Raw genomic sequence first — 60,203 nt, 5'->3', positions numbered from 1 at the left:
ATGGGGCAGTTGGCCAGGGGTCTTTTGGTAGTCCCTGGGTGAGGCGGACAGGGTGGCATCACTGGTTTGTGTTCAAATATAGTCGTGTTTATTTGATAGGAAACACTGTAGTGAGTTCTGTCGGTTGTAGGCAGGTGAGTCCAGCAGCAACAGGCACGCAGAGTGAGGCGGCAGTGACCAGGCCAGCTGAAGGTGTTCACATTTCACCCAAGGAATGGCACCTTAGGAGGAAGCAATGGTCCGGCAGTAGGGCTGATCCAGAAGAGTTAGTCTCTCCATCAAAAGCAGGGATATGAAATGCAGTACTGAGCCTGAAGGGGATTTCTGGTGGCAAGGAAGAAGTCTTTGCTTGTCATAACCAAAACAAACTGCACTAGAAAATTATTGCAGGGAAGGCTGTAAACAAAACTGAAGAAGATGCAGAAAAAGTGGATGTTGAGCAGTGAGCAGCTGAAGGATGAGTACCCTGAGGATGGCTTGGAAAGGCACGTGTACTCGGATACTGATGGCAAAGAGTGCCGTTTGCTTGAGTGGGTTTGAAGCCAGAATGGCAGACAAGGGGCTGTAACTGTGGAAGTGAAGAAGCTTGTGGAAAGACACTGCGCTCAGTTTTAGCACTCGGTAACAGGAAACTCAGGAAAAATTAAAGAGTAAAGGGGTGCATGTAGAAATATAATTAGAAAAAACTAAAGGCCTTAGGGAGAAAGCAGTATTGGCAGCCAGTGGAGTTATTGTAAGATCCACACGGAGACTAATAAGAGTGAACTGAAATGTACAAACACCAATAAACCTAGGCAATAAAACACTGGATATTTTACATAAGACATAAAACTAGGTACTTTGATGGTAGCAGAAACTTTCTGAAAAACAATCATGACTGGAAGATGCACACCAAAGATTGCTTACGTTCAGAAGTCAGAAATTTTGTTAACATTGGCAGACTGCAAAGAAGTAGGAGGTAGCGGTGTGAGTTACTGGCCAAATATTAGCATGTTTACCTCATGAAACTGTCTTTGTAAAATGCTCTGATATGTGTATTTAAAGCTGTGCCATAGAAGGAGTAAGTGTTTGTTTCTGGAGGCTCTCCAAAAGTAATTAAAATATTTATACATCTGAATCTACAGTAGCTGTGCAGTTTTACTTTAATATAATTTTTATGTACCAAATAGAAATCAATGACCTGTTCATCAAAAAAGAGAAAAAAGTTTCATGTTTAATTAATATTACAGTAATTTCTTATCTGAAGATAAAAGTGCATTTCAGACATCTTTTCTGTTGCTAGCAAGTGCTCTTACAAAGTTAATTTTCAACAGCAAAGAGGGGGAAAAAGACATGTCTAATGAAATTAGTTCATGTGTCTGTGCTGCAACAGGAAAAGTCAATGAAAATAAAATGGGTACTTGCCTAAATAAGGGAAAGTATTTCTTTATGAAACCTCAGCATATGATATCTGTCTGTATTTCACTGCCTGACTGGTTTTATCTGATCATTTAAGACCTGGTCATAATGTAACATTGCATAATTATGTCATCTTTCATGTTTTGCAAACTTGGGATACAGCTTTGGCAAATACTGCAGGGGCACGGGCAAATAAATGCATTTTTGAACATAATGTGTACTTAAGTAAGAAACATCAGTGCCATCCTAATTTCACATCTGTTAGAGAGAGTATTTGGGTTGGAAGTCATCAGGCATTCTATGTCGTTGATGCCATTAAATCATGGTATGATGAGGTCAAATTCTGTATTTTCGCAGTGCAGAAATGTACTAAGGTTTGCGGTTATTGCATTCAGGTAAAAGTTATCTTTGGTAAAGTGTCCTGTATAGTGCCTGCCAGATGAATCAGTAGGGGCTGTAAATAATATAGAGTTGTACATAGGGTTTGTAGTGACTGACAACTTACCATCTTTTGTAATCTCAAGCAATGGCTGTACTGCCAGTTAACCCTGCACTGGTTAACACCTCTTTGTCTTGTGTAATAATCCATTCTTGTCCACAGTAGTGGCCTTACTGAAATCTCAACTCGTCATTTCACTGTATCAGTACTACATGAAGTATGTAAGACAGCATTTCAAGTCCTCTAGCTGTGAAGCCACACAGTTCTGAATTCTGTAAGTTTGGAGATGCTGTTTGAAATAATCACAGTAATTGCAAAATGGTGTGGGTACTCCTTAGTAGAATTGTTAACAGAAGGAGAAAATCCAGCCAAAGTAAATTATATTGTTTACAAATCTTGTAAAAAAGGAAGAGGGGAAAAAAAATGAACAAAAACAGAGGGAGTTTATGATATATTTCTGATTCCTCAGTAGTAGTTCTGATAGACTTAACTCTGCTGAGAAAGTAAAGCTTTTCTTCGAACACTTAATATTTTAAATGGATTTATTTGTTCCCACATTTAAAAACTAAGCTTTGCAGTAGTTAGTTTCATCTATGAGCAAACACGTAATATTTCACTGATCTAAAACAGATGATAATTTTAACGTCAAGTAGATCTTATCTAGTAAAAGTGACTCTTTAGTTTCTTATCTTGGTATTTAAAGATGCATAGACAGCTCGCTCTGAAAATTACTGATGAAAATACTGTGCAGTATACTTAACAGTGAAAATGTTACAGGACACAATGGTAGCTGCAAGGTTCTTTTTGAGTAGACTGGATTGTGAAATGAAAATACTTAAAGTTACCGGGATCATTTACAAAGCATTTTCTGTTTGGGTCTTTTTGCACCTCTTTTTATATCTTTTCTCACTTACTTCCCCTCAAGTGTTCATTCTTGTTTTCTGCCCATGGTTCTGCCTGTAACAAACTCAAAAGCAAGACTGGAGGATTTAAGTTTTACTGTTTATTGAGCAGTAAATAGAAGATTTGAACTAAGCAATATCTTAGGAACGTAGTTTTCATTTTTTTCTCTGGCACAATAAATTATGAAAAGTTACATAGCAAGGCAGTTCCTAGCATTTTAAAATTTGCTCTTCAGCCTTGTCTGTGTAGAATTCTGGAAGTTTTTGCATATTTCTATTGGAGTTAGGTTCACTTCTAAGCTTTCTTTCCCCTGATTAATATTACTTGCTCCTCTTGTTAAGTTACATAGTATCAAAATGTTCAAGCATTTCAGGCAGTATTTCAGGCAGAATTACAAAGGAAACTAATCACTGGGAAAACCAAGCACAGTACGTAGGTTAAACACCAATGAACATATAAAAATACATAGGTCATCAAAATTGATAATCAGAGACTATGTATGATGCAGGAGCCATCATGGTCTTGAAGGCTCAGAGACAAAATTGAAAATGGAAAAAATCTAGAAATCCTAAATGGATAGGCTGTGTAAACCTGATAAGAGAACCATGATACAGTAATATCAAAATGATGGAAATCACAAAAAAAACATGTGAAGCTGTTACATAAAGGCCTCTGAAATGCTTAGTCAGTGCGGGATTCAGGTAACACCACAATAAACATTAAGATCCTTTTTAAAGAAGGGTCTGTGTGTTGAACATGACTGCTTCTTGCAGTTATAATTGAAGAGATGGAACTTCTGGGGATGTTCAGATCAGTTTGTCAGTCTGAGACCTGTGCTTTTTGTACTGGGGAGATACTGAGAGTAATCCCGTATGTCTTTAAGTTTTCCAGAAGTGAAATTTATGATTATCTGTATTTTCTAGGTGTGTAGTTAAACATTTTTCCTGAATTCAATACTGTTTGGTTAGTCTTATGCAGAAGCTAGAGGAAGAACCTGCCAAGAAAAATCAGGTGCCCAAACTGTGATAGTAACCATCTTCTCTTTAGTATGGCAGAAAACACTCACCAGTTTGAAAATGTGTAGTGCTAAAGCTTTCAGACTTAAGTTTACAGTAGTAATCAGTCAGACCACTTCTAGCACACAGGAGAAGCCCTTCTTGCAGACCTGAGTTACAAATGTTGAAATTAACTAAAAGGAGCTGTTGGGTAGTTGCTGCTGATTTCCCTTTTGTTCCATGGAATTTACCTCTGGATCATAAAGTCAATGACTTTTATTGAAATTCTTGTGTAGAAGATTCTGGAAACTTGCAGCATAGGTCACTTCGTCTTGAGAGGTGAATATTTAAAAGTTCATCTTAAAAACCTTGTTTAACAGTGATTTTTTTAAGTGTGTAAAAAGATCAGATGGTGCAAAATGAAAATAACGTATAGGGTCTCTGAAAATAATTGAAACCTAGATTTTTGACTAGGTTACTGTTGAGTGTAGTTTTTAATGTATTTTAAAACTTTTTTTTCCCCCCATATTATTTGGGACTTCATATAAAATAGGCTGTGCAGTTAGTCTGTGTATGGAGGTTGCAGATATACAAAATGCAGCAATTTTTTTTTTTGCAACTATTTGCCAGAGTAAGTTGTGGCTTTAAATGTTAAGAAAAAAAGAAAGAAAAAAAAGCAATTGTAATGAGATTTAGCTGAAAGTAAATGGGGTTCTTTATTTATTGGTAGTCTTGTAAATGCAAGCAGAGAAAATGATGACTAATTCAGTTGAGACTGCCATAAGCATTAGCATGTGTACTGGTTCAGTTTTTTAATCTGTTAACTTTACTGATAAATATTGTTCTGTGCTTATCTTAAGGAAATAAATCCCAAATTTAGCTCGTGCTCCCCTTCATTATTTTCTTTTTCATGTGAAATACAAGAAATGAGAAAATTGCTGCAGGCAACTACTGTCAGAACTGGAATTACCTCTTGTGGTGTTATACATTTCTTTAAATGCACTTTAGCTTTTTACATGGTGTTTCTTTTTTTCTTCTTAGAAGCAATAGAAATAATAGCACAGTCATTAGATCAGTTGCTTTTCCTTTCTGTGTAACTGGGTAAAATGAAATTACATTATAATTTCTTGCCTATTTAATAGCTGTGATTATACCAAATGTTATTTAACCATTAGAAAACAATAAATGATCAAGCAAGAAAAAGCTAACTGTAACATGTGATTTTACATTTACATTGATATTCTGAAAAAACACAGGCCCCAGCCAGTGCTGTTACTAAACCAGGAGTTTGAAAGCACAGAGGCAGATAGTTTTGAAATATATTTTGTCTCATAATGATGCACAGTCCATAATCAAGCACATGCATATGCAATCTGTTTGTCATTTTAAAAACATATATAGCTTCTAAGCTTGCATGACAGCTGTTTTTTTTTTCTCCTAGCAAACCTGGGCCTCTGCTGGGGAGTTGCCTCAACTAAGAAACTCATTGAGCCCTGCCCACCTCTTTTCCTGTACCACAAAACTGGACTTGTACTTGAGTTGTTATTTTGAAACTTGCTGGGGTATGGAACTTTGTTGTTTTCTTTTTGAAATCTGAATGAAAATGTTTCCAGTTGCCAGTGCAGAATAATGGCTGATTGACATCAACAGTGGTCTGTGAAGCTTTGTCACTTGAGATTTTTCTAATCTGTAACAACATACCATTTTGGTTTGCTGTGCTGTTCTGCACATCCTGGAGAACCAATAGCTAAGCTGAATACCTGTTTAAATTGAGGTCTAACATGCCATTGCTCTTCTGTTCACAGCTTGATACCAAGAACACTGATCTCTGTGTTGTCACAGAAACAAGCGGAGTTAGAGCAGGCAGACCATCTTCTAATAGCCTTTTCCCTTCCTAAACTCTCTGGAAAAACAGGCACACCTTAACCTTGCCACCAGTCATCACCACACTCCAGATACTGCAACAGCCTTTTCAGCCTTGACCATCATGACTCCTTCTTGAGATTTGGATCCTTAGTGCTCAGTTACCCTTGCTAGACAGCAGTTTCTTTTCAGAATTGAGGATGCACCGGACCACCTCACCAAAATTACTTTGTTCAGTGTAGCAGTTTTAAAGTGTAGTCCTTTTATAGACCTTCTCTGAAAGTCTGCTGCTGGGACCATCCATGTCTGAGATGCCCAGAGTATCTTTCCCCCGGTTTAAAGAGAAGCATACAGGACTTTGGAACGTGCCCTGTCCTGTCATCATTCGCATACTCAAAGTGAGCTGCCACACCTTGCTACCAGACTGTTCGTCATGCTGTTCTTCCCATCTCTTCTACCTACCTTCTTCTTGGGAGGTGATTCTTCATCTGTTATGTCCAAGAAACCTTTGGCTCTGAGAGGAGCCTCAAGATGGTCCTTAGTATTCTGTTTGAATGGTAGCAAGCAGAATCTTAGAAATGCCCTTGAAAGGGTCTTATAGGATGTCTCAAAGCTTACTGGACATACTTCTCAACCATCCTAGAGAACTTTCCCAACTAGTCATTTTCTTTTACCTAGTTGTTTTCATTTACCTAGTTTCTTTTTCTATTTTAGCTCTTCATTTGCTGCACTGTAGGCAAAAAGTACAAACTAGACATTTTTTATAATCATGGCTAAAGGCAAGAAATGTAAACAACCTGGTGAATCCTGAAGGGAAGATTAGATACATACTGTGTGATTTATTACTTTACAACATACTGTATCAGTCACAACTATCAAATTATTGATGTGCGTATTATGTGAATGCAGGGTGCTGTGACATTTACATGATGTCAAAAAACTCCTGATATCTGACAGTTTCTGCAGTCTTCACAGCACTGCTGGGTGAAGGCAGGGAATCAATCTGAACTGGAGTCAGTAAATCCAGTGAATCACTGGCTTCTCAGGTTGAGTGCTAGTGTTTTTTAAGTACCAGTTAGAGTTTGCACTCACCAGTCCCATGGAGACATACCAGAGGACCTCCATTTGAGGGTTGCTTGTTCTGAAACTTGTCAATATTCACATATTTATGAAGCTCAAGTCATTTTAGAATCACATAATTTCCACACTGTACTATGAAGGAAGTCTCAACAGAGACACCTAAAAATGCCTTCTTAGACACTACCATGTGGCAGCTCTGCTTCCTATTCCAAACTCTTTTTGAATTATTTTCTTGTTTCAGGTTTGTTCATTTCACTTGTCTTTAACAGGAGACATTGATTAATCACACATTGACTTCTAAGGAAGCTAGTTTAATGCATGCGAGTCAAATATCCCAGCTGAAAGTCTTCATCTTCATGCTCAATTTTCTCTCACACATTTGGAAATTGTATATGAAAATTACCAGGATGAATATATTACAATTGGTAGAAATTGGTATTGGTTAGAAATACCAAATACCTTCACAGATAAATGGACTGTAGATGTAATTGAGAAGATTTATTCAGTTCAGTTGAGGCTGTCGCTCTTATTTGTGCTTCTGTTTTACTGCTTTTTAGGAACCTTTATGTTAAGTCTCCTTTAGCAGGAGAGGGGAAACCTGTCCTGGTTTTGGAGCTGGTGATTTCCCCTTATTTTAGAGCAAAGGACTTTATAATTGTTTTCTGTTGTGAGTTGATGGTGACACACTCAGATCTTAAAGAACAGCTGTATTTACAGTTTCAGATTAGGATTTGTAGTGGTTAAGGTTATCCCAACACTGTTAAAAAGAATAAGCTGCCTTTAAACAGAAGATACCTTCTTTCATATTCCTATCAGTCTGTCTCACAGGTAGTACCTGTATTTTATGAGTGTCAAGTACTGTCTTTCCAAATTCTGTCATTTCACTTTTTCTCACCAGAAAAGTAATTGAGGTCCTGGATATTGACAGGGACAGGATATCCGTATTTTCCTGTTCAGCAGATCATGGCATCCTCAGAACAAGAGATGTACCACAACTTTTAACAGATGTGGAAAAACTGCCTCCGTGTGCCTGTCAGTTCTCCTGTTGTAAGAAAAAACTATAATCTGTGATACTTCTATGCTTCTGGGAATACAATAATGTCTGATTACATTTTTATTAATGCACCTTTCCATGAATATGACCTTTCAGGTCTCCGCCACCTCTCTAGGAAGATAAGTGACATCCAGTCGCTGATAGGTGGCTGTATCTGCCGGTTTTAGGACTCACTTTCTCCTGAAGCAGCTGTGGGAGTTGCAATGTTAGAGGATCTCAGTGGCTAGTCAATGAAGTGGTAAATGAAAATCACTGCAAGTAAATATGAAGTGGCACATGTAGGGGGAAAGGTGGTCACCTGTACAACTATGGAAAATGTCAGCTCAGTGCTTACTAGCTGTTAGAAGCAAATGGAACAGTAGTAATGATGAAATTAAATGGTTACTCTTAAAGAGCAAAACATAAAACACAATACTGTCACCTTTCATGGAGACAGACTAGTTTCTGTGGCCTAAACCAGCAAGACAAGTGAAACTAAAGCTGAAACGATAGTCTCCCATATATTTTATCTCATTTAAGTAGCATAGTCTTCAGAAGCCACCTGGTGTTCCTTGTGACTTTTTTCTCTATCCAGAAGTAAATTTGTGCCTTTCTTCCCATTCCTTACACCTTCTTAATGAGGCAGCACTCTACAAGCTAGGTGTTAAGCAATCTGTAGATTGACAGATAAGTACATTTACTTATATGTAATGACAAGATAGGGCTTCTTGGAGAAAAAGGCAAGGCCTTTCATCTCTGGATCTGTGGCTGAGAGTTCTATCAGTTTTCTCAAAGAGGATTTCACAATGGATTATGAACTGTGTGAAGTAATAGTGTAATTATCACTTATAGTGGTAGCCTTTGATACCAAGAAAGACTTGCTGAATTGCAGCTCAGGCAACATCTGTAGCTTCCTTGTATTGCATTTCTGCAATTGAAACATGCACAGTCACCAAGTGGGTCTGCTTTCACACCCTTATGAGGCATTAGGTTCTTGCCAGAGCTTCTAGAAACAATACTTGGTCCTTCAGTCTTTCTTATTCTGGATTCTGAGACCTTTTTTAAGATAACCATATGGGCTATGGTTTGGAATCGCCCATGCTGTGCATGTATATATGGTCAATCACCCAAAAGATGTATTACTTGCCCTGTAACTTTTTTTTTTTGAGATACTTATTTTTATATATATATATATTTATGTAAAAAACCAATTCTCTTCCCTGCTTTTCTCTCGTAAGTTCAAAACCTATGTTCGATTCTTGGGATCAGAAGATCCCCATTCTACATATATCTAACTGCATGTCAGGGCATGTGGTTGCAATATGCCACCGTATATGCTGCTGGGATAAAATTCAGGCCAACAGTCTACCTGTGGGCAAAGTATATAAAAGATGCTTCAAAGCAGAATAGTAGCAAGTAAGTTGCAGGTAATCTTTTGGGGTGTTCTTCTCCCTCTGTCTTGTACAACAGCATTATACCAACCCCCAACCCTTACATCTGTATGCCTGGTGGGTACTTATTTTTTTATAAATATAAATGATATAGGGTGTATAAGGTAAATATGGACTTAGAATCCTGAAAAAATTATCACAGGTTTTGGTGCAAATTACGAGGAGTGCCCACTATGGGTGTGGGTAGAGTTACAAACCAACCGAATAGCCCACAGTCCTTTAAAGAACTAAATCTGCCCCTGGATGCCCAGGATTAGGCTGTGAAACACAGCATTGCTTCATCTTCTGAATGGATGCAGCACAGACTGGGTACTGTGTTTCCATTACCTGGTAGTGTAATATAGGCAGCCAGGGTGATGGTATCTGCGTTATCGTTTTCAGCAGTTATACGTATAAGGAGCCTTTCTGAAAATGTGCAGTGGTAAGTACTGCAGTCTGATGTTTATACTTAAACACTTCGGCACCACTTGGATGAGATACTTAAGCATGGAAGGATCCCAGTGTCTTTACTAAGACTGCATACTTAGACATTTGTGTTTTGTGGAGTGAAACACCACCCCCCTTGGGAGTTCAGCATTGTATGTGATGAGGCTTGTATCACCCTCATAGTTTTGAAAGCATTGCTGATGTTTCTTGCTTTGGTAGCTATTTTATCAAAAAATGCTTTACAAGCATGGGTATGTCCACCTAACTGCGTTTCAAATGCCTACTACCTTCTGAAGACACTAGCCAATGAGTTAAGCAAAAAAGTCATACCAACATGACTTTAAAGACAACTTAATTTGACAATAATTTTGTTGATATTATTTTATGCACCTTAGAGAGAGCTAACATGCCCAAAAAAATGAAATTTCCTGTATTGGGAAAATATTAAGCTAAAGATGGTACCTGGTAAGGTTTGGAGCCTTATTTTTAAATAAAAAATTTCCCAAAATTGTGACATACTCATATTCCTGGAATTCAAGGAGAAAAGTATGTTTCAATTAAACAACTGTTACAATTCATACTAAACCAATATTTGGAATCACAATTGCTTAATTCAGATGCTGAGAGAAAGCTAGCATCATATTATGTACTCAGTCTTGGTTCCTAGAGTCACAGAATATTCTGAATAAGATATATAAAGTAAGAATACTATAGAAAGATGGTGTTTTAGAAGTCTTGATGTTTATGAAGTTAGTACAGCTTGGTATTTATGAGGCAGGACATCTATTGCTCCTCATTCAGTGTGATGCTTTAGATTTATTATTTTGTTACTAACTCTAAACCTGGTGATTATTCCTTGTTTTAAATTGTACTGTTACTTATGCATAGCATATTTCCTGTTCTGAAGTTTTAATAATGATTTTTCTTTATATTATCTTGAAACTTGCTCAAGTCCATTTAATCAACACAGATTTTACTCGTCTATATTTGAGAAGTGAAGCCTTTCATTAGTATGCTTTAATTTCACTTTCTCCAAAAGACAGATAAAGTTTATACAAGAACCTGAAACTATTTTTCTCACCAGATTTTTTCCTTGTTGTATCTTGGTCTTGTCTAGTGAATGCCAGTATGATTGTAGAAAAGTTCATTATTATTAGATGATGTTTCACCGTTATTGTAAAATCAACAAATAAAAACCCCACAAAGTAAAATTCTGTGATTTTCTTAAAGTTTGGAACTCAAACTGAGCTTAAAGGAAGTTTCTATGAATTCAACTTTAGGAATAGTCTCAAAGAAAATAAACTAGACTTTTATTGTTGATTAATTTTAAGTGAGGCATGCTATTTCTTCTGTAAGGTTTGTATTGTAAAATTACTAAAATCTTACTAAAAATATAGAACAGACTTTTCAAATAGAACCTCTGTTATTTAAAACTTGGATTACATTTTCAAATCTAGAAGCCTAATATTAGATTCCTAAACTCATAAACAGGTGGCTCCTACACAGAAAAATGTGCAGTATGAAAGTCCCTGAGTAGCAGCTGTTCCCGTTGGTTTACCTGGAAGTTGCTGATATTCACCATCTCTGAAGATAAATTCATTATTTAGATGCTGTGTTAGGGTTGAAAGGCTTAGTCTGGGGCTAAATTTCAGATGTCTTTAAGGAAAAAAAAAAGTTTCCTTATACCTGAAATACAAAACTTGTACTACAATAAAGCTCTTTCAAATTTTAAAGTGTTAATATTGCATAGTTTTAGGATGCTGCGTTTTTAAAAAAAAAACCTCCCCATTTACATTCAGTTATTAAAACAAATTTTCCTACTTGTAGCTGTGACATAGCCCAGAAGAAATTCATAGTTAACACAGTAATTCCTATCCCTGAGAATAATTGTCCTTGTAGTTAATTCCAAGATGCCCTTTTTAGAAACTGCATGGATGTGGACTGTAATGGCTTGCTGTGTCTTCTCTCGGGAGACTCCTGAGTATTATTCTGTAATATTTCAATAGTATTTTAGCAGTTCTTGAACTTTCACACTTTCGTACTGCTTCCATGCACCAGCTATTTCTGGTGTTATCCTGTGAAAAGAGGCTTAGGATGGACAGCAGAAAAAAGCCTTTTCATTTTACAAACACCTTGAATTTAAAAATAAAGAAACAAATGTGACAAATTACAGTAATTTAAGATCAAGGAATTTAAATCATGTATGAAGGGCAAGGAAGATAACTGAAGATCCTGTCCAGCTAGGCGTGTACTTGTACTCTGTAACAAGCTTCCCGTGTCTGTGTTGTTACCGTGCTAAATCCTTTGTCCTACACAACCTGCTGAAGCTTTGGCTCCATCAAGGAATCACAGAATGGTTGAAGCTGGAAGGGACCTGTGGAGGTCATCTGGTCTAACACCCCTGCTCAAGCAGGGCCACTTAGACACGGTTGTGCAGGACCATGTCCAGGCAGCCTCTGAGTATCTCCAGAGGTGGAGACTCCACAGGAGTCCACAGGGCAACCTGTGCCAGTGCTTTCTTACCCTTGCAGTAAAAAAAGTTACCTGACGTTCAGAGGGAACCTCCTGTGTTCCAGTTTGTGCCCGTTGCCTCTTGTCCTGTCACTGGACACCACTGAGAAGAGCCTGACTCGTCTGCTTTACACCCTCCCTTCAGGTATTTATATGGTTCAAGAGATTGCCCTCTTCCACAGCATTATCACTGTTGAGTGATCATTATATCACAACATTAAGACTGTCTGTCTCACAGCCTTCAGCAAAGCTATCACCAAAAGGAGGAGCCAGCCTCTGGTGAGGGTGAGTGCTTTACACTTCCCTTTATCCTTTGGCTGAGGGAAAGGAATGAAACAGACTGTCCTTGATGGCAAAGTAGGTGTGATAAAGGGCCATCCTGACACAGGAGGTGGGCACCGCAGGGGCAAGAACATCCACCAACAACCTCTTGTGCTTTGGTCTGCATGACGTCCAGGTACTTTGCTGAGAGAACGCAGCAAGCAGCGCAGTGTGGTTTTGCTCCATTAGGCTAAGGGGCACAGTTGTACTAAAGCAGCACTGTACAAGTTCTCCTAACCAAAACTGCAGTAAAACTACTGGCAGTCCAAATACATCCTGATGACCTCTCCTGTTAATTGTGAGGCTGTTTACAACTTCATTATTAGAAAATAATTATGAGATTTTTTAGCTTTTAATAAGTACAAAATAGTTTATTACAAAATAATAGTTGTGGAAATGCAGTACCACCACCATCCTTTCATTTAATCTGTTTTTTGCCCTGAGGTGAGATTGCATAATAGAAGTAGCAATGTATGGCAGAATATTAGTTTATTCACAGGTCTGGAAGGCCAAGTGATCGTGCAGCTGCCTAACCCTGCGGACAGAACAAGAAAACCCAGCAGATCCACTCCTGTTTGTTCAGCTGAACCCAGTAAGTCAAGGACAAACAGATTCCCCAACACAAATAACAACATATTGTGGGGAAGCTGACGATTTGAGGACAAAACTGAATGCGATTTCACAGATTACCAGGCATCTTGGATATCTGTAATAGTCTGTAATCCATCAGCCTTTAGCCACTGACTGAATTGTACATTAGGGAAAAACTAAGAATCTGAGGTCTTACTTTTTCAGCCTTTTTAAACTGTAAGCAGGTGAGAAGTGAGCAAGAGCGATGCAAACATGGGGATTTTTTCAAAATCATTGGGCTGTACAGCTTTCTGCCCATACCCAGCTCATTGTGCTAAATTTCACTTGAGATCTATGCAGGGACAGGCAATGCTTGTATTGTCCAGACAAACATAATGTGATATCCAAATCCCAAAGCTTAATTTTCATCTGATTCGCAAGGTCCACTGATTAAAGCTGGCAAAGGATTATAACTCTCATTTTGTGAAAACATCATCTGCAGATGTTTGAGGGCAGGCTGGACTTGTGCTTTATTTGTAGGTAGAATCACTAGATGGAGCCAGAGTCATCTCTGCGGGAACGAATTTTACAACCTGGACTATCCTGGATACCTCAGAATTTCCTTCTTCATAAAGATCTCAGTTCAGTTTCCAAGCACAGAATTTCAGCTGCGTGCATGTATAGCTGGAAGATCACTGCATTGCTAAATTAATAGTGCAGTTTTAGCGCAATTATAATTTTTGTGCAAATTGCATGTGGTTGTAATTTAATCATGGGTTTACATCAAGTGTAGCTGACCAAAGGCTTTAGATTCTTACAGATTGCAGGTCATTATTAGAAAAGAAAAAGAAATATAAAGCGTACTTACTTTCTAGTTTCAAGGTAATATTCAGCTGGGAAAAGAACAACTGGCAGTGAACTGAACTCAGTTGGCCCTGATTTAGAAAAGAGGCAAAGTGACTTTCTGTTGTGCTTAAACCCCAGCCGACGGACAGTGGACAGGCCTTCTCTGTACACTTTAGAAGCAGGGCAGGGGCCTATTCACTGTAATGACCTGACCTGTCATACTTTGATCTAAGGATCTCTCCATTACCTGGTGCTCCACATACCCCCTGTACTGTTTACTGACACCTGGATGGTACCTTGTGGGCTTCAGGAAGGCACATGGTGAATTGGAGGGTCTTTGTGTAGCCCAGAAGCAAGCAGCTGACAGAAGAGACCAACCTCTGTCCTCAGGTATAACAGAAGCTAATGGCACCCACAGCAAGAAACCTCCCTCCCAAGATCTCCTTCACCATCCCAGCCTGACCAGCAGTCATCAACGCCAGCAAGAAGCCATCCTCCTGTGCATCGTAAAATGTCCCATCACAGCTGAAGGCCCTGTCAGCCTTGCCAATGCCTACACACAGTTTCTGGGATAGAGCATGACAGCAGAAGAGAACAGAGAACAGAAACTATGTCTGCTAGATCAGGGACCTTGGCACTGTTAGTGGTACACCAGGAGGCAGAGTCAGCAGGTGGACTAGTAAATGTAGGTGAGGTCATGTCCATGGCATACATGTTCTGGGGGCGGATGGAGCCAAAGCCAGTCATGGACAGAGGAACAGGTAGAGCGATTAGAGCTAAAAGCCAATGGTTGGGCTGCATGTGTGGCTACCACCTTGTCCTGGGGTTGTGTCAGGGTGGGTGCTTCACCTCCTACTCCCCTTTACTTGCCAAGGGAGGTGTGAGTTTGGGAGGGTTAGTAGTGTTTCATGCAGCCTTTTGTCAAGGACATGACAGGACCAAAAACATCCTGCACCCAGCTTGCTGTCCCCATGGAGAAGGAGAAAGTAGCTAGACTTCTCTCACTGACCACTTTGGCTTGGTCTTTTTTAAATAAATAATTTATTAGAGAAAAAAAAAATGTGATCTAACTGGGAGCATTTCAAAGCACAGGAAACTATTGTTAAAGAAAAGAGGAAGAAAATGCTTGTTCAGTTCCCTCTCTGTCCAGGTCTCTGGTGCCTCTGAGGGCTGTTCATTGGTAAGGGCTGTGTTAAGCCTATCCAACAAGAATAATTAGCGACTCCCTTTTTTTCCTTCCTTGAAAGATCCAAAACACCAGAAGCACACACAGACACAGGTACACTTACACTTTTTTTCCTCCTACAGCTGCCCCTACTTTCATGAAATGGTCAACAAAACATGGCAGAGCTAAGAGGAAAGCGTGAAGAGTTAGTACTGCGTGGACATCCATAAACACATGCACACAGAGAAGTATTTAATTACACAACTCCTGTTAATAGCCTAGATAGGCATAGCTAAGTTAGTGCTGGAGGGCCACGGCTCCTTCAGCCTGTCTGAATTATGTGTACGGATTGTTGCAAGACTCTATGAAGTAAATCAAGGGTATTATTTAAGAAGGAAAAGCACCATGCAAACACAGAAAGCACAACCAGAATAATGATTTCCACAAGTGTTCAGCAGGATAAGGCCTGACCTGCAAAACAACAGGGAATCAGACACATGAACGTTGTTTACAATCGCCAACATATTTTCTCTGTAAACCTACCTAAATCTGAGTTACAAAACTTTAACTCTTACAACATGCGGTTGTTCTTATGCTCGTGCATGTGTATACGATTTGGTGTGGGTTTGAAAAAAAATCTAACCCTTTTATAGAACAGTTGGTGAGGCAATACAAATCCCAACACAGCCCATCCTACTGCCCCAAGAAGCGACCAGACTTGGAATGTTACAACAGAAGTGCTAATCCTGTAGGCACTCTCCGGGAGCACAGGAAATTCCACCAGTGATTTCAGGCTACAAGGTAATGGCAAATGGCTAAGGAAGGAGACAATCAACACATACTCAAGACTGGGATTTCCAGATTGTACTTTAGTAATATACCAAACCAGGTCAGAAAGTCTGTTCTGCAGCAAGCTGCTATTCAGGAACTTTTCTTTTTTCCTCCTGCTGAGACATAGTTTTCCTAATTCTGTTTATTCCTGAGTAATTCTGACACAGAAGCAAAGTCCTGCAAAACAGTTGTAACTGAGCTGGTAGGACTAAGCTATACTGTAGGAAAATTAGCCGAACAGCAGATTTGTATTTTGTAAAAGCTATGATTTTTATGGTTGATGGAGGTTTTGGGAAAGCTGTTCTGCAGCATCTCTTCAGATAAGACCTACAATCACGAAACGGTTTGGCAGTCAACCAGAATGGAGCACACTCAAAGAAAAGACAGAAGTACACCTGGAGTGTTGCTCCTTGCTAATATGCATGGCAGATGCCTGTTTCACCGTTTACCCTTTGGCAGCCAGCTATGATGTCAGATAAAGCTGTACCTGATGAAGCAATTTCACTTCCTCTTACTTTGACACTTTCGAATGCTTCCACACCCAGAAAACAACCTCAGAAAAACTGCTTGCCAGTATTTTCCTCACCTAAGAGATTTTTCTTTTAAAAACTTCTAAAAAAATACTGAAAGCACTGAAGAATTATGAAAATCACCTTGTTCTTTGCTGCGTTGTTGCTACTGGATCTCTTTGCTTGCTGCCATCCGCAATATCCATTGCCTGACATAGAAGATGCAAAGTTCATTGAAGACTGTGTGAGAGCTCACAACACATTTCGATCGAAAGTGAATCCACCAGCCAGCAATATGTTGCGTATGGTAAGGGAATGTTTCTGATCTGTTTGAAAATTAATATAGATTGTGGTGCTGATTTAGCCCATCTAATTCTTCATTTGCTTGTGCTTTTCTTTCCCTTTCTGTCAGCGATTTCTATACTACATATGTTAGCTCCTTTTAGGAAACAGAAAAGGCTTTAATTTTCACAGTATTGTTGAATTTTAATAATTTGAAGGGAATTCCTTGTTTAGGTACAGATTACTACCTAAACTTCAGCCAGAGCAAAGGGCTGTATTGCAAAAATTAGTGTTCAGTTCTCAGTATTTCATTTACCTCTTTCTAAGAGAGATAGGGATCTGTTTTGTTACTCCAGGTTTCATACAGGGATGCTGTCTGATACCAAAAAGTTCCTGAGTAGGCAATTTGCACAACAGGATTTCTTGGAAAATCTATCATCTCCTCTTGTTTCTTACAGCCTAGAACATGCGTGGAAGAAAGGGATTTGTCAGGACATCCATTTAGATACCTAGTTTTCATTTGCTGTAGCAGGGTTTGACAAGTAGGGATACTAGTATCTGCAGATCTTCCTATAAATACAATGGATATAAGAACAGGCTATGGATAGGTCTCAGCTTGTTCAGTGGAAAAATAAGGAGAAAGGTAGATAGATAGCTGGGGGAGGTAACTCCAGTCAGTTAGAGTCATTACTCTGAGCTGTTCAGCAGTGCTGCATAGCTTGAAAGGAAGTGAAATGCATAGCTGCATACACAATAGGAATCATTTCTATGAATGCAAGTTCATAGTAAAAGAGTAAAATTCAGAGTATTCATTATTTTAATTTCTTGCCATTTTATAAAACAATGTTTAATCTAAAATGCTAGTGAACAAGAGCAAACTTAGCTGCTCAGAGCAAAGGTTTAGTGAGCCTGGAATAACAGCAGGACAAATATATAGAGACCTCTTGAATCAAAGTGGTTGTACTGTATTTAAAAGCTCTTGATGGATTTTTCTTGCATGATTTTTTTTTCACCCTTTTGCTCATGCAAGTTTTTATTGTCCCTAGCATCGTGTAGCAAAGAGCTCCATAGCCTAACCACAAGCTGTGTGAAGGTATCTCCTTGCATTTGATTTGGACCTGTGAATTCCTAGCTTAGTTTGGTAGTCTCTGGTCTTTGTATTGGAAGGAGCACATAATTATTGCTTATTTATCTACTTCACACAAGATGTCCAGCTGTCTCTGATCAAAGCTGCAGAGCACTGTTGCTTTATGAAAGCAATGGCCATCCTCCTCCATGTTCTCTCTGTCCTTTCCAGTTCTAGTGTCCTCTTCTTAAGGTGGGGTGCTGTGTTGCACACAGCATTTAACAGGACTTCTACGGCTGTGTAATTCTATATCTGGTTTTATTCTCTATTCCATCTCAAGGAATTTCTCACACTTTACTTGCTTTTTAGACTATGACTAAACATTGATTTATGATTGGTAATAGCCATCTCCAAACCTGTCATCATGAACACAAAGCCAAAACTGGTTGGTTGGTTTGTTTTTTTCTTACATGCCTTAACATCTCCCTGTACTGAATTTTAGCTGCCATTTTATTGCCTGGTCATTCAGTGGCATAAAATCTTTCTGCAAGTCTCCCAGACTGGTTTCACCCAGGATTGCAGAGATGAGTGAGCCTTTTATTTGCTTTGGCCACATGCTGAGGAGGAAGAAGAACAAAGAGGCAGAAGGTGCTGGGGAAAGGAGCAGCTGTGACTTCTCCTTTCTGTCCTGGGCAGCAGAACAGAATTCCTATCTGACCTAGTGATAATTGCAAAGTGCAAATCCCTGGAAAGCCGACAGCTCCTAGGCACAAAGTCCCTCAAGCCCCTCCACATCTGGGGGTTTCACCTAGTTTCCTCCTCTCAGGTGTAGCAGCATAAAGACTGCCATCCAGCTGTATTTTAACAAGTCAGATACCACAGGACAGTGGATAGATACTACTTGTCCAGCAATACCTAAGGGAGGAAGCGGAAAAAAAAATTGCTATGGGACTAGAAATGTCAAGTCAGAGAAAGAAACTGAATGCAGGGATGGAAAACAGAGGCGTAAAGAATCCTTACAAGTTTCTGTTTTAAAATGTTTGAATGCAGTGAAGTCACTGCAGTGCGGGTTATTTTATGGTTTTTTCCTTTGTCTACAGTCCTGGGATGCTGCTTTAGCTAAGACTGCCAAAGCGTGGGCGAAGAAGTGCAAGTTTAAGCACAATACCTACCTTAAAATTCCAGGGAAGATGCATCCCACCTTTACTCCTGTTGGAGAAAACATCTGGACTGGCACAGCCACCATCTTCTCTGTCGATACAGCTCTCCGTGACTGGTTTAACGAAGTCAGCAGCTATGATTTCAACACCAATAGCTGTACTGGCATGTGTGGTCACTACACCCAGGTGAGTCTTACGTGCCCAGCAGTTTATAATGTAATCATTTCGCAGAAAATCCAAGTACGGGCTTGAAACAGACTGCTTTGGGACAGCAATTACAGCAGGGGTTTTCACCCCCAGTTCATTGCTGCATGAGATTGGAAATAAATATTCCAAGCTCCAGGGATGTCTGAGTTCTATTTCCAGTAATGGTAGAAAGAGATTATCCCCTGACAATTTCAAGCTTCCAGGGGAGTCAGGTAATAGATGCAAATCCATCTATCAGTCAGCATTTGTCTCAGCTGCCCTTTGGGTTGTCACTGTTGCTCCTTTGTCAGCTGTTTCAAGCTTCCACAAGAACCTTCCCTTCTCCTTCCTCCCTTGATGCTGTTGCTTTGTCAGGCTTTGAACAGGTGCATTACATATTTCCCTTTGCCCTTCAGGTCGTTTGGGCAGAGAGTTACAAAGTTGGCTGCGCAGTTCACTTCTGCAATAGAGTTGAAAATTTTCCAGGGCTCTTCAGAGCAGCACATTTTGTTTGTGACTATGGGCCAGCGTAAGTTAACTATGGCATTTGTGGGGGGGGTTTATTTATTTTTCAAATATCCTATGACTGACATGGTATCAGGTGCCAACAATGATGGGAGCAGTTGTAGCAAATTTCAGAAGAAGTTGTGTCCACATGTCACTGGTCATGGTCACAAATGGGAAACTTCCCCCAGCCATTGAGAGCAGAAGCTGCTGGACATAGCCAGAGCTGCAGAAAATCCCTCTCTAAAAAAGCGGGTGAGCTGATCATAGCTGCGAGCACTCGCCATAACCAAGATGGTGGAATAAAATCTGTTTTGACTTTAGTCTCTGTAGGAAAACTAGGAAAGGTGCAAGCTTTCCACATGAGAAAGACTACATCTTTCTATGGCCCCACCTGAACTTCAAACAAGACAGTTTTATTGAAGAATCAAAGGGAGCATAGTCCTCTAGTTTATCTCATACCTTGCAATTTCTGGACTTGCCTTTTATAGGTTTGTTTTTTAAAATACAGATGGGTAATGAGGGACTAGAGGCAGATTCTCATATACTTACACCAAATAATACAGTATTGCTTGAGAGATCTCATTAATTTCAAGTGTTGAGGGTCACCAGGTAGTTGCTCCCCATGTCAGTGAGAGCTTTGATCTGATCTAAAAGGAATTTCAAACAATTGCAATGATCAGGTTTTTTTGATAAAGGGATTCCCTCCCCCCCATAATATCTTTTCATGATAAATTATTTAAGAGTCTGATGAAACCGTAAAGTATTTAAGGTGTTTTTCAAATGCCTGAGCTAAAAAAATACTGTTCTTCTGCTCTTCAGAGGGAATTACCCAAGAAAACCATACAAAGCAGGAAGACCATGCAATGGATGCAGTAATGAGAAGTGTGTAGACAAGCTCTGTGGTAAGAACCAAAGTGATCAACTAAGAAAATTGCATAGAAATAGAAGTGGCATAATTATCAGTGGAAATACCGCAATGAGTCAGTTTGTACTAAGTACACAGAGGGTCTATAGCCCACCACATAGCAACAGTATCAAACCCTGGTAAGAATAGTACAAGGAGGAATTAATTGAAATACTTTGCTGTTGAAGGCTCTTGGAGGTAGAAGCCAGAGTTTCTGATGAAGTATCAGTCAGCCTCCTTTCTGCCCGTTATCTGATCAGGAAGTCAAATCTAAAACCTTAGCCCCAACAAGTATTTCCTGTCTGGTTCTTCTTTCCTATAGAAACAGTATACTTAACTGCTGCTTTCTTGCTTGTTTAGTATGTCCTATCACATTTTCCAGACAACTATAGTTCTGAACCAATAAGACTATACTGAAAAGCACATTTATTTCTAACTTACACAATTTTCTGAACTACAGCAGTGGGAGCTTGTTTTTCCAAAGCAGTTTGCATCTGTGGACCTTTGTCTTTACACCTAGTTCCAAATTAGTCAGAAATAGTGTTGTAAATAAACAGAAATTAAAGGACATGAAGCAATGTCTTAGATAAAATACTAATTTTATACAGAGATTTAATGGAGATAGTCTGTACTAGCCAGGCTCTAGATAGCTTCAGCTGTAGAAATAATTGAGCATTTGGTAGTCTCATTTTCTTCTGTGATATCCTGGCTGACTCATCTTGAAGTCTCAGACAGATGCATCACAGAAAAACTAGAAACATCTCAAAGACTAGGGGGAGGGAGAGGAGGAAGAGAGTTTTTAAAAATCAAGTGCTAGATCATACAACTTGTTTTACCATATCCTCCTATAGGGCAAATCAGCAGTTCTAATAGAATGCACATAGGCAATCCTGTAAATGCATCAAAGCTCTTAGTAAAGGTGTACTACTTTGATAAATGTAGTAGCTATGTTTGTCTGTCTGAAACTACTTAAATTTGGTTTGTGTATCAATTTAAAAAAAAAATCCATGTTTTTTTATGTGCTATTCCCTCCTCCCCATGACACAAATTCTTCCTAATACATCTGTTTCCTTTCTGCTTCTTTCGATTCCATAAAAACTATGAGCCCCGCACCAGTTGGGAATGTACTCTTGCTGGCCTGCTTCCCCCTTGCAGGATGTTTTAGGCACTGACTGGCATCATCGGTGCAATCAGCCAGGCATGAGCAACAGCTTGCTTCTTTACATTAAGAATCACCACTGAATAATACTGACATTTATTTCCTCTTCTGATCTCTTTACAGAAAATACAGAACGTGAGAAGCTGATAAGTATGTATCAAATTGTTCTTAATCGCTTTCTTCTAGATGTGGCAAAGTCTGATGGATCAACACCTGTTTTCTCACTGTTTTTTAGATTATGCCTACTGGCATCCAGACTGGGATACACAGCCCCAGCCACCGCGGCCCCATCCCCCCAGGCCTTCCACGCCGTCATACATCCCACCTGCTGAGCACCCGCGTCCCTGGTGTGACCAATACTGTCTTAGTGTTGCAATTTTAAGGCCACTGTTCTTGGTACTGAGTGTTGGTGCTGTTCTTTTATTACAAGAGCGGTTTCCTCACGCATTTTTTTATGCATAATAATCAGTTAAGGTACTGATGGTGATCCTACTGCTGTATTACTCTCAGAGAGTTGCACACATTTAAAAAACCACTTGGCCAGCTCTCCATTATCCTCATAATGTTTATCCAGCATAGAAAAAGCTTCTTCCTCACTCAAGGCAAGGTATAAGTGGCTGTGCACAAAGTAAGTATAATTTATTGGCAGTAGCTGCAACACATTTCTATGTCTGTGTGAGGCTCGTAGCTCTGGCTTGGGGTAGATTGCTAGAGGGACTATGCAGACTATATATTACTATATATGCTAGCAAGCATCCTGGAATCCTGGGGCACCACAAAGACATGTCTGAAGCAGCACTCTGTATCCAAAAGAAGCAATAGCTCATCTTCATTAACCTTTAATTATACCAGACATTGTTTTCCCCAGATAATGGAGATTCAACTATATGTATTACTTTTTATGAACAGAAGGAGTAAAGCGTGTCCTTTACTATTTTTTTCTTTCTGTTTTCTCCCCCATCCTGCTGGGGAAGGGGGAGTGAGTGGGCAGCGGCTGTGTGGGAGCTTGGTTGCTGGCAGGGGTCACCCCATCACGTTACTCTGCTCTAACAAGAGGTCTGTAAGGGAGCTGTGAACATAGTGCTTCTCATCCGTGATTACCTCAGAGGGCCTTTTCGCCTGTAAGCTGTCTCCCCATGAAGAGCTGGAGGTGCGAGACTCACAGGACTTAATGTGTGCTTGTGGGGTGGCTGTTGCAGGCTCACAGCATGACCCCAGACCACCAACCTGAATGTGGCCTTGCCACCAGCCCCAACACAGGACTGCATGCGCTGAAGTGATAACCAGGACCTACACCCAGGTGTTCAAAGGATGAAAATTCCTAGAACAAAACCTGGAGTGGGAAGAAACCCAACTGCATTCCCACAGAAATGTCCAAGTTGGGACTGTGGGGAAGGGCCTGAGTTTGATGGACAGGTGATAGTTAAGGGCAGTGTGAGGAAGAGGGTGGTGATGGTGGTGTGTCTGAGCGGGGAGTGTTGGGCACCCAAGGCAACATGCGTGGGGCATCAGCTCCCAGCGCCTTGGTGTGAAACCCAGCATGGGTGCCAGACAGCACCAACCTTCATAGCATCCAGCTCTGCTGGGGGCTTGGGCTGCGGGGAATGAACTACAAACTGCTAAAGTTTGGGAGGAGAAACTGATGGCAACACATAGCACATGTGATCACAGGAGAAATCCATCAATAAATGCAGCATATTTAAACTGCAGTTCTCAGGCAAACCTAACCCTCCAATAACTCAATTTATACTGTAGTCATAGTTTAAATAAATTCTCACAGTGATTTGGCTCAGACTAACAGCCTTAACAGGAATGCTATTTTCATGAAAAGCAGAAAAATTATCCAAAACTTTACTGCGATCCATAGTGATTGCTATGGATAGGATGGTGGGGGCAAAAGAAACAAAAACAAAGCCCAAAGGACAGGAGAGAAGCAGCTTACCCACCACAATCAAAGAAAGAAGAAAAAAAGAGAGAGACAAAGCTGCCACAGCTCTGATGTGAACTTGTAGCTTAATTTCCTTATTCTCATAGCAACGCTTTTGAAACATGACTCGTTTCCTGTGACCAACGCCATATTCAATTACCATGGGTAAGATAAGTCCAGCCCACAAGCCTTCCAAGCAAAACGCTGCTGGTGCAGCAAAAAACACCTCATTACAGCTCAAACACTCTGCTCTTAAAACTGGAAGACCAGAGGCTGTGAATCATGACAAGCACATTTTCTGCCTGCGTGCTGGCTTTACTGCACTTCTGTTGTTTCTCTGACTCCTACGAACCACCGGTGTTGCCTGATGTTGGAGATCCAAACTTTATTGAGGAATGTGTGCAAACCCATAACAGATTCCGCTCTGGAGTGAATCCACCAGCTAGCAACATGCTGTACATGGTAAGGGAATCTTCATGACTTACATGCAAGTGTGTAGCGTTGTGATGGTGCTTATGATTTTCAAAGATTGCTTTTGTGATCCAATGCAAAGAAATAGAAAAAAACAACCAACCCCAACTTCCTGGAGTCAAAAGAGCTTTTTCTTTCAAGAGCAGAGGAAGAGGCTCTGATTATCACATTGCTATATATGATCAGATATGTGTCATTTTGCCTGGCTTCATTTCCTGATTTGAAACCCAAGATTTCAACCCTCAACCTTTAACACTGTCATTTTGTGCTGTGAAAAACCTCCTCATTCAAGGCACTGCAGCTCAGCAGCCTGAGGCATAATTTACGTGCAGATCTAAGCACAACCTTTCATACTTGAGTCGACAAGGGCAGAGACCGTTGCCAAATGACATTGGAGAGCTTTCCCTGAGCTTTCTTTGCAAAGCTCTCAAGGGCTGAGCCAACAGAGCAGCTGTTCCTAGGTGCCAGGGCTGCAGGGAAGCCAAAAAGCAACAAGTGCAGCAGAAGCGAGCGCTGGAGGCATGGGGTCGCACACCATTCTGCCCCACGCCTTCTCCCTGGCCGCATCAGGGGGCAATATCTGCAGCCACTGTGCAAAAGACAGCCGGCTGTGATTCAAAATTTATCCAAAAGTTGCCACCTCTCACTTCAGATGGCTCGTGACACTTGTCTCCACACTGGGTGGCACATGGAAAACCCAGCAAGAGGAAGCTGTAAATGCATGCACAAAGCCGGGCTTACGGCTGAGAAGCCCATCTCTGATTTGTGAGATGTTCAATTCCAGTAGCTTGGGAGCTGTCTCTTGCAACATCCATCACCTTTTGTGCTTTGACCGGTTAATACTTAAGATACCACGTTTCTCTTTGGGTTCATCTCCACAGACCTTCTCAGACCACTGCTATTGTCCTAATTGTGATCTCTTTCCTTTTGCTCCTCTTTCTTACTATCTCGCATGGTCACCACCAGGAGAGGGCATAACCACGTCTGTAATTAGCAACACACCAACCAAAGTTCAAAAAATAGAAAGCTCATTTTCCATTTCTGGTTGTCAAACACTGAAAAAGTGATTACCCATTAGGGAGGGGTAAGTGAGCAGTGAGCAAGCCCGAGTTGCAAAACTGACAGGAAACAGTTTAGTTTCTCTTCTAGATGTATTTTTTTCTCTATCTTTCTTCAGCCAGGCATCCTGAACTTCCAGTATGTATTGCTCTAGACTCTGTTTCCTTTACTGGCCCTATGCTAACAAAATCTTGCTATGACGCATTTAAAAAGCAGCAGTCATCTTTTAAAACCATGCCTATTTTTTCCTTTTGAAAAAGAAGTGAAGTCTGAAAAAAAATGGCTTCATAAACAAACAAACATATATTATTACAAATAAAAAAAGAACTAAATCATGGTAAATTTCTTTTACAACACTGCAAAACCCCTAGTCTGAAGTATGACCTCTCCCAGGAAGAATTTAATGTGGAGAAAACAGTAAATTACATGACAAAATCTATTTTGAAAGTAAAAGCATCAGAATTTAAACCAGCATATATATTCATTTTTTAATGGCCTTTAGCACTTTAAAAAATGAGGAAGTTAAGATGACTTCTTTATTTAACAGGGAACTTCTGTTTGCTGTAGATAACTGTCCATGCAGATACGTAAAAATGAAGACTATGAACTCAGGGCATTTCCACCTTTTGGAAAAATATTTTTTAAAAAGAAAATAAAAGACAGAAACTCCTTTAACCACAAGTAATGAATATCAGCCATCTCTATTTATAATATGTTTATTATAAAATGAGAAGGCTGATCTAAATTTTTTTTCATCTGACAAATGTGACCCCTTTCCCATTCACCCAAAGCATCGCTTACGTCTGTTCCAAGGCTTTTCAAAACCAGAAGAGTGCCACCAGTTTCATCAGGGCGTCACAACAATCTCCTTTGACTTATTGCTGCCTCTAATCACTTTTCACCTGCCATACATTCAATTTTCCCTACCTAAATCAACAAGCACTTCATCTGTTACAAAACCAAAACTGGGAAATATTTCATGGGGGAAAAAAATTGTAATTACTATTTTCTCAAACAGCAATGATATCTATATGCAAACCTCCATGTCTTGTGCATTTTCCCCCATGCAGTTTAATCCAATCTTTTTGCATAAATGCAGTTGCATAACAAGTGAGTATAACTATAGTTATACTAAAGTTCATTCTGAACTATGTTTCTGCACATTGCTTTTTCAGCTGCCAGCCAGTTTAAGCAGTCGCACCACAAAAGAAAAAGTACATTTAAACTTATTAATATACCTTTAAACTTCTTATTATGTATATCTTTATCAAATTTAAACTTATTATTAATACTAGTATAGGATGAAGAAGAAAAGAGGTGTGGGGACTCTTAAAAAGCAGAATGTGAAATACAGGACTGTGAAGCACTAAGGTGCATCCACCACTGTCACACATCTTTCATCACGGTCTTCTCCTTGCGACCTCAGAGCACTGCCAAGAGCTAAACCTCAGCCTCTGTCTTAACTTGCGGTAATGCTAGGATAGAAGATAACTTCTGTACAATGCCAGATTGTATTCGTTGTCCTTAAAAGTTATCGTCTAAGGAAATATCAACTGCTCACTTGAAATAAGGCCTCCTGCCCCAAGTTCACCTTTAATATTCAGTACACTGGGAACCTAGGCAAAATATTTATGTGTTCATTTTGTGGGTGTATTGGGTTTTCATGGCCAGGTTTTGGGAGCAGGGTGGCTTCTGTGAGAAGATGTGAGAAGCTTCCCCCATGTCTGATACAGCCAGTGCTAACTGGCTCCAAGATGGACCTGCCACTGGCCAAGGCTGAGCCCATCAGTGATGGTGGTAGTGCCTTTGGAATATGTATTTAAGAACAGGGGGGGAAACCTGCACAACTGCAGCCAGGAGAGAGGAGTGAGACTATGTGAGAGCAGCAGCCCTGCAGACACCCAGGTCAGTGCAGGAGGCAGGAGGGGCTCCAGGTGCCGGAGCAGATTCCCCTGCAGCCTGTGGTGAAGGCCACGGTGGGGAAGGCTGTGCCCCTCAGCCCATGGAGGACCCCACACTGGAGCAGGCATATGCCCAAAGGAGGGTTTGACCCCACGGGAAGTCCTTGCTGGAGCAGGACCTGTGGCCCCGTGGGCAGAGGAGCCCCGGCTGGGGCAGGTTTGCTGGCCGGGCTGGTGACCCCGCGGGGGACCCAGGCTGGAGCAGCCTGTGCCTGAAGGGCTGCGCCCCGTGGGAGGGAGCCCAGGCTGGGGCAGGGGCAGAGTGTGAGGAGCCTCCCCCTGCGGAGGAAGGAGCAGCAGAGACAGCGTGGGATGGACCGACCGCAGCCCCCACTGCCCGTCCTCTGCACCGCTGCGGGGAGGGGAGCGGGGAGAGAGATGGGGACTGAAGTTGAGCCTGGGGAGAAGGGAGGGGTGGTTTTATTTCTCATTATCCTACTTTGATTTGATCAGTAATAAATTAAACTAATCTCCCCAAGGCGTCTGTTTTGCCCGTGATGGTAATGGGTGAGCGATCTCTCCCTGCCCTTATCCTGACCCACGAGCCTTTCGTTGTATTTTCTCTCCCCTGTCCAGCTGAGGAGGGGAGCGACGGAGCAGCTGTGGTGGGCACCTGGTGTCCAGCCAGGGTCAACCCAGTACAGTGGATGAATACACCTCCTGAAATGTTAGCCATAGGAAGAAATGGAAGACATAGGTTACAAAATATTTTCAGATCTCTGTAGGTGTATTTTGGTATGATCTTGCAATTTCTAATTACTTATTGGTAGCATAAACAATACACAAATTGTTTCAGACTTATCTATGGTACAAAAAAGTTGTATTGTGTAAAACATAGTTATAAAATCCAACAACTACCTTGTCCTTAGTCACTGTTACTGATCTGTTCAAAACACTTTCTCTAGTGATTTTGTTGTTTGCAGAAGCAACTGACATATTTTAATCCATATAAACAAGGTCAAATTAAAAAAGTTTATTTTTTAAAACAGTCCAATCCAAAATAGTTCAGCAGTGCTGAACAGCTTCATTGACATGACAAAGTGTAACTAGTCATACACTCATGGTACTGCATTTTCCAGGAGGTACGATACTGTATTTGCTGAATCAAGTTGTCTGCACAAGAAAAGCCAGCAAAACCAGGCACCACCTCCAGTGCAAAGGACATTTATCTAACTTATTTGCTCGTATGGTGACATTCTGTAGGACTGCACAGCAAGTGAATAAGTGACTCCACAAATATGAATTCAGCACTAACATTTGAGGCCACCAAACACAAAGATGCAACCTGAGGGGTTGAGTTTAAACTGTCCCAAAAAATCCCACTGTGCTTGTGATCTGACCTGCAAGCAGTGGCCTTAATGCATGAGGCTGCACAAGACTCCAGCCTGACTGGTATGGTAAGCATACCCCCCAGACTCCAGATTTCCTGTAAATTCACTGTTTAAAGTACATTGACATTCTCTTGTGGCCGGCACAGCCTGGAAGTGCACATTGTGCCCCAAACACTGTGTTTGACTGATGTGTGTCGGTCTCTTGGTGTCCAACAAACCAGTCAGCCAAGATCACCCACCACCCCCAAAACTTCCTCGAGTTTAATGAGTAATTAAATTCAAATAAGAAATTAACCTCCAAGCCAACCTCCATGTAGCTCTGTAAGTCTCAGCAGAAGCAAAAAACAAATGAACCCAAAGCATACATGCTACTGAGACCCATCTTCTCCTGAAAGTTGCTCTGAATTACTGCATTGCTAAGGTACAAAAAAAGTGATTTTTAGTTGTCTTTATTTTGCAGAGCTGGGATCCAGATTTGGCAAAGACCGCAAAAGCTTGGGCAAAGAAATGCCTGTTTAAACATAATACATACCTCAAAGATCCAGGGCAGGCTCACCCCAGATTTACCCCTGTTGGAGAAAACCTCTGGACCGGCTCACTTTCTATTTTTACTGTGCAAGGAGCTATCACCTCTTGGTACAACGAGGTCAGCGCCTACACTTATGCCACCAATAACTGCAGAGGAGCATGTGGCCACTATACACAGGTAAGCATTGCATTTCTCCATCTAAACCATGAACCGTCACTGCTGTTTTGACACAGAAACTCTATAGATTTCTGTTGAAGCTTCAATGAACTGTTTTCCAGTAAGTGCTGTAGACTTATTTTATGTCTGTGTGCACAAGACATTCTCATGTCCCCATTTTAGGTAGGAAAAGAGTTGCTGCATTTTTATTTTAATTATGCCAGTTGTATTTTGTTTCCAGGAGGAAAACAGGACAGCCATCAAGCAGTCACATTTAGCCAAGCAGTGGCCAAAAACCAGGCAACAGCAATGGCTGTGGGCTGCAGTGCACAGTGTGACAAGGTCCCAGCTCTGGCAGGCAGCCTCCACGTGCCAAGGGCTGGGGAAATACTGGCACGTAAAGAGATGTCTGCAGCTCTGCAAGCATCACGTGCCCATTTTTCCCAACCACAATTCCCAAAGGAAGAGGACAAAGTGAGTCAGGGGAGCGCCACTGCCATGCAACCCCACAATCGCTAACCACGGTTACGGGACAGCAGGACAGCTTGCAGCAGTGGCTTTAGGGATTAGATTTTGACCTGAGGCTATTTAATATTTTCTGCAGAGATATACATACGCATTTAGGACTTCAAGAGACATGCTGAAACTGGTGGGGTGCCTGAACAACACATGCAGGTATTTGTGTGCAAAGAAGGTATTTGTATGCAGGAGCTGTGAGAGGTGACAGAATGTTGCTTTTTGGTATTGTTCACAAGGACACAGCAAGAATAAGCCTCTGGAATTGGTGAAATGCACCTTACCTGGCACTAAGGCGCAGGGCTGCGTATGACGTTGTTTGTAGAGGAGCAGTCCTGGCAGTTGTGTGGGAGAGAATGAGAAAATAAGCTGGAGAGGGACTTTTTACAAGGGCATGTAGTGATAGGACAAGGGGTAATGGCTTTAAACTGGATGAGGGAAGATTTAGATTAGATATTAGGAAGAAATTAACTGTGAGGGTGGTGAGGCACTGGAACAGGTTGCCCAGAGAAGCTGTGGATGCCCCATCCCTGGAAGTGTTCCAGGCCAGGCTGGATGGGGCTTTGAGCTACATGGTCTAGTGGGAGGTGTCCCTGCCCACGGCAGGGGGTTGGAATGGGGTGATCTTTAAGGTCCCTTCCAACCCAAACCATTCCATGATTCTAAGATTATTCTCACTTGGAGTCAACAGTGATAGTGACGGCAGCTAGAAGGCATGTGTCTGCCAGCTTTGGGAGGCATCCTTGGGTCTGCACCATCAGGGAATGCCTTGTTCCTCTTCCTCCTTCCCAGCTGTGCAGAAAAGAAGTTGCCCCTGGGTACAATTACTGCAGTTACCACAACCACATCCCCAGCATATGCTTCAGCCTGTGGCTGCCTGGGATGGGGACAGTCCTGTGATTCGGTCCTTCACCATCCTTGGGGATGCGATTGTCTATACATTGGAGCAGCCTCTGCTCTGCTGCTGCACTGAAAACACCATTAGGAGCCTGAGGATTGTCCCCTATTCCCAGAGCTGGCACCAAACAGGCACAAACAGAAAGGGCTAGGCCTCCTCTTCGAGTCAGTGGAAGCACAAGTGTGTTTCTTTATCTCCTGTGCTGCCAGAACCTCTCCACATCTCTCACGTAGTCAGTCATTGCTACTGTTGTACCTCCCTCAGGTACAGCTGCGCCTTCGTCTCCCCTCTGTTTCTGTCATGGGGTTTATTTTCCTGGGACGGAGGCATTTGGCTGCACTGTACTCTTTGAGCTGCGTACAGGATGCTGGATCGAACCGAACGGCCTCTGGTAGACAGAGGATCACTAGATGGTGTAGTGCCCTCACCTCTAGATTATCTTAGTCATGGCCATGATGCCAAAAGCTAGGACCACAGCCTGGACACGCTCCTTCTCCCTGCTCTTCCTGTAACACCAGTGCCTTCTGGCAGTTTGGCTATATGCCTCTGCTGGATTTAGTACAGGGACAATCAGCCCACACAGGAGCCGTAGCAGATCATGCAGCCTTTTCTGCACAGATTTGATCTGTTCTTCCTCAGCAGGAAAGACAGAAAGTTAATGGATTACCTTGAAGCAAAGGAGATGAACTTCACTTTTTCCTTTGCAAGAAAGGAAAACTACCTGTTACAGCCAGTTAATCTTTCTTTCAGCATCATTTTAACAAATATGTGGTAAATTGGACAAAACAACCGGGCGTTTTTAAAAACAAACTGTGATTTTGAGACCCATCACTGCTGCTTTCCCACGTGAAGCCTGCCCAAGGAGTGCTCTTCAGCCAGTTTGCTGTCATGGAGCAGAGGAGGGCAGGTTTTCTCTGTAACACTGCACATGCTGCTTTGTCACCGGTGTACTCATCTGTCTTTGCAGATTGTTTGGGCTACAAGCTACAAGGTTGGCTGTGCTGTCCACTTCTGTCCCAGGGTGGCATTCTCCTCCATAACCAATGCAGCACACTTCATCTGCAACTACGGGCCAGCGTAAGGTTTTCCATTACAAATTTTTCAGTGTTTGGGTCCTACCCGTTCCCTCCCACAACGTCCAACTGCGTTAGATTAGTCCATCTATTCATGTGTTTTGTGGGAGGAAATGGTCCCAAAAACAGAGCAAGAGGTATGCCTCTGCCCAGTCAGCTTTTTTTTGCTAGATGAAGGCTATGTATTGGAGCCAAAAAGCAGTGGCATGGTAGAAATGGTAAAATATGAGATACTGACATGAGAAGAGAAGTTATAATTTGAAAATTAAACCCTTGCTCCTGAGTGCCAAGATGGCCCAGAATGGTTGCCAAGGTGCAAGCCCAAAGTCTGGAAATATTTCCACATGTGCCTGCAGAATTAAGTCTCTAGGTCAATGGTTTGGATAAATATTGAAGTGTGCAATGCTTGCAGCTACAGTCTTGGCAGCTGAAGGCTCTTTATGAGGCTGGGGCTGCTCAAGGCAAAATTTTATCCAGACGTCCTTCATGTGCACAATCAGTAGGAAATCTAGCTAGGATGAATGTTTTTTACCCTTCTCCAGCTAACTAATGTCACCACAGCCTAAATACAGCTTTAAAATTTTTACATGCATACGATGTTAGGCTGAAACCAGGCCAGCCCATGAACTTGAGCAAGTTTGGCATTCCTGTTGCCCATGCTTCATTCTTGGAAGAATATGTACCTCTGATCAGATACTTTGAAATGACTAAAGTGCCAAAGCAACAAACCCACTCCCCCAGAAGCCCCACACCCAAACAGGCCGAGGGAGCATTGCCGCTGCTGGTTCTCAAGCCAAAAGCCACTGATCACCCAGGTCAGCCTCTTCTCTCCCTTCTTGGCCCTAGCTATGCATCCCACCGTACTAGATGGTGCAGAAACCCTGCACACAGGCAAGCAGTCCAGTGCTGCCATGAGGTGCTCTTAGTCCCTCAAGCCTCCCAAAGACATAAGCTAAGCCTTCCTCCTCCTGCCACTTAGCCAATATCTGTGTTGTGCAGAGGACTGAAATCATGCTGGATTACTTGCTCTGCGTTGGCAGGGACCCCATGGGGAAGAGGAGTGGTGCCCTCACCCTCAGCAGCACCCAGCAGAGCAGGCAGGGTGCTCTCTGTGGAGGCAAGGGGCTCTGGAGGAGGCTTTAAAGCTGGGCCTTCCCTGCTGGGTGAGGACACTGCAAACAGGCTGTTGCATACTAAGAAGCAGGGTAATGTCACATCCAGCTTTTGCTTTTGAGAAGCAGTAACTGAAGTTCTTCATTTATCTAACCCTTAACTATTTTCAACTCTGCCAAGGGGCAAAGCAAGATGCACGCACAATTTCAATTCCTAAAGTGAATATACTCCAAAGAATTTTCTTCAGCTTAAACCAAGCAATGAAAGCCTCACCTTGCTGAAAGTAGTGAGGTTTTTCCACGAAGTTTAGCACTGCTGAGATTGCATGCATATAAAATCCCTCTCGGTACGTTTATGGTCAGTTTGAGGCATGCTGTAAATCTCGCTTTGGTCATGCTCCAACACAGCAAACCACTGAGCTGCATTTGGTGCAGTTATCAGTGGTGGGCAGGTAATAATCAAGCCAAGAGCTTGGGCAGAGAGAGGCAGCTGATGCCACACGTGCTGCTGGCAGAGGGAGAAAGTGTGGGGATACACACATCGCTCCTAAAATATTTACCAACAAACGGATGAAATCACCACCTATGAGAGATTCCTCTTCAAGGTTAAATACACATGTACGTACACAGTAGCTGAACCTGCTTTGTTGCCATAGCTAGAGCCAGCTTTGACAGCCTGCAGTCTCCATACACACAAATTATCCAGCTCTGAGACTATTTTAATTCCCACATTAGCAATACTGCTGTCTCCAGGTTCCTAAACAGCAGGGTGACCCATTAATCTCTTCTGCTTTGCTGCATGTCTTGGGCACAGGGCACTCAAACACGGGCCATCCAAAACCCATCTCCCTATCAACACAAGTAGAGCAAAACCCACGTTAAAAACTAATTAGCGGTAGGTATTGATGTTATCCTCCCAAGGGCCGTCTGAGAGCCATGTGTTACTTTCCTTTGCAGTGGGAACTACCCAGGGCACCCATACAAGACAGGAGCAGCGTGCAGTGACTGCAGTGGTGATCAGTGTGCCAGCCAGCTGTGTAGTAAGTAGAAGGCAACCAGCCCTCCTCCCCAAGCACAGGTAGAAAGGGAAAGAGCACATAAGAAATACTGGCAGGAGCAGGCACAGTGCTTTCTTGTTCCTAAATATAGTCTGAGCAACCGCAGCCAGAAGCCAAGTGAGCAGTGATGCACAAAGACAGGGGAAGAGGGTGGAAAGAGCCGTTTTCTACCCTGGGGAGTGACGGGGTGAGGCCTGCTCTTCAGATGCTGGAGGTTATGATACAGGAGATATAGTGGCTGCATTTTAAGGTGTTATTTACCCCCACCAGAAGTAACTGCTTGCAGAAATAGGAAGCATAGAAGGCGATACATGTCCCCTCCTGGAGGTTCCAGGTTGCTACTTGGTGCATGAGCTGTGGCTCGAGCTGGTGCAGGCCCAAGCAAGCCTTGCCCCCACGGTGCCACTGTGGGAGGGGAGAGCTGCCACAGCACTGCCAAAGCTGCTCGCTCCAGTGAACGTCAGCCAGGCCATCTGCTTTCCCCTAAGCACTGGGAGACAGCCAGGCTGACACTTGAGAGCCCCTCACAGGGACGTGGTGCTCAGCCTGAGCTCCTGGCAGCCCACCTGATTCTCCTGCACTTGGCTTTGCAATGGCTGGATGGAGTCAGGATGAGAAGAGACCTTCTGCAAGTCCCATAAGAAGGCCAAGGCATTGTGCTGTGGACATCTGCAGGGAGGGGAACTGAGGGTACGGTCACACTTTTTCCCAGCACTTGACCTCAGGTGAACTAGCAGAGTAGGAAAGTGGCTTTAAAACACCAGCACTACAGGAACAAGAGGGATTTCCTGATGCATGGGACTGTTTGTTAGCTACAGGCTGAGGACTTTAAATGCAAGACACTGGGCAAAAGCCAAAGTGATCTTGGGAAGCGCGCCTGGAGGAGCGAGCTCTCTCTATGCCAGCCACTGGTGGGAGAAATCAACACAGTGCGCGCCTCAGCAAGGCCCAGGAGTTGCTGCAGGGCTCTCCCGAAGTCAGCGGGTCTTTGCTTCTTCTTGGAAAGAAATGCAGCCCCCATAGATGTGTTTTGAGCCCATCATGAGGCTCACACTTCGTTCTCTTTTACTAAGACTCAAATTGTTTATAACATGTAAGTCTGCTTACATTCACTTCTTTTCTCTCTCCAGAAAATGCAGAGCGTGACAAAGTCATTAGTGAGTATCACCAGAATTACTGCTTCCACTTGTTGCCCCTGGTGCAGTTATACTTTAAAACAAAAATTGCGTTTTGTTCATAGGCGATTCCAGGTGGTATCCAGACTGGGACAGACCTGCATGTGACGAGTACTGTATCACCGTTATTGCTTTAAGGCCATTACTCCTTGCCCTGACAATTCTGGCCACCTGGCTTCTACCAAAATACTGGTCTATAGCACCCGCCAGCGAGTGACACACAGGCAGAAGACCATGAGACCACTTAGGTCAACTCATCCTTTCCCTGCACATAACAGGGCAGCACAAAGATTGGTAGAGATGTTGTTTACATCCACAGGTGATTTAGATGTATGGATACACACTTTTCATTGCAGGCAGCAGCTAGAAGAGCTGATAAGCAGCTTTCTCATTGCTGAGAACCAGGAACTGGTTTTTAATTACCCATGTATTTCTTCAAAGCGGAGCGGTGTGAGCAGGATCCAGTGGGCAAGGGAGCACGCTGCCCAGGCAGCACACTGAGGCACAGGCAGCTGCCCCCCACCCGCACTTTCTTGGGAAGGGCTGAAGGGTGCCCAGCCCAGGAGCCTGCCGAGGTCCCAGGCAGAGCACACGCCTTCCTTGTTCCTATTGTGCTTTCCTTGGACACTCCTCCAGCAAGATGAACAGTAGCCTGGGGAGGTTTTTCATTTAAATGTCTTTTTGAGGGATTTTTGGACCCCTGTGAGCTCTGGCATTTGCATCCTGGGGAAGGCAATGTCTTTCCCAGTCTCATAGCGCACTGGGGCTACTGGTACTTCTCTTTGCTTAGAATTTGATTTGAAACGCTCGTCATCAGTGCCAAGACATAGTTTCACCTGTAGTTACACATGATTATTTATCAACACAATCTTTCTGGTATTTTTTTTTTCTTTTTTCTGAGCATAGAGGTTTTTTTGGCTGCTGTTTCCAACAATAAATCATTATTTCCTGCTTCCCATGTATGGCAATCATTCATTTGCAACATGAGCTAAAGCTTCATTGCTGGTGCACAAACCCCGCATTCGACTTGGACCTCTGCAATGCTGAGAACTACAATGCTGGGAAAGACAGCATATAACTCCAAATAAAATCATGCTGCGCCTGTAGTTATGCCTTTGGTTCAACAGCTGCCAAAGGATGAGTCTCCTGGATCCCTCACATATGAAGCAGGCAGAAAGCAGCAGAGGCAGCTGCTGTGTCCAGCTGGGCATGTCCTCTACTGACTGCAGTTGCTCAGCTGGAGCAGCGGCTGGAAGGAGCAGAGCTGTACAAACTCACAGCTGGACTGTAGTGATCTGTATCTATAAGAACACATAAACATATCTAAACAGATGCCTCTGCTCCATGCCCCTCTGCAGGGCACAGAGATGTGCTGTTTGGGAAACCAGGAAGCTCCCCTCGCCACTTAGTTTCCAAGATACTGCCCCTGCAGCACCTGCCAGTGTTTCTGCACACCCACTGCCCACCTGCTACTGGGGTGGATCTTAACTGAAAACGCTGGAACTGGGACCCAGAGTTTCTATGTTACTCTTCTAGGTAGTTTCCTTGCACTAGAATCATCTCAGCATCACAGCATTCCCTGAATAAATCATTTTTCAAAATGCAAATATGGCTGAGAATAAAATTAAGAATTTTGCCCTTGATATTTCTTTGTATTTAGTTTGTAGGCTACCAGAGCCTCCATAGCCAAGACATCACAGTCACAGACTGGAGATGAGCAGTTTCTTTTCCCACACTCCAGTGATCAGGGTCCCAGTACCTGTGGCTGGCCTACTTGTGAGAGAGTCAAACTCAGTTCTGTCTTCCAAACTGGGCAGATTAGGGTGTCTGAAAAAAAATGTTCAAATCCCCATTGTAAAAGCAAGGCCATGGGTCTATCTGCTAAAAAAAAAACCAGAGCAGCTATTTTCCTCCCTGCTTCTTTTCGCCACTCTTTTGTGCAAGACCCAAGCCTGAAGCTCCACGTACTGCAAAGTCCTGTCTGAAAACCGGAGGGCAAGCAGCACATGGGCAGCAGGGCTTACGCTGTGTATGCTCTCGTGCACGGGGCTCCTACGCCAGCACGGAGCCTGGCACAGCGTCTGCCCCGCTGGAGCCATGTGCAGTTAGATCCTAGCACCACAACGAGAAATGCAGGAGAGGGAAGAGCATTCGCTGCTGTGTCCAGGGAGCCAAAATAAACTCGGCAGGAATTCTCCCCTGCTTAGTTTAATCTATGCTTGGTCTCCAGGAGAGCAAACAGAATGAACACAGAGCCCTTAAAGTTCAAAACATTCACAGCACTGTCACTGAACTATATACTTCAGCAGCTCTAAGGAAATACCATAGAAAATGCTTCATTAAAAAAACCCTGTAAATCACTGGGGCTTAGGGGAAAAAAATCCCCAAACTTTACAACATGGTATGTTTAAAACAAAAAAGCCTGAAAGTCAGGAAGTCAAAGCTAAGCAAGTACTGCATCACGTTTTAAGGACATCCAAAAATCCAAACATTTAATTCTGGATGATCAAACCACTTTGTGTTGTCCACATTCACCTTATGCCATATGCCTATGAATTCCATACGATAAATGCAAAACACTGATATATAAATACAGCCTTCGGGTACTTTTTTTGCAAGTCTGTAATCTCTAAAATCAGTTTAAGGAGATAGTTTGCAATAATTCAAGCTGTTATGAAAATACCAAATAAACTTTTTTACCCTTCCAAACCCACTTTATTTTCTATTCTTTACTTTTTATACAAGAGTTAGAACTGTACAGCCATATTGTCTCAGAAGACAGGTGTAAAAAGCACCAACAGTGAGCCCATGCAGGCAGTTACTGTTTAAGATATGGATACTTAAGTAGACAAATACTTTGGTTTAACTTGCCTACAGGAATGTGAGTAAGCTTTCTTGGTTTTCCGGTTTAAGTAAATATCCAACCAACAATCCTTGAAACCTGCCAACCATAAGAACTGGAAAAGATTAAATACAATGCAAAGCCTTTTCACCTCATAGCAACAGAAGAACAAGACTTCCTGAAATCTGTTGAGTTTTACTGTGGATAGGGATTCAATGCAAAAACTACATAGCTGCCTCAGCTGTGGCTTGCTTCCATGGAGATATAATTTAAGGCCAGGCTGCCACCAAGCTGAACTACGTTTTCCTGCACCGCAACTGAGGCATTCAGGCAGTTAGCTGATGCAGCTGGAAACCCTTTTTGTAGGGTGCTTTCAGCTAGATCAGGTTCCTGAAATGAAATGCCAGCCTGCAACACCAGCATGGGGCAACCAGCTCTGTACTTTTTGAACTTTTTAAACACCGAACAGGGAACACCTGTGCCAGTCCTCTGCAGCGAAAGGGGCCTGGTCCAGGCCAGATCAGAACCAAGGACTCTTACTCCCCTTATACACTCATACTCCTTCCCTGCTACAGTCAAGATTCCTTAACGGCTTCTGCAGACTCCTACTTTGTGGGATCGCACTGTGATAACAGGCATTGAAACTGAAGCATTGCAGTGCCTCCTGTTGAAACCAGCCCTTTCACTGCATGAGAGCTCTGAACTACCCGACTGGTACTGAACTCTGGTCTCCCCTTTACAACGGCTGAACACCAGCTGGTGTTTCCAAAAGGCTTTTCACAGTGCTGGTATCACTAACCATCAGCTGATGACAGTTTCTGAGATGGGTGTTTGTGACTTTTTGATCATAATGTCAGTGAAGTATCTGTTGAAGTAGTATTTTCCTGATTGATTCCACAACTTAACTGCTGTTTATGAACAATGCAGTCCCTAAAAGAATTGAAAGCATTTTCTCCTTAACAATTAAGTGCCAAGAAACGATCACATAACTGACAGGCACTCTAAGGCTAATGTTGTCCCTTACCCTAAAAGGCAGGCCTCAGCTCAACACACATGCACTGGCTACTTAAACCACATATATACTAAATTCTTATTTATATATGTAAAAAAGGAAATGGCTGTTTTCACTTACTAGTTCCAAATAAAAGGTCACTAACCTAAAAGCAGCAAGCTGCAATGTTCTAGCATAATCCCTTCCTCTGCAAACCAGAATTCCAAACCCTGGCAAAAGCACTCCCAACACAATCATGAAATTGGCGTGGCTCTACCACCTCCTAATCATTACATTGGCTTCTTTAATCCCAGACATATTAAATCAGCAACATCTGCTCTTCTGGTGAACTTTATCTCATCACAATTTGCATTTTCAGGAAACTAAAAATCTTTAAGCTTTCTTTAAAAAGGGGAAGGGCCTAAAAAAAAAAAAAAAAAAAAAAAAAAAAAAAAGAGGAACACAATTTCTTAAGACCTACTTGCAAGCAAGAAATAAATTAAGAATTTGTTTAAAGATAACAAAACTTTATGCTTTCCCTGCAGCACATTCTGTGTGGAAACACTTGCTTTGTACCACATTCTGTCTAACAGCCCCCAGGAGAATGCTAATAAATGACAGTTATTAATGACATTCAATTAAGATTATGGTTTGTCTAATTCTCACATGAAGTTATGAGCTTGTTTCCTGGAAAACATGTAGGTTGTGCAGTAGATGACTAATTATTTGAGAACAATGTATTAAAATACTTTATTAACACCAAGACAAGACACACAAAAATCATCAGCTTTTACAGAAACAAAAGCATAATATAGTAAGAAACCTTGCCTGTTTTGCAAAAGTTATCACCATAACTGAGGCTGTATATAGTCTGGTAGTCTTTCACAGAAGAATAACCTTAAACTCCCACCTAGGTCTCCAACCCTGACAACCTGCATCGAACTCCTAAATGTTTTTATTATGAAACCTTCCCTTTTCACAGATGGATACTATCCAAATGCATTCTTTTACTTAGCAGCACAGATTCTCTTCACCAGCCTTAGCAACTTTGCACAGCTGCTTTATATCCACTAATTAAACTGTACTTATGAAAAGAGAATGACCTTTCTACCTAGTCTTTTCTTGTCCAGATTATACTGACAGCAAGAAGTCTGAAATCTTCCAAGTGTGAAAATGTTCATTAACATAGGAGAAAAGTGAGCAACTTGGATGGTGAATTACTTCCTTTTCTTTTTTTTCTTTTCATCGGCTGCCATTTTTAACTTTACTTCTTCCACAGGAAGTGCTCCTAATTTCTTCTTCTTTGCATTCTTAACCTTTTCCTTGATGGCTTCAATATCAATTTTTTTCTCAGTGGAGGCTACATAGTAAAAAATCCAAAGATAACAGACATTAATTTTACTTTTTCTAAATCTTAACGGTCTACAAGATAAACATATATAAACACAGTAAGCTGCATCCTGTGGCATTGGTTAAAACTCATTTTAAGTTCACTGACGATTTTATAAACTATTATAACAATCATTTTTGTTGAAACCAGTATCATCCACAAACCTCTTTCAGCAGAATTCAAAGGAGAACATATAAAAAACCCTATACAACTGCATTTGAAAACAGATGCCACACTGCACACATACAAACTGTTATCACTCACTCCTCAGGCCACAGATGTACTCCTCCGAAATTAATACATACATGCTTTCTTAGACACAGGCCTATTGGCTTGGTTGGTCTCACAAAAGAAGAGAAGAAATTTATTACTGAGTTCTTATACCCGGAAAAGCTTAATGGTATTTTGTCTTCCTGCAAGTAACTAAGGCGGTAAGATCACAAACATGCCTGTTCCTATCCTTACACTCTCTCCTTGGCCATCCATTAATGGCTGTTCTTAGAAACAGGATGGCAAAGGGTGGGCTGGGGAAGTACGATACAGAACTTTAACTCCTGCATGAAGACCTTTGTAAGAGACTTCTACAGGAAGTGCCAGAGTACTTCAATTAAACACAATGCTGAGCAATGTGAATAAGGTACTCCTATGTTCATCTAGGTGACGGTATTTTCTCTTTGGGCATGAGTCATGAGTTCAGATCCAACTCTCCTATCTCACCCAGTTTATCCCTACATCTGACAGTGGGTAGTACTGTCTTTGGACCAGCTCTTCTCTACATACAAACTACTGCTATGGTTTATTCTTGGAAGACTGAGGGTATGAGGTCAAAACACAGCAGCTAGAAAAGCAGAGTATTTGAGATACAGTACAGTCAATAGCAAGATCATGGAAGATTTGCTGCCATCACAAAACAGGACCATATCAATGCTGCAGAACACAGACTTTTTGAATACATGAACTTTTCAGTTCATTAGAAATTGCATAACGTGTCATGTAATAATATGTAGGTAGCATAGCTAATACAAAACACACATAATGTAATACAGTGAATGAATATGTAGTATAATCAATGAATCCAGAAAACTGAAGACTTGTTTCTTTAATGTTAAAAAAAAAATCATATGAAAACACAAAGTTCTTACTCTGCATATAGTGTGGTTTTATATTAACTTTTAGAAAAGCTATTTACCCCATCTTTTGCCAACACTTCCTTGTGGCGTAAGTTTTCAAGTAAGTAAGATAAAAGGAACCCAAAATAAATACTTAACAGAAAAGCCATTTGAATGCAAAAGTTATGGCAGTTTCTCTACAAGACTGAAAGCCAAAAATTGTTGCAGCCAGACCAACCAGTTGAAATGGCTGTCCCAGTACTCCCATCAGGAAAGCATTCTAGAGAGAACTGTCATCGTATAGGTATAAAATTATGGGCTGCATGATCTTTCTACTGTCCCTGGCAACTCCAGGCATGGATCTTTAACTACTAGGATTTTTTTGCATGACCTTTATTTTTCCTACAGCTGTACCTCTGCAAAATCACTCAGCCCAGGAATCAATAGCAGAAGGTTTTAGACTTGGGGGGGGGGGGGGGGGGGGGGGGGGGAGGGGCGCGCATGCAGAGTTTACCTTTCTTTGTTTTCACAACTGTCTTTTCCTTTGGTGGGATAAAAGCTTTATTTCTTTCTTCTTGCCTTTTCTTGACTGCATCAGCTTGCTTTGCCTAAAATTACCAGTAAAAAGGTCAAGTATCAGTACAGCAGAGAAAAAGGGACAAAAAATAAAATATCATTCCAAGTCAGCAGTCAAATGCTGTTTAACCAAACAGTGGGTTAGAACAACTTTACCTTTATCTCTTCCATTCGCTTTCGTTTCTTCTGTCTTTCTTTCAAAAAGTATTCACCACTTGCCAATTCTTTATCAATCTGCATAAGACAAGTACCAAAAAACTTTAGATAATTATGCATTATAAGCCAGATGTATAGTACCAGGAAATCAGGCGGCCTCCCAACCTCCTGTTAGCAAGAACATGATTTTAAGTTGTACTATATTCCTGCATAACCAAATTAAGTTTCAGCTGACCTGGCTTTCTGGCTGCGGAGGTGGGAATGGTGTGTACTCCTTCTTAGTATTTTTCTTCTTTGGCTCCTTCCGTTTTTTCAAGTTCTTCCGCTTGAACTTAGGCAAAAATCTTTCCCAACTTTGAGACCTCAGTTCAGGATCTTTTGATAATTCCCTTTTGATCATCAAAGTCTTCAGTAGTTTTAGAATGTCACAAAGAAGTTATTAAAAATGGTATTACAGTAATAGTCAAAAGCTTAAAACTACAAGTTTTACCAAACTTTCTTACAGTGAATATGCTACATCCAAACCTTCCACCTCTTACTGCATTCTGTTAATTATGAACAGCAGAACCAGAAAGATACATATGTCTCCAAACGGGGACAAAATGCACTGGAGAAGGTGCCTCATTTAAACAAGCAAGTATCAACCAAACAAAGAGGGGAAAGTTTATACACCCTTTTCCTTGTATGTTCTCAGATACTGTTAATGATATTATGGCAATATATCCTGGTAAAATGGAGGATACCAGTGTCAGGGGTTTTTTTGAAGAAGCATGCTACAGAAATTCTCAAAAATGTATTACCACACAGAAACACAAAAAGTATATAACAACTCTCTGAGAAGAAATAGTACTTTCTTGCAAACAAAGATGCACAGTGGACCATGCTAACCTTAATGTTATATATGGGATGTATATTCTTCATTGTGTCCAAAACAACTTTTCTAACCTGTATTTAATAAAAAAGAAAAGGAACAGAACACTCAGCAAGTATTTCATATTCTATTAAATTAAAATACCAGGTATACTGTCTTGCTTCCTCTCCTCACCCCTGCCCCCCAAAGTAGGTTGACTTAAAAAGCTAATGCACATGTTTAACTGGTGGCACAGGACAAGATTACTGATATTTCTGAAGTGCTGTTTCTAATACAGTCCAGCATGCCCCACAAACATTACTGTCATGTTATCATGGCTTTTATGTGTCATGAGAAACTCGCTTTTGAGAAGCATTCTTCTCCTGCATAGTTATTAAAAACCTATTAGATGTTCTTTAAGGTTATGTATCATTAACTGCAGTATTTTCACTTACACCTTTTATCTGAAGCTACAAAAATTATTACTAAAGAAATCCCCAGAACAGTATTTCACAAATACTTTCTTTCCAAGACAGAAAGATCTCACAGTTTAAACAAAAACCAGCAGCTAAGCTGCTAAGACTACGGACATGCAAGTAAAATGTACCTTACTAACACAGAGCTGAAAAGTCAGTGAGATACTGCTGAGGTTGTCAGATTTTGCCTTTTGTATGCCCTTGAGCTGGGCACAGAAGTAGGCTATACAAATAGCTCATCTGCCTCCTCTTACCTCTTTCAGCCCACTAAAGGGTCCAAGAGCTGAAACAGTGTTGCCCTGCACCATAATATAACAGTTTGTTAACAGTTCCAGGGCCTACATCAAAAAAAAGAAACAAAGTTAAGTGCAAACTGAAGACCCCACACAAATTTGGGTCCAAGAATTGTTACTACACCTATAGGAAATACCTTCAGAGTAGAGCCTTTTGGCCCAAGAAGTCGTGCTCTTCTTTTTATAAAAGTGTCTCTCTTCCTCACCAGAGAGCCTATTTTAATGATGTCACATGCAACATCATCCTGAAGGATACGAACTGCCTAAAGAGACAAAAAGCTGGCAATATCATCGGAATGCAAATGTATTATTCAGAAGAGTCAAGAGAATATTTCAGTTTATTCTTCTCAATTTGCTTTCAGATATGTTTACTTTAAATATATATTTAATTTTAATTAACTCACTTGTAAACCCCATATTTTGAAAATGTACTATTTTGTAAGTATTATGATAGAATGACACAAACTTCCAGAATTTAATACAGACCTGTTCAAATGGAACGCTTCTTGCAAGAAGTTTTATTAAATCCCTAGCTCTAATGATTGCATATGGATCAAAAGTCTTCTTAGTGGTAGTGACAGTCATGCTTCCTTCAATTAGATCCAGCGCTGCATTCACAAACTGCAATATTTGAAAAGAAACAGGGAATCAATATCTCTGAATAAGAACCTCAGAACTCACCTTTGGCAGTAAGAAGGTAACAAACAGAACACAACATACTGACGCAGATCCATTTCCCAAAATTCCGTATGTGACTTGCAGCTTAAGAAAATTCACACATACAGACACACACCAAAGAGACTGATTATGTGTCACAAGGCCCAAAATACCACCTCCCTCATCTCCCTGAATTCACATGCAATGGAGTTGTCAGTGCCTGAATGGCAAGACATGCTGCTGCAGAGAGCTTTCTGACAGCATCTGTAAAGAACTGCACATGTGAATACACAGACCTTCACTGATTTTGATACCAATAAAAAAATTACACTACCAATTGTAAATGTAAGCACAACGGAAATATACACAGATGCAGTATTAGAAAAGCAGCTTGCACTATTTTTATAAGCTTAAGTAAGACCTGTATATCCCCAAAGATAAAACATAGTACCACAATTAGTAAGTATTCATACATGTTCACTCAAGGCTTTCTGGACAAGTGGCCAGCACTCCTTCAAGTATGCTTCTCTATACTTCGGGAATAATGTTGCAAAACTGCTTTCTTCTAACAGCCCTTTCGGATTATCCTCTCTTGTAAAGGCTGGCTCTTTCCATCCATCCGGCACAGTGAGAAGTTCATATTCATCAACTGTTATAGGTATACAAAAAAAAAACAACCAGCAAACCATAAACCGAAGGTTTCTCCTCCTCTTTCATCAGTAACTATTACATCTCCTCCCCGTTTAACTACAAAAGGTACTGTAACTGAAAGCAGGGATGCAAAGTTTTGTTTAAGACTCTGCCGAATGTGTTCTGCATTTCTTCTGACCTTAAATTACTGCTTTAAGGTACTTTTAAAAACCAGACAAAGGCAACCACAGCAGAGCTAGGCGCTGTGGACAGGCTGCCATAGGAGAACAAGAGGCCGGCCCAGCGCGCCCCGAGGCCGGCCGGCCGCCCCGCAGCAAAGCGCCCCCGCTGCGCGCCCCTCGCAGCCAGCAGCCGCCCCTCGCCCAGCGCCGCGGGCCGGGAAGCCGCCCGCCCCCGCGCCGCCCCGTGCCGCGGCCCAGCTCCTCGGCCCCCGCTTGTTTCAGGAAACCCAAGGGACCGCCGGGACGGGACGGTGGGGCCACGCGGGTACCCTCAGCCCGAGGGCTCCCCGACCAGCCGGCTGCCCGCCCCACATAAGCTCTCACCCCGCCCCCACCTGCCGCCGCCTTCTTTTTGTTTCTGGGTTTTGGTTTTTCTTTTTGCCGCGCCCCGGCCTCAGCCGCCCCCGGAGGATCCGCCATGACTGCCCGCGCGCCGCCCCCGCTCACCCGGCACCGGAAGCGCCGCGCGCCGGTAGGGGGCGGGGCGCGGCGCGGCGCGGGGCACGCCGGGAGCGGCAGTGGCAGCCGTGGCGGCGGGCAGAGCGGCTGAGGGGAGTGGGTGCGGCGGCCGGGGCGTTGCTGGTGGCGTTACCCTCTGTATTCAGAGCAATTCGCGTGGGCCTTCCCCGGGAGAAAAAATGTGAAAATAAAGCTGGTGCGAACAGGAGGGATGCTGCTCTGCCTCGCCCCGAGCGGCGGTGCCGGCCTCTGCTGTGTGCCTTACCGAATTTTGTGATCAGAACGCTAACAAATACTATATGGACATAGGGTTTTCTTTTACCAGTCTGCACATATTCTTGAAGAAACAGAACGTGCGCATTATTTGGACTTGGGATGTCCCACGCAAAGTGCTATCAAGGACAATTAACTGAAGTAATTGCTGCTTAGGACAAGGCGACTTCGAAGAGCAATCACGTCATGGAAATCACACTTTGCAACACAAGACTGTTGCAATCAAGATGTATTTGATACTCCTTGGACAAACAGCCAAAGATGTGTCCTTGGGCAAACTATCTTCATTGTAATGCTACAAATCACACCCCCTACGCCAGCTACCCCGACCCACAAAGAGACCCCTCCTCAATGAGTGTGTGTAGTTAACCAAGACTGTATAACCGTTATGTAGGTTACCATCCAATCAGTGTTAGAGGGTTGGAAGTTAACAAGTTCATGTTTGTGTAATCGTGTATTAACATGATTATGGAAACTACCAAGGGTGATAGTTCACCTACCACCCAAACTTGTGCAACTTCGTATTAAAAGCAATATCTTGTATTCTTAGACTTTTGATTTTGCACACAGGGAAACGAACTTACTTTTGAGATGACATTGGGTCGTAGTGAACACACTCGGGTGTCGGGTATTACAGGCCGCATGTCAGACCAAAACATCTCTGTGCTTGTGAACAGAGAAAATTCCTGCAGCTCTCCATCAGGGTTACTTTATTTCAAGGTGGGCGACAGTGGCTCCTGCGAACACAGCACGGTCTGTCTCATGCCACAGGGCCTGGTGGGCGATTACGCGGCTGGAAACCCCACTCACTTCCCCTAGGTCTCTCTGCAGCCCCTTTTGGACTCACTCTATGCCTCTACTGTGATTACAGGGACAGGCTCAAAGAAATTTAATGCTGTGGTTGAGGTGAGAAGCATATATGGAGTGTCTTTTTTCCTTCTTCCTCTTTTATGTGAAACATCTTTTCCAGCCACGTTCTTCAGCTTTGAATTTTTAATTGCTCTTATGCAACGTAAAGGAAAACAAGAACCAGCATCATCAAAATGTGCGCTGCAGTACATTGATAAATACTTGAAGTACTTCAGTGCTCATAACTACAGAAAACGTGTTCCTGATGAGACCTAATTATCCAGTTGAATAATGTAATTTAAGGTTCTCTGGGGGGTGCTCTGCAATCTCCTCCCACCCCTTTCCTGTACCTGTAAATGAGCTTCTTCTTCAGTAAAAAAGCAAGAACATGCCTCCTTTGCTCTCTTTTACGGGGACCATGAAAAGCCAATGGAGTGAAGAGCTGGAAAAGACCTTTAAAATCAAGAACACTCACATCTCTGAGGCAGGACATCATTGTCCTTGACAGGTGTTCATCAGACCTTTTCATAAAAGCCTGCATTCTAGGGTGTTTAATTACCATCATGATGATGGCAATTACCAAAATATGTTCCTTACCAAAGATATCCCTATCATCTGATCTACACATAAAAAAATATTAATTCAAAGAAGCTTTGATCCCCCTAAACTTTTCTTTGAGCTTGACAGCAGTCTTTCCTAGCCTGCTCCATCTCCCAGCCCTGCGCCAGCCCCATCTCCCACAGTGAACAGGACACCAGGATCCCTTCCGCATGTAATTTTGCTGTCAAGTTGATGCATGGTTTAGCCATTTATTTCTCTTTTGTCTGTCCACATCCTTCAAACAGGGCCTCTGTGGGTGCACTTGTGGGCCGGTGAAGGACAGAGCATCCCCTTGCGGGGCTGCGAGGTGCTTCTCAGGGCACTATCTCTGCTCCAAAACAGAACATCAAGTACTCACCTTCTGCTCTGAGGACAAAAGGGAAAAAAGCAGGAAGGGGAATCTGCGAGGCCCCGCAGCAGAAGGTTTCTGGGGTGTCCCTCCGGCCATTTGGGGTGCTTGATTATCTGTCCGTGGTCCCACTAGATGGCAGTGACCACTGCGCTAACTGGAGCATCCCCAAGGGAGCTGCCGCCCGCCCAGTGGTTTCTGCTTGAGGGAGGAGATGGAGAAGACGGGAACGTGCTGCCTTCTGCCTGCATGGCTCAGCCTTGCCTGGGGAGGCCGGGGTCCTGCTTCTGCCTCGCCAGATGTGCCATTGACAGATGCAGTGACCCTGGGCGAGCACAGGGAGGCAAATTTGCTTCTCTCAGCTCTTGGACACAGAAAACTTCTGGGGCTGCTTGCTGGGCTGGTATCCCTCAGGGCTGCATAGCCTGTGGGCACAGGGCTGGGGTCCTGCACCCCGTCGATGTGAAGGCAGAGCTGGGGGGACTTGGGGAGGCAGCTCATGAAGTGCACGGTGCTTATGTCACCTGAAAACTGGACAAGTGTTGTGGAAGCACTGCAAAGCAGATTTGGCAAGCATTTGAGGGAGGATAATTAGTTTAGTTCAGCACTTTTTTTTACAGCCTGGCTGCTCCCATAAGGAAAATGCAACCCACCAAAAATCACAGAATTGGGCTGTGGGAGGGGCATGCTGGCAGTGCTCAGCAGTGGGAATCAGCTTCCTGACCGGGATGAGAGGCGGGGAGGTATAGAGAGGTATAGAAAGGTATAGAGGCTGCAGGCCATGAAGTGTCAAGAGCGTGAAGACAAATTATAGGCTGCAGCAAGAAAGAAGAGGGACCCCAAGGGAGAGGCGCAGGGGGGAGGTGGCACGGCCAGGGCAATGCGTAAGGCAGAGGATCTTTACAGCAGTACGCTCTCTGGCTGTGAGCCAGAATGTCAGAGGAGAGTTCTCTGGTGAGATACACCTTCCCTTCCTCACACCTACAGATCTCTTGGGCAGCATGCCTGCTCTAGGCATACATCTCAAACCTCTGCAATGGCAGTGACAGCCCGCTTGTGTGCCTGCTCCTCTCCTGCATCCCACCCCTTGTGCAGGCTGCTGCTGCATGGGGGTCATTGAGTCTCCCAAGCCTCTGTGCTGGAGAAGGAGAGAGGTGCATGGTGCAAGGCGGAAGGGACTGGGGCCTTGTGGCACCCAGCTTCTCCAATTCAAACGATGGACAACCCTTTCTGATGCAGTGCCACACTGAATAATGTCTGCCCAGTCGAGTCGAGACAGGTCCACTAAAAATAATAGGAAACAGAGGCAGTTGTGCTAACAGGCTTGGAAGCTGTGAATCATGTCCCGTCCTGTCTGATTCTTTGAAGGAGACAGTAATTTCTCACCTTTCCTCTTACTTTTGGATCTGTGGTTTGGTCAGATATGGGGAAGCCGTTTTCCTAATTCCTGGTAGGGACAGGATGCTCCCACAGACCCGCTCCACTCCTCTGGGCAGCCTTTTCAGGCTCCAGACAATATCATGTTTATATCCTTTTTATTAGTCACCGCTTAAATGCAATAACCAGCCACCGCTCATCTGGAGGGATTAGGAGGGGGACAGCTAGCTGGGGGAACAGTGGCTGCTGAGGCGATGGGAGACCGAAGGCTGGTGCCCAGGTGACCCTGGCTGGGCTGTGTCATGAGGGGGATGCTGCAGCCCCACAGGAGCAGGTTCCCCCACACGCTGGCTTGGCAGCTGAGCTCCCAGGCAGAAGGGGCACTGCAAGTGCCAGCGGGGTGGTGGGGCACAGCTACCGCATGGCCAGTGGGACACGGCGCCACTGCGATTCTCTGCTCTCAACCGCTCCAGCCCCCAGATCTGCATGCCCTCCCAGCTCTGCCAGCACCAAGAGACAACGTGTTTTCTGAAAGCAGCTCTTGCTGGCAGTGTGTACTGTGTTCATTATTATTATAAATGCCCAGTATGGGATGGAGAGACCCAGGTGTGAAGGGCTCCTTTGAAGACCTTTGTCTGAATAATACAGATCCCAGCCTAACACAACCCCTACACTGGGCTTTGGGGGGACCCAGGTCAGCAATGTGTGTGTGTATACAGGCAAGCATTTTTTCTCTTTTAAAATCAAAGCAAAGGAATGAAACAACACAGCTGCACAGTCTCCCTTACATGCATTTCAGGCTATATGATAAAAAAGGCAGAGCACTGCTGTTAGAATGAAGGTGTCTGTTATGCAGCAAAGTAATTATTTCCCAGTCAGTAGATAGGACTCCAGCCACTTGGCACTTTCTTACATGCCATTTTCCAATCCAAAAGAGCAACTTGGGATTTTGTGATAATTCAAGCAATCAGATGAGCTCATGCACAAGGCATTCATTCGCTAGGAACACCACACAGATCCCATTCAGCCTCAGCACTCATAAATCCATGTGACACTTTTATCTATTTATAAACTTTAACAGCAGGTTATGATTGTTATGCAAGCCATTTTCCAGGGATTAATAAGCAGCTTGTGTTGATGGCAGTGAGAAGGGCCATTAACTGCTCTGGGACAGTCATTAATCTGTAGTAAATGCTCAGCATCTGGATCATTTCTATGTAATTAAATAATCAATATTGCCTTTTGATTCAAACAACTGGAGAATTGTATTTCAAATTTATCTTGGCTTAGGGTGTTCTTAGTTCTTATAGTTTACAACAGGGCAGGAAACAGGCACATGGGCAAGCAAGAGCTTCTCCTGGTGTGACTGGCTATTAAGTTATCAGCTATTTCATACAAAACTTCTCAAGTGATTAAAACATAGTTCAAACTGGCCACTAAAACTTATTAATTGGACAGGATGGAGAAAAAGTAATCAGAAATGTGTTGTCCTTTTTCTGTTACTATAGAGTTCTTTCATTTCTGGAACAAAATTACATCTTTTGAGTGATCCAGCGCTGGGAGGTAGCCTGGCAGAATTAAAATAATCAAACAGAACCTCCCCCTGCCCAGCCACCTCCAGAAGAGTCCCTTTTGATTCTTTCCCCATCTGGCTAACATGATCTCTGTGCCCTCAGGTGGACAGGGATGTGGTCTTTGTTTCTCTTTCCCCTCACTCCCTCCTTCTCCCTTTCTCTCTTTGGGCAGTGGAATAAGTCATTTCTGTGGTTTTGTTTTGTTCCCGTCTTTGCTGTCGAATCCAGCGATCTGCAGAAGTGCTGATAGATGAAGGTAACAGTGCCTATCGCAAACCCAGTCAGGCAAGAACCACGCCGCAGTGGTACTGCTGCCTTCTTGCTGGAGAGCTGGGGAAATGCCCAAGCAGGCAGAGTTTGTCATAGGTGAGAACAAGTAAGTGGGAGTCAAAAACATGAATTTCAAAAGAATGAAAGGGACTTACTGTATCGTCACAGGATTAGATGTTAATTACCATCCTTTTGGGCTCTCTTTTCACCAGATAACAAGTCTGCATTTTACCACAAGGACCTGATGGATGAATAATAAATCACCTTCACTGTTACTGGGGTTAAAACCTAGAAAAAAAGCAAACACTCACACAGTCAGACATCTATTCATATTTTGAGGCTGGAAAGACAGGAAGAATGTTTTTCAAGAAATAGAGAGGAATATCACTGACCTGGTAGCAAAACTTTTAGATGTAGCTACCATAAAGACACTTGTGAATTTAGGCATGAAAAGATAAAGAGGGAGCAGTGGCCATCATGAATTCAGCTCAACAAAGGGATAGCCGAGTTTGTGAGAACAAGGGCTTCCCTTTGAAAGTGAGCAGAGAGGACAGCACGTGCTGAGCCCCAAGAGGAACAAGGAGCTGAAAAATGAGAGGATTGCAAGCCATAAAAGCATCTGAAAGGGCTAGGTGGAAAAAAACAAAACAAAAATTTATGGCAGAAGGAAGAAACCAGGGTAAGAAGGAAGAACCAGTGGGTAAAAAAGACAATAGCTTTGTCTGGGGAAAGACTTTCTTACAATAAAATTGCTATCAATTTGGGAATAAGAAAAGGATGAGAGCCAAACTGGGAAAGGCATTTAGTATCATTATGAATATGAAAGCAGCAGGCTTAGATCAAAAGGTCTTTGGAGCAGGGGATGCGCCTAATCATGTATTCATACAATGACTGACATAATGAGGCTTTTGTCTTGACTTGAGCCTCTGGGAGTTGTCAGAAAGCAAACACCACACCATGGCAAGCTGCGCCAGGATCTCTGAGATGTACACAGGAGAATAAAAATGGGAAGGTGAAGGCGAGTGCTGGTCAGGGGTAGGTGTATCGGAAGCTGGGGAAGAGGAAGGCAGGGGGCTGAGGAAGGCAGTGGGAGGAAATGCCTAAATCAGAATATTGGTCCAAAGCCTCAGGGGGTAAGAGAGTCAAGCAGGGATTAGAAAGCAATCGCTCCCGTCTGCTTTAGAAAGTCTCCCACATAGTGTGGAGAGCAATCACACGTTCCCAAGGGCCCAGCAGAGATGGCTAACAGAGATTTCTCCAGCTGTCTCGATATCCATCCTATTTAGGTAATGCCTGACATGGACTGTGCCTGCCAGGGCAGAGCTGGTCTAATGGCTCTCGGCTCCCCAAAGGAGGAGGTGTCCCTTGTCTCCTGTGGATAGCCATGGCAGGAGAGCATCACGTGGGGACCGGGATACCCCCTGCCAGTGCCTTTCCCAGCCCCTCCACAGTGAGTGCCTAGGGAGCCTTGGGGAATGGGGCTGTTCCTCTCCGAATCAAGGCAGGAGAAACACTCCCAAGCCCCCACCCTCACCGATATAGCCTCGTGCCAGGGCCGCACCAGAGCAGCCGAAGGGGATCTGCTGCGCTGCTCCCTGTACACTTGCGAAGAGCAGACCTTTTCTCAAAGGCATACGGCACCGCGGGGCTGTGGGTTGAAGCTGGAATTTCCCAAAAATGGTTGTTAAAATAATTTTAAAGTCATACCTGAGCAACCAGAGGTTGAGTGTAGCTTTTCTTTAGGAACTTGCAACAATGCTCATGTGCGTTTTTCTGAAACACACAGATAAAACACTCCCTTGGTCTATTTTTCCCTTGTACTAGAATCCGGACATTATTATGTAGATTTCCACTAAAGCAATATTACGGCAGAAAAAATAGCTCTGCTATACATGAAGGGGAATCCTATTACATCTTCAGAAACTCTCAGTAAGCATTATCGCTATTATACCAATTGAAGAGACAGAAAACAATTTTTAATTAAAAATATTTATAGCAGGCATAATACCAACTGCCAGTTTTACTATCCAGTGAATGCATTTTGCAGCTGGTACTAATTCTCTCTTATTTCCATGAGGTTAGCCAATATCAGCTGTTCATTAAGCAGAGGACATTTCAGGAATATCCATATTATATGCTGTAACTGACTGAGAAGTTCTTCCTTTGACAGATTTTAGGAAATCAAGATTGCTTCGCTATGTTATTCTGGAACTTCATAATAGAGAGGTCAGTTCTCAGTGATCTGAGTGGGCTGCATCATCAGTTTTATTCAAATCAATCCTACAAACTGCTTTCCAGCAGATAAGAACATTTTAATTAGCAATATATCTTTTGTCTTCTATCTGCAGTGAAGTAGGGTGTGGGAAATTGATTTCAGCGTGCCCTTTATTTTACTGGGAGAGCAGCATAATCAGAAGGTGTCAGCAGAACCACAGGCAAATTAATTTTGAGATACAGAGCTCTGTACAGCCAACCGCACGGCTGCTCCTTGCGCTGAGTCTGGCCGGGCTGTGCAGGCGAGCTCACTGCTGCTGATGGCTCCGGACTCTCCAGGGGGCAAAGTCTGATAAGGCTCTCTTGGGTGAAGGGCATGATAGCAATCGGCTGGCTCACCCTGAAACACTCATGCTTTCTGTGCCAGAGAGCATGCAAAGCCTCAGTTCTTGTCCTGGTTAGATATATATATCAGTAAATATGCTTATGTGTAGCTGTAGGTGATGGCCAGCTGGCCCTAGGAGTGGTAAGAGCAGCTATAAGACTGCAGCCTCTGCTGCAGCCATAACTCACGCTCAGAGAAAACCAGCAGGCAGAGGATGGGGCACAGAGGAGCCTGTTCCCATGTATCTCTCTTCCTCCTACCTCTCTGTGCCAGAGGATGTGTGTCTGAAATCCGAAGCTGGAACAGTGTCTCCACCTGTTTTGTGCCCACAGGGAGCTCTATCCCCATAAATGCAGGGATTCAGCAGAGCCAGTTTGTCCTCGGTTCACATCCATGCAGCTCAGAGGGGACTCGGCATGCTGAAAGCTCCAGCCCATAAAATCTAATACAAAACTTCTTGTTCGCTGTATTCACCCCGGGATAGCTGGCAGCCCAGCCAGTGAGGAAATCCCCCAGTGATTTATCAGAGTAGCAGCTGGGAACTGACAAACCAGGTGGCCCATCGCAACCTGGCTTGTGACTTGCTAAATCCCATATGGTTATTGTTTTTCACTTTAAAATATTAGCAATGAGTTTCAAAACACAGATTTTAGCAAGCTGTGTTTCACAATTGGAAAGCTCAAACCCCATCTGAGCCCGTGAATTCATTTACAACACGCTTATTCTTCCACCCACAATAGATTTTACAGCAGTTTCCCCTGGCCTGTATCCCCCGTGGCAGAGGAGGAGCCCAAGGGACCCAGCTGGAAAGTCGACTGCTGTGAAACAGTGGAGAGGGGCATCCGTGAGGGGAGCACAGGCTCTCTCAGGGGGTGATTCAGAACAGGAATTTAATGTAGGGAGGTGCTCTGAGTTGCTCCTGAGGGAGCTTCCCTCCCTCTACAGCCTGCAGACCAACCTGTGAAGAGCAGCTGCTGTCGCTTAATTAGCCTTTGTGAATATTCCTCTTTAATCCATCTTTAAAGCTTGCAAAAGCCTAGCACGTCCATGTGCTGATCTTGCTCTAGGCAAGCATTATGCCAGTCATCAACAGCTTCAAGAAGCCGAGGCCCACCAACTCCATATAAGAACGTCCAAGCTGTTACATCAATTTTCTTTCACGTACAAGGAAATAAGTCCTCCAGTCAACCAACCAAGGAGCAAACCCTTTCCTCTTGCACAGATGGCCATAAAGGCTTCCAGAGCACTTGGAACTGAGTGTATGGAATACAGTCACCTCAGCAGTCCCAGATCTGACTTTCTGAGTAGTCATGGTGTCCTAGTCTAGCTTTGATTTTAACTGTTCCTATTTCATGGTATTTCATGGAGATAAGCAGCGTGCATTTGAGTGATGTGCCCTTTGGTTCCTAATGGTAGCAACCAAAGTTTCAGTGAAAAAAATTAATCCGGTCAACCCTCTAGAAAGGCGGTCTCTAAAAATGTGGAGCACCGGAGTGTGAAGCATTCCTTCTCATCTTTCTGCTCTGCTGTTCATGAAATAGCATATGGAAAAGCAAACTGTTATTTCCCCCAAATGTTTTGTCTGGGTTTATGTAGAGTTTGTAGGTTGAATAACAGTGAATTTGCACCACTCAAAGGTGGCAAAGGGGACTTAGCCATGTAATCAACTCACAGCCAGCTTGAGGACCTGGGTATCCATTACCAGAGCTACTACTAAGTTTGACAAATCACTTCCCTTGCCTAAACTGTATATTTTCAAGGGCAGGAATTTCTCTAAGTGCTCATACAGGAGGGCAATTTGAAGTGATCTTGTATGAGTACTGCTGCAACACAGACTGCTGGCTGCTGAACACTTTGTCATAAAGTTGTATCCAATGCAGAAGGTAATATGACAGAGCTGGTGGGTGGCAAAGTAGCTGCTAAAACAACCATTTCAAATAAAATGCCACAGACTAAAGTTTGATTGATAAAATTTCATTTTTACACGCTACCGGCTGGAAGAAAAGATGCCCACCTGTTCTCCAAGCGTTGCACATTGTTAAGCAAACTGCTTGCAGCTTGGCAGATCAGAACATTAGAAGAAAAAAATAATTAAAAAAGCCAACCATAGATGAGTGTGAATACAAGATAAGTCATTGAAATTTACCCAAAAGCAATATAAAAATGATGGTTCTTGCCAGGAAGTTATACCAGGGTATTCTTACGAGCTTGGCTCGCTGGGACAGGCAGGCAGAGAGAGAAAGCGGCGGGGAATAGGGGTGCATTCTTCTGCCGCCGAGGCTGGCAAGGGCCAGTTGGCTGCTCGCTGCAGGGAGAATGTGTGTGTTTGTCTTAGCAGACAAGGGGCACCATTATCACATACCTCAGCAGGGTTGTAGATGTCAACCAAATAATTGGTTTTATTTAGAATATGACGTCCAACTGGTGAATGAAGCATTTTGGGTGTCCTGGAAAGATTTTATACACAAACCAGCTGGAATCCCATTGACAGGAACAGCCTCTTCCTTTCCCTCACCCCCCTCCCCATTACTTTCAGTCAGACAGAGCTGGAAGTGACTGAGAGGAGCTCCAAGAAGCCTGTGCCTTTGAGCAGTAAAGTCTACTGGTGCTAAACATCTGACACTCATTCATCAAGAGAGACCCAGGCAAGCATTTCATCATTGAGATGAGTATTTAATACATGAATGGGTAGTGAGAAAACATATTTGTGGCCGTTTCAAAAGGCTGTCATACAAGGAGACTCCAAGTCTGAGCAGGTTGGAAAAGCTGCAGGGAGCTTTGGAAGTCTCTCAAATGAACTCACACTTGTAAAGCACAAATTTGCTTTTGCAGCTTCCAAAGAAAAGTGAGGAGTGAGCGGGTAGGTGTGGGGCAGACAACGGGTGCTGGGCTCCAGCCTTCCTTAACACAACCGCTAGGTTATAGGGAAGGGGGGAACCTTACACAGCTTCCCATGCAGACTGTCACAGCTGCACCCACCCCAAAACAATGCAACATTAGTCCTGTCACTCCATAGCTGCCTGAGTGATGTGCTAGGATTTTCCAAAAACTGAGAAGGACAACCTGTCCTGGTAGCTCTAGTACATCTCATGGCCAATGCCAGACAGGTGCATCTTTTTACTGTGGGAATCTACCATTTGTTCAAGGAAAGTTATTAAATGTAAATATATTAAAAAACAAGAACTGAAAATGAGTGAGGAACTCCAATAGCTGGAGATAGAAGGATGTGTCAGATGGGACAAAAAAGGGCAGAAACATTCAGTGAAGTGCTTTTTCTCTGCTTTTGGAAGATGCAGAATGCTGGCTTCTTTAACAGGAGCAGAGTACATCTTGTGCCTCCCAAGTGTCCCAAAAGAGCTGGCTGAGAAGGGAATGATTTTTCAATAGCTTCTTAGGTACCAGGAGAATTACAGAAAATTTAAAGCAAGATGCTGATGTGCTAATTGAACAGGACAAGTAGGAGGTCACTGGTTGAAAGCTATAGACTGGCTGGCTGATTTCTGTCCTGGGATGGAGAAGCTTGGTGTGCAATTCAGTGATCAAGAAGATGTACATTTAATCTCCAACACCAATGTTTTATAGGAACAAACTGCCATTATTTAACATACCCTTCACTTTTCCAGTTTAAAATTTTGGCTGATAGAAGACAATTGTGGGCACATGATGGACTTCCAACCCATAACCTGTTGTAACAGGCTAGCTGGGGATTATCTCAAAAAATCCTACACCAACATCAACAAAAATACCCCACTAAATAATGCAGGACACAGTGGATTAAGACCTCGCTGATCAACAGTGAGGAACATTGTGAAATGAACTGCCAGATTTCTGACTGGGTCATCATAGGACCAAGGCAGAGGTTTTGTTCAGCACCTGAAAGCAATTACAAGAAAGCAATTACTGCAAAGCCAATGTGTGGAAGATGCCCAGGCTGCAAAGGAAATATGCTATGATTTGGCAGTAACGTCGAGTGAGCTAGGGGACTTGCTCAGCTCAAGTCACCCAAACAAGAAGGATTTTAGCACAAGGCAAAAAACCGCATCTAGGAATGAGTGCTGACTGGGCCTGATGGTGCCAAACAGGATGCTGGAAAGAAATTACTCTGTGGTCTTTGGGAATTAAAAGAATACAAGCGATACAACTGATGTGCTCAGAAAAATGCTGTGGCAAAAAAAAAAAACAACCAAAAACCAAAAAAACCCACCAAAACAAAAACCCCCAAACAAACCAAAAACGTGGATATATGGACAAGAAAACAGTGAGCAACACAGTGACACAAATTCTTATATAGAACATTGGTGAGGTAATCCTGGAAACCTGCGACTGCATTTCTTACAAAATAAAATTAACTTGCAGAAGACATACACCAAAGACTTGGAACACAGGAAGATTGCCAAAAACTTTGAGATAAATGTCATTTCCTTGTCAAAATCTGTAGAGGATGCTTCTTTAGGGTCTCCAAATACATACTATTAATTCAGATAAAGGATTCAGTGGTTATATTCAAATTATCAATAGATAATAATTATCAGGTTTAGGTATTAGGTAGAGGAAATAAATGCATTTTTTACACAAATACATTTTTTCAGAAAGAAGGATGATTCTCAAAAGATGAAGATGTAAATGGTTTCTCCACTTGATGGCATCAGCTGAAGGTTTGGTGCCTTTCTGGGTGATATGCTTTAGTCTAACACAAGTTATTTAGTTCAATATATGGACACTCAAACAAAATTTAATTATCTGTTCCTTGTAGGTGATTGTGCTACATCTGTCTTTTCTTGCTTTCAGATCTGTGATGCTCCCAGTTCTCTCCCCACATTGCTCTGCACATAAAGGCTTGCACCATGAAAACCACAAATAGAGTAGAAGTTATCCTTTTAAATCACTGTGGTTAAGCAGCACTTCATATTTAGAATTTGAGACCATTTTCAAATCAGCAGAGTGGAAGCAAAGAGAGTCAGCAAGAAAGACAAGACATGCCAATAGTAATAGTAAGTGCTGGGATTATTGGGACTGTGGGCACCCAGCAAGCTCACCAGGACCGGAGAACACTGCCAATCTCATGGGTCAGATGACCCCGTTTCAGCATGTGCTGGACTGAGACATCCTGCCTAAGTGGTCTCAAAGCCTTTCACTGTAGGTTTGGGCTGTGTCCTGATCCTGTTGTCAGGCTTAAGAGCAGGAACTGTGGTCCTGCCAAAATTAGATAAAGGTTTAAAAAAACCAGAAAAGGGCACCAGCAGACACTGCTATCAAACAGAGTGCTTACTTGTGCTCTTACACTGTTTGAAATCATCAGCAAATTAGGTATAAAAGGAACAGGCAGGCAGCATGCTCCCAGCTGAACTGCTATAAATGTCACAGCATTTGTATTGACACCACGGCTGCTTCATCACAAAAAAAAAAAAAAAAGGAGGGGGGGAAGATAATATTGCAAGGAGGTTTATTTCTCAAATGAGAAAATTCAAACATACTTAACAAAATCTGCCCTGCAGGAATCTAATAATCAGACTATAATTGGATGACGGCCAAAAGATGATAGGAGCTGAATGGCTAAATAGTAACTCTACATCACTGATAAAAAAAAATACCTGAAATGTGTAAAATGTCTTATACCAAAGAGTAAATAGGAATAGTATAAAGATGTGAAAGTTTGAACTGTTTATTTAGATCAGACAATCCTTACAATTGAACGAAGAATGGGGAAAAAAATTTGTACTGCAGGGAAAGGTACTGTATTTCTTTAAGGCTGATGTCTTCCATTATCTTAAGGATCCCCCAACTCAGTGCTACCAAACAAGCAACACTTCCCATCAAGTCACAAAACCCAGCAGTTTCTCTTTTGCTGCTTCCTCAGTATCAGAAGGAGCAGTTCACCAGGATTTCAGCTCATCAGTTATAAAGTGAAAATGAAGTTTTAAATGTTCTTCTTCAGTAGCTTAGCTGAAACATGGCTTTCTACAGACAACTTTATCTGAAATGTTCACAAACACCTGCTGCTTCCCAAACCAAGGCAAAATTCTCCTAATTTCAGATGTGATCAGTTGAACAGCTGGGACAGGTCTGCAAAGCCCACGCTGCCCCAGGTAAAACTCCAAGAGAGCATGGTGTTTCAGGGCAGACACTGAGTGATGCACAGAGGAGTCATTGCAACTGCAAAATCGGAGGGATAAACATGGGAAATACTGGCAGCTCAGGGGAAATGGTGTCCTTGAGAGCCAGCAGTATTCTGCAATCACTTGAAAGTCACCAGAGTACTTTGGCACCTCTTGGTCTTTTAGTGAGCAAAGCAGCTGGATGGGGCTGGTTTCTGCATGCAGCAATGCAAGTCAGGAAAGGAATCCCAAGTTGCTAAAGAGATTTTATAAAACCTCAGCGAGGCAATGTCTGCCCATTCAACAAAGCTCTGCATGGTTAGAAAGACTCCTATGATATTTTGAATACCACAACGCATCATTTATTCCTTCTCATCCAGTAGGAAACTTATCTCTTTCTAATTTCTGAAACTGTGTCTGGTAACAAGCAGTCTGTGACATCTCTGTGGGGAACGGGGAACTTCAGATCAGATACCGCCTCATGAATAATTCCTTTAGCACATGAGACGGAGCAGCAAGGACATTTTACGTACCCCTTCAATCATCTCTTCCAGAGGGACCACAGCTCTTACTGCCTCAGAGAAGTAAAGTCAGGGCATACATTGCAATGGGACAACATTTTGGTGCAGGAATGTTTTCATACCATGTCCTTAAGTTAGGAAAGGAGAGCGTGAC

At 42.8% G+C, this 60,203-nt stretch overlaps 3 protein-coding genes across 3 annotated transcripts; 2 read left to right on the top strand and 1 right to left on the bottom strand.

The window, feature by feature from the left end:
- Window positions 1–16,368: 16,368 nt before the first annotated feature.
- Window positions 16,369–22,539, top strand: LOC119148644 (glioma pathogenesis-related protein 1-like). The gene is made up of 6 exons (XM_037389097.1): window positions 16,369–16,648; window positions 18,790–19,035; window positions 19,452–19,564; window positions 20,362–20,444; window positions 21,729–21,755; window positions 21,841–22,539. Exons 1-6 carry the CDS (start codon window positions 16,475–16,477, stop codon window positions 22,065–22,067), a joined length of 870 nt encoding a protein of 289 aa, XP_037244994.1. The 5' UTR covers window positions 16,369–16,474; the 3' UTR covers window positions 22,068–22,539.
- A 1,026-nt stretch (window positions 22,540–23,565) lies between these two features.
- Window positions 23,566–36,767, top strand: LOC119148645 (glioma pathogenesis-related protein 1-like). Its single transcript, XM_037389098.1, has 6 exons — window positions 23,566–23,994; window positions 28,815–29,060; window positions 31,421–31,530; window positions 33,596–33,678; window positions 34,827–34,853; window positions 34,937–36,767. Exons 1-6 carry the CDS (start codon window positions 23,815–23,817, stop codon window positions 35,086–35,088), a joined length of 798 nt encoding a protein of 265 aa, XP_037244995.1. The 5' UTR covers window positions 23,566–23,814; the 3' UTR covers window positions 35,089–36,767.
- Window positions 36,768–39,440: 2,673 nt separating this feature from the next.
- KRR1 (KRR1 small subunit processome component homolog) lies at window positions 39,441–45,542 on the bottom strand. The gene is made up of 10 exons (XM_037389096.1): window positions 45,419–45,542; window positions 44,685–44,860; window positions 44,041–44,175; window positions 43,692–43,817; window positions 43,516–43,599; window positions 42,824–42,880; window positions 42,171–42,341; window positions 41,936–42,013; window positions 41,718–41,811; window positions 39,441–40,064 (listed from the first exon to the last, which is right to left on the bottom strand). The coding sequence occupies exons 1-10, from the start codon at window positions 45,501–45,503 to the stop codon at window positions 39,922–39,924; spliced, it is 1,149 nt and encodes a 382-aa protein (XP_037244993.1). The 5' UTR covers window positions 45,504–45,542; the 3' UTR covers window positions 39,441–39,921.
- Window positions 45,543–60,203: the final 14,661 nt, after the last annotated feature.

Source organism: Falco rusticolus, chromosome 5, assembly GCF_015220075.1.
Source record: "Falco rusticolus isolate bFalRus1 chromosome 5, bFalRus1.pri, whole genome shotgun sequence".
In the NCBI taxonomy this organism is placed as follows: Eukaryota; Metazoa; Chordata; class Aves; order Falconiformes; family Falconidae; genus Falco; species Falco rusticolus.
This window is presented reverse-complemented; position numbering and strand designations above follow the sequence as displayed.

What these genes read in the sequence shown, in the direction of transcription:
- LOC119148644 (XM_037389097.1), top strand. Translation starts at nt 16,475, where the DNA reads ATGAAAATCACCTTGTTCTTTGCTGCGTTGTTGCTACTGGATCTCTTT. An exon ending in CCAGCAATATGTTGCGTATG is followed by an intron (nt 16,649 to 18,789) that starts GTAAGGGAATGT and finishes CTTTGTCTACAG; the next exon opens with TCCTGGGATGCTGCTTTAGC. An exon ending in GTGTGTAGACAAGCTCTGTG is followed by an intron (nt 20,445 to 21,728) that starts GTAAGAACCAAA and finishes ATCTCTTTACAG; the next exon opens with AAAATACAGAACGTGAGAAG.
- LOC119148645 (XM_037389098.1), top strand. Translation starts at nt 23,815, where the DNA reads ATGACAAGCACATTTTCTGCCTGCGTGCTGGCTTTACTGCACTTCTGT. An exon ending in CTAGCAACATGCTGTACATG is followed by an intron (nt 23,995 to 28,814) that starts GTAAGGGAATCT and finishes TTTATTTTGCAG; the next exon opens with AGCTGGGATCCAGATTTGGC. An exon ending in GTGTGCCAGCCAGCTGTGTA is followed by an intron (nt 33,679 to 34,826) that starts GTAAGTAGAAGG and finishes TTCTCTCTCCAG; the next exon opens with AAAATGCAGAGCGTGACAAA.
- KRR1 (XM_037389096.1), bottom strand. Translation starts at nt 45,503, where the DNA reads ATGGCGGATCCTCCGGGGGCGGCTGAGGCCGGGGCGCGGCAAAAAGAA. An exon ending in CAAAAGGCTCTACTCTGAAG is followed by an intron (nt 43,600 to 43,691) that starts GTATTTCCTATA and finishes TTTTTGATGTAG; the next exon opens with GCCCTGGAACTGTTAACAAA. An exon ending in ATCCCATATATAACATTAAG is followed by an intron (nt 42,342 to 42,823) that starts GTTAGCATGGTC and finishes AAACTACTGAAG; the next exon opens with ACTTTGATGATCAAAAGGGA.